Source organism: Pinus tabuliformis, chromosome Q, assembly GCF_031772625.1.
Source record: "Pinus tabuliformis cultivar Carrire ecotype Pingquan chromosome Q, CPIR1, whole genome shotgun sequence".
NCBI classification, from domain to species: Eukaryota; Viridiplantae; Streptophyta; class Pinopsida; order Pinales; family Pinaceae; genus Pinus; species Pinus tabuliformis.
This window is the reverse complement of record NC_142296.1, coordinates 1,286,475,418-1,286,547,506: the sequence shown is the minus strand read 5'-3', so window position 1 is coordinate 1,286,547,506 and position 72,089 is coordinate 1,286,475,418. Positions and strand designations below refer to the sequence as shown.

Genomic DNA, 72,089 nt, shown 5'->3' with positions numbered 1-72,089 from the left:
CAGATGTGTGGAAGACTGCCTTCAAATCCAAGGAGGGCCTCTTCGAATGGTTGGTCATGCCTTTCGGATTGACGAATGCTCCTGCAACCTTTATGAGGCTAATGGATGACATCTTGCGGCCATTCACCAACTCCTTTGTAGTAGTATACTTGGATGACATTCTGATCTTCAGCCAGAGTTGGGAAGAGCACCTCCACCACATCCGACAGGTTCTCCAAACACTGCGGCAACACAAGCTATGTGCCAATTTGGAGAAATGCACTTTTGGCATGACCGAGGTTCAGTATCTGGGATACATCATTGATGAACAGGGGGTGCATGTCGATCCAGCCAAGGTCCAAGTCATTCGGGATTGGCCCTCTCCAACCACTCTAACAGAGCTCCGCAGCTTTCTAGGTCTTGCCAACTTCTACCGCAGGTTTGTGTTGGGATTTTCTCATATTTCTTGGCCCTTGAGTCAAGTCACCAAGGGCGGGGCGAAAGCAAAATTCTTTTGGTCTGAATCTCAACAGAAGGCATTCAGGGAGTTGAAGGATCGCCTCTGCACGGCACCAGTGCTCGCGTTACCAGATTTACAACAACCATTTGAGGTCGAGACAGATGCCTCTGACTATGCTATTGGGGCAGTCCTTACTCAACATGGACATCCAGTGGCATATCACAGTGAAACACTTTCAGACACAGTCCGGAAGTACCCCACTTATGATAAAGAGATGTATTCCATTGTACAGGCCTGCCGACAATGGAAGCATTACATTTTGGGGAAGGAAACGGTCATCCACACAGACCACCGACCTCTGCAGTTCATACAGACCCAAGGGAAATTGCAGAATGATCGCCATCAGAAGTGGTCTACATACCTGCAACAGTTTCACTTGAATATCAAGTATAAAAAGGGCAGCACCAATAATGTTGCAGATTGCCTCAGTCGACCACCGATCATGGCGCTAACCACCGTGCTCAACTCTTGCGGGCACGAGACTTCTGATTGGCCACTTCTCTACAAAAGCGACCCAGAATTCGGCCACACATACCAGACACTCTTGGAGGGTCGGCAGGTTGCAGATTTTCACCTCCAGGATGCCCTATTATGCCACCTCGGTCACCTTTGTGTTCCTTCAAGCGAGCGTGCCAAGATGATTTGGGAAGCACACTACAGTCGGGCTGCTGGGCATTTCGGGGTCGAGAAAACAGTGGCAGTACTGCAAAACTATTTCTATTGGCCGAATCTTCGACAGGATGTTGGGAAGTACATCCGATCATGTACTGCCTGTGCCATTGCCAAACCGACCATTAAGAAGCAAGGCCTCTATACCCCGTTGCCTACCCCTAGTCGACCTTGGGAATCCATCTCCATGGATTACATGTCAGGCCTTCCTTCCACTAAGCATGGAAATGACTGTGTTTTTGTGGTCGTCGACAGGTTCTCAAAGATGGCCATTATGATGGCCTGCAAGAAGAATATCACAGCAGAAGCCACTGCTAAACTCTTCTTTGAACGAGTGTGGGTGCACTTTGGGATCCCACAGTCTATCATCTCAGATCGGGACAGTCGGTTTCTCAGCACATTTTGGTCCAGTCTCTGGTCAATGCTGGACACCAAACTCACGAAGTCCACAGCCTTCCATCCTCAAACTGATGGCCAGACAGAGGTTGTCAACAGGATGATTGTGCACATTCTGCGCATGTATAACTCAAAGCATCCACGCACATGGGACGAGAGCCTCCCCTATGTTCAGCACAGCTACAACCGAGCTCTTCACAGCTCCACTGGCCATAGCCCTTTTCAGGTGGGTTTAGGATTCCAGCCACTATGCCCCATTGATGTGGCCATGCCACTTGCAGCTACTCACATGAATTCAGCTCATGTCCAGTCCGAAACAGATAAGGCCACCAGCTTCATTGAGCGCATCCAACATATTCGCCAGCAGGTCCATGACATTCTTGAGAAATCAAATGCCAAGTACAAGCAGCGACATGATCAACACCGGGTGCCACACAAGTTTCAGGTGGGCGACAAAGTCTGGTTGCATTTGCAAAAGGAACGCCTTACTGGAGCCTATCGGAAATTGAGACCACTTCGATATGGTCCTTACACCATTACTAAGGCTATGGGAGACAATGCATTTGAGCTCAGCATTCCCCCATTCCTTGGCCTGCACCCAGTGTTCAATGTGGACCGCCTTCGGCCATACTTTCCACCATTGCTAGACACATCCGACATTGCAGAACAGCTCAAACCCACAGAATTAAATCCAGATTGCATGGAACAAGCTGCAACTGATCGGATCATGGACACACAGATCAAGAACACTCGCCAACAGCATATCCAACTGTATCGAGTTGTCAAAGCAGGCCAACTCCTTCAGCAGGGCAAGTGGCTCACCAGGGAACAAGTTCAGCAGAGGTTTCCTCATCTCATGGAGGAGCTCAACGCAATGGGGACCATTGCTTCCTAAGGGGGGAGGAATGATCCAGGTGGATATTGGTGGCCACCTGCCAGGTCCACCTGGACCCCCACCATTGTCTTTCTCAGCATTTTCAGTTTCCTTAATTGTAGCACAGTTTACTATTTTTAGCAGTTTTTCGGGTCCTGAACTTCCGGAGCCGTTTTGAGGCCCTAAACGACGTTTTTTTGGAATTCTGGGGCGACCGAGCCCTATGTTGCCTCCCAAAGTGGTAGTACTCGGATAGATCTTTCTAACGAGCTATCGTACGCGTCAAACGGAGATCGTATGCCAAAGTTACGACCCCGGGAAATTGATGTACCAATTTACCCAAACGGGGCCCACAATTTGGCGTTTCATCTTCTAGGGTTAGGTTTCGGTATGTGAAGGGTTTTCCATTGTTTCTCAACAATAAATAGGCCTTCGAGCCTCATTGTAATACAGTTCAGAACAGTTCAGAGGCATGTAGCCATCACATCTCTTCTCAGAGATAAGCTACCATCGCCCTAGCTAGTTTATTGCCATTTCTGTTTGTAAGCATATGTCAGTATTTTCCATTAATGAAATGAAGTATTATTTCCGCTGCATCTTTGTGTATATGGTTATCTCTGTAATTTGTTGCGTTCCTGTTTAAATCTGGATCAGTGGTATCAGAGCGGTCTGCTTTTTCTCTGTTTTTCTTTGCATGTCCCCAACAAGGTCGGGATATAAGGAGTTAGGGCTTGAACTGGTTGAACCTTTGCAAGACCAGCCTCGCAAATCCCGACGGCCTCCCATGGCGGACGAGAAGAAAGACGAGGGGGCAGGAGATCCCATCAAAATCTTGCTCGAAGAAGCGCTCGAGCGACAACGGAACGCGATGATGGACAGCTTTGCGCAGATCCTTCAGCGGCTACCCAGAAGCGGCGCATCGGCTTCCAGCAGCTCCTCTGGAAACGCCACACCCTTTAAGGTACAAGTTAATTTTGAAATCCCCATATTCGAGGGTCAGATAGACGCCGATGCCGTAGATAAATGGTTAAATCTGCTAGAGGGTTATTTTTCTGTTCATGAATTTTCGAGTCGGGAAAAGATTGTTTTTGCTCTTCTCAAAGCAGCCCCCCACGTCAAGGACTGGTGGGAAACCTACTGCGAGCAGAAGGATGAAAGTACTGGCTCACTATTTTCAGCCGCACCCACCTGGGATTCGTTCCGGGATGCCATCAAGGAGCAGTACTACCCTGTCGGAAGCTATGAGGATGAATACATAAAGTGGACCACGCTGCGGCAGGGAAGGGACCAAGATGTGCCGGAGTTCACCAATCTTTTCCATACCCTTCGCACAAAGTTGGGTATCAAGGATTCGGAGCAACATTTGATACTCAAATACCGTGGCTGCCTGCACAAGTACATCCAGGAAGAAATACAGTTCCTAAACATCCCCTCGCTCGGCGCAGCATACCGGTATGCCGTCAAAGTCGAGCAGAAGTTTAAACAAAAGAAGCGAGACTTTGGATCTGCGAATCCAAAGCAGGGGAAAGGTGCCCCTAAACCACAGAACAAAGGACAAAGCCAAGGCGGGACAGCCCAAGACAACCAGCTGAAGCTGCAAGCAAAGAGCAACGCCGCGAAGCCGAGAAAGGACACTGGAAAATGGTGCGAGTTCCATAAGAGCTCCACTCACAACACAAGTGAGTGTCGGGCCAAACAGTCACTGGTGGCTGAGCTAAAGGTTTCAGAATCAGATGCATGTTCCGACTCTGAGTCAGAACCCGATAAGGGGTATGAAAAAGGGAAGCAGATCATTGATGCGGATCCCAGCGCCACTGTTGCTACCGCAAAGATCCAGAAAAATGAACCCGAAGATCCAGAGGAGGAGGAGCGTCTCTTCCACTCCCAGATGTGGGTCAAGGGCTCCCCGATACAGTTCATTGTTGATAGCGGGAGTCAAAAGAACCTCATTTCGGCAGAGGTCGTGAAGCGGTTGGGCTTACCGACCACAGCACATCCACAACCATACACCATTGGGTGGCTTTACCAAGGGCGAGATCTTCGCGTGAGCCAGCAGTGTCGCCTTCCATACAACATCAAGCCCTTCACGGATGAGGTATTGTGTGACATTGCTCCCCTTGAAGTTTGTGATGTATTACTAGGACAACCATACTTGTGGAAGCGACATGCTGTGTATGAATCAAGGCCCCGTGCTGTTATTATTACATTGGGAAATAAGTTGTTCAGGATACCAGAGGTACCACCACCTGCCGCCATCTCTTTGATTACTGCAAAACAATGCAGTAAGATCATTTCCAAAACCAGGAAATTTGTTTTCCTGATGATACGCCCTCAAGGGAAGAAGAAGACAGTGGCCGCGGCCTCCAAACGAGGTCCCTCTGCACGGCAGCTACAAATGGACAAGATTGTGGAGGAGTACAAAGACATCTTCACCTCCCCGGCAGGGGTTCCTCTGCACTGTCAAGTCAAGCACTCCATTGATCTGACCCCAGGTGCGCCGCTACCCAATGGACCAATTTATCGGCGCTCCGTTCTGGAGAACAATGAAATCAAGAGGCAGATTCAGGAGCTCCTACAGAAAGGTCACATCCGTCCGAGTTCTTCGCCCTGTGGGAGCCCGATAGTGTTGGTACAGAAGAAGGATGGGACGTGGAGACTCTGTATTGACTATCGGGCGCTGAACAAGATCACTGTCCGTAATAGGTACCCGATCCCGCGGATTGATGACCTCCTAGACCAACTAAAGGGGGCGAAATATTTCAGCAAGATCGATCTGAAGTCAGGATATCACCAGGTACCAATTGAACCCTCAGATGTGTGGAAGACTGCCTTCAAATCCAAGGAGGGCCTCTTCGAATGGTTGGTCATGCCTTTCGGATTGACGAATGCTCCTGCAACCTTTATGAGGCTAATGGATGACATCTTGCGGCCATTCACCAACTCCTTTGTAGTAGTATACTTGGATGACATTCTGATCTTCAGCCAGAGTTGGGAAGAGCACCTCCACCACATCCGACAGGTTCTCCAAACACTGCGGCAACACAAGCTATGTGCCAATTTGGAGAAATGCACTTTTGGCATGACCGAGGTCCAGTATCTGGGATACATCATTGATGAACAGGGGGTGCATGTCGATCCAGCCAAGGTCCAAGTCATTCGGGATTGGCCCTCTCCAACCACTCTAACAGAGCTCCGCAGCTTTCTAGGTCTTGCCAACTTCTACCGCAGGTTTGTGTTGGGATTTTCTCATATTTCTTGGCCCTTGAGTCAAGTCACCAAGGGCGGGGCGAAAGCAAAATTCTTTTGGTCTGAATCTCAACAGAAGGCATTCAGGGAGTTGAAGGATCGCCTCTGCACGGCACCAGTGCTCGCGTTACCAGATTTACAACAACCATTTGAGGTCGAGACAGATGCCTCTGACTATGCTATTGGGGCAGTCCTTACTCAACATGGACATCCAGTGGCATATCACAGTGAAACACTTTCAGACACAGTCCGGAAGTACCCCACTTATGATAAAGAGATGTATTCCATTGTACAGGCCTGCCGACAATGGAAGCATTACATTTTGGGGAAGGAAACGGTCATCCACACAGACCACCGACCTCTGCAATTCATACAGACCCAAGGGAAATTGCAGAATGATCGCCATCAGAAGTGGTCTACATACCTGCAACAGTTTCACTTGAATATCAAGTATAAAAAGGGCAGCACCAATAATGTTGCAGATTGCCTCAGTCGACCACCGATCATGGCGCTAACCACCGTGCTCAACTCTTGCGGGCACGAGACTTCTGATTGGCCACTTCTCTACAAAAGCGACCCAGAATTCGGCCACACATACCAGACACTCTTGGAGGGTCGGCAGGTTGCAGATTTTCACCTCCAGGATGCCCTATTATGCCACCTCGGTCACCTTTGTGTTCCTTCAAGCGAGCGTGCCAAGATGATTTGGGAAGCACACTACAGTCGGGCTGCTGGGCATTTCGGGGTCGAGAAAACAGTGGCAGTACTGCAAAACTATTTCTATTGGCCGAATCTTCGACAGGATGTTGGGAAGTACATCCGATCATGTACTGCCTGTGCCATTGCCAAACCGACCATTAAGAAGCAAGGCCTCTATACCCCGTTGCCTACCCCTAGTCGACCTTGGGAATCCATCTCCATGGATTACATGTCAGGCCTTCCTTCCACTAAGCATGGAAATGACTGTGTTTTTGTGGTCGTCGACAGGTTCTCAAAGATGGCCATTATGATGGCCTGCAAGAAGAATATCACAGCAGAAGCCACTGCTAAACTCTTCTTTGAACGAGTGTGGGTGCACTTTGGGATCCCACAGTCTATCATCTCAGATCGGGACAGTCGGTTTCTCAGCACATTTTGGTCCAGTCTCTGGTCAATGCTGGACACCAAACTCACGAAGTCCACAGCCTTCCATCCTCAAACTGATGGCCAGACAGAGGTTGTCAACAGGATGATTGTGCACATTCTGCGCATGTATAACTCAAAGCATCCACGCACATGGGACGAGAGCCTCCCCTATGTTCAGCACAGCTACAACCGAGCTCTTCACAGCTCCACTGGCCATAGCCCTTTTCAGGTGGGTTTAGGATTCCAGCCACTATGCCCCATTGATGTGGCCATGCCACTTGCAGCTACTCACATGAATTCAGCTCATGTCCAGTCCGAAACAGATAAGGCCACCAGCTTCATTGAGCGCATCCAACATATTCGCCAGCAGGTCCATGACATTCTTGAGAAATCAAATGCCAAGTACAAGCAGCGACATGATCAACACCGGGTGCCACACAAGTTTCAGGTGGGCGACAAAGTCTGGTTGCATTTGCAAAAGGAACGCCTTACTGGAGCCTATCGGAAATTGAGACCACTTCGATATGGTCCTTACACCATTACTAAGGCTATGGGAGACAATGCATTTGAGCTCAGCATTCCCCCATTCCTTGGCCTGCACCCAGTGTTCAATGTGGACCGCCTTCGGCCATACTTTCCACCATTGCTAGACACATCCGACATTGCAGAACAGCTCAAACCCACAGAATTAAATCCAGATTGCATGGAACAAGCTGCAACTGATCGGATCATGGACACACAGATCAAGAACACTCGCCAACAGCATATCCAACTGTATCGAGTTGTCAAAGCAGGCCAACTCCTTCAGCAGGGCAAGTGGCTCACCAGGGAACAAGTTCAGCAGAGGTTTCCTCATCTCATGGAGGAGCTCAACGCAATGGGGACCATTGCTTCCTAAGGGGGGAGGAATGATCCAGGTGGATATTGGTGGCCACCTGCCAGGTCCACCTGGACCCCCACCATTGTCTTTCTCAGCATTTTCAGTTTCCTTAATTGTAGCACAGTTTACTATTTTTAGCAGTTTTTCGGGTCCTGAACTTCCGGAGCCGTTTTGAGGCCCTAAACGACGTTTTTTTGGAATTCTGGGGCAACTGAGCCCTATGTTGCCTCCCAAAGTGGTAGTACTCGGATAGATCTTTCTAACGAGCTATCGTACGCGTCAAACGGAGATCGTATGCCAAAGTTACGACCCCGGGAAATTGATGTACCAATTTACCCAAACGGGGCCCACAATTTGGCGTTTCATCTTCTAGGGTTAGGTTTCGGTATGTGAAGGGTTTTCCATTGTTTCTCAACAATAAATAGGCCTTCGAGCCTCATTGTAATACAGTTCAGAACAGTTCAGAGGCATGTAGCCATCACATCTCTTCTCAGAGATAAGCTACCATCGCCCTAGCTAGTTTATTGCCATTTCTGTTTGTAAGCATATGTCAGTATTTTCCATTAATGAAATGAAGTATTATTTCCGCTGCATCTTTGTGTATATGGTTATCTCTGTAATTTGTTGCGTTCCTGTTTAAATCTTGATCAATAGCATATTCCATTATTATTATACCATATACTATATTCATCAGATTAGAGGGAGACACAATTAAATTTATTAATTCATAAGCATATGTAATTCACTCAAACCTTCTCATGACAAAGAAACTTAAAAACTCTTCTCATAAACAAACTGGAACTATAACAAAGACTTAAGAAAATCTTCTCATAAAAAACTTGAACTATAACATAGACTTAAGAAAATATTCTCATAAACAAACTGGAACTATAACAGAGATAGAGAGAGTAAGAATCATCATACAAAACATTCCATGCATATGACACCAACTAAAACCTCACTTGGAGGGAGGAGCACCACCACCCAACCATGAATCACCTTTGATTCCCCCCGAGCCAAAGATCTTGCCAAGGATCAATTGTCCTCAATTGATTGATGAACTCGATATTTAATACCCTCTTTCATGATTTAGTTTCCATTAGAGGTGTCCCACTTTTATGGATTTTTCCATTTTCCTAGGTCTTTTTTGGAAAAGCTCGTCTTTATCTCCCACGCAGATTTTCCTCATAAAATATTGCCTTTATCTCCCGCAAAGCTTTTATGTCCAATGGATCTTTATCTCCCATCCATCCGATGGATCACCAATCCATCCAAGCTTATCTAGAATCACATATAGAAGATTTATCATGAAAGATTCATCTCTATCCCATTCCTCAATGGGATTTGGCAAGAATATCCTCTCTCTTGGTGCTCCACCCTCCAAGTGATTTATTTTATTAATTTATTTAATAACACATTTTATTTTCATATTACATATCACGTAGCTTTCCTTAGCTTAGGTTTAGAATAGTTTAACCCACAAAGGAGGGTATCACACCTAGTTTTCCTCAACTTAGGTTTACAATCATTTAGCACACAAGGGGAGATATCACATCTAGCTTTAAGTCACTTAGGTTTACAATAATTTGTCACATAGGGGAGGGGTGTTACAGTATGCATGTGATCTACACTATGTGTATGTGTACGTGGTCAAATAGAAGGCATTGGGTGTTTGTCGGGTATGGAAACTGATCTAGTATGCATACCGAAAGGACAAATGATAGAGGTAGAAGTTAAGGATCGATTATAGGATAAGTATCAATATTTTATTCTTGTATTAATTATGCATGTGATCTATGATTTGAGTTTATGATGGTTACATGTGATCTATGATTTTTATTATGATGGTTGTGTTTTGAGCTAACTAGATGTGATATGTTTATACATGATGATTTGATCAAATAACTAGTTTGACTTATTGTGACATGAAGTAAACATAATTGTAGATGTACCTTGTTGATGAGCTACCAATGAGGTATGATGTGAATTTATTTCCATTTATTTTGAATCTAATGGAAATTATGTGCTTGGTACAGGAAAGCATGGAAATGCCTAGTGTTACACAGTAATTTGTCACTGCCTTCCTGTCAGTCACCCTACTGTGCCAATCACTAAGTTCATGCCTTCTGAACTGGCCCAAAAACCCATTTTTCTAAAGTTTTATTCATCAGCACGTCTGTTTGCAAAATACCCGCGATGACTGGCGCTCCATAGTGTATTCCGTGCGCTGCCAGCTCGGAAGGACATCACTTTTCTGCGCTGGTCGCCAGCGCGCCTTTCCCGTGTTCTTCCGCGCTGACATGACTGTCCCAGTTATGTACATGTGGCGACATCGCGTCAGTTGCCTCATAATCCGCGCTGATCCAGTTTGGACGAATTTGTTCAAACAGCCAGCCTTCCAGATCACTCCAAGCTTGGTTGTTAGCTTTGTGAATGTCGACTCCCTTCTATGGCATGTCTATTCGACCCTTTGCAAGAACCTTCCCTTGAAGATAAGCTCATCCTTCCACCCTTTTAGGAGGCTCCTTCTCCTACATATACTTCCACCATTACCATGAGCAGCTAGTTAGACATAGCTTGGATTGTATAGGGCTTATAGTGCTCATATTGCTGCTACTATAGGTATTTGGTGTGCTAGGTGTGGAAGTGATTGATTGCTTAGGGAAGGTTGTTTTGTGTTGCTTGTGTGTGAGAGAGAGTTGCTTGTCTTGGGAGAATCATCCTCAAAGGTGAATTCTTGAGATACATGCTGACCGGCCCCTCCTGAGAAGGTTACTGATGTCAGAACATTTGGTTGTACTCTTCTCTATTCTGATTATTAATAGATGACAGCTATTATTGTTCCATTCTCATTTGTACTTGCAATGGTTAAATGTGAATTACATCTTTTCTGACCGATGTATGGTTGCTTTTATTAGATTTCATGCTTGTGTTTGTTTCCTCTTCGCGTGTGCAGGTATCTATTCGCGGAGATCGCGAGGGATCGTGACCAGCTGAAGCGAAGGAGCGAAGGCAGCATCTCTTCGTCAAACGACAGCGCTGGAATCCAAGTAGGTGTTCTTTACCTCTTGTTTAATTGTAATTAGGAACATGCATAGCAGCATTGTTTGATTGTTGCTAGACCCTTGCTGGGCTAGTAGGGATCGCCTCTATCCGTAGAGGGGATTTACCTCTCCAACAATTTGGCGACTCCGCTGGGGATCAGCCTTTTTGTCTCTTGAGTCCACTTTTGTGTTTGACTTTGATTGGTCTCTTTTTCCGAGATTCTGGGATTGTCTCTCTACTTATAAACTTTCTGGGTACATCTGGGAAGTGTCTTGATTGTTAGAAGGCTTTTGCCTTTGGTTTGGGAAGTTTTTGCTTTGGCTTTGCTTGTTTTTTATCCTCAGCGCGTTTTAATTCAGAACAGTCGCGCTGACATCGCGCCCCTGTTCCTTTGGTATCCTTTTCATCGCGCCTTTACGTCTAACAGTCGCGCTGACCTCGTTTTTAGAGACAGCGCGCTTTATTCGTGTCCTTCCGCGCTGGCATCGCGTCCCCGCTTCTTTGTGATCTGTGTCATCGCGTCTGTGTGGTTTCTTTCCGCGCTGACCTCGTTTTCCTGAGACAGCGCGCTTTATCCTTGTCCTTCCGCGCTGACGTCGCAAAGTTGCTACAGGCCTCCTCCTGTCAGCGCCGAGTTGCTGAAGGCTACCCGCGCTGGTCCTGTAAAGTTCATTTTTGACCAAATTAGCCTCCTGAAGCTCTTGCCTTGACTATCCCTTCTTCTCTCCACCTGCTTTGTGACTTGCTTTTCACTGTCTGAACTTTGAACTCCTTGATTGCGAAGTCTGGATCCATAGGGTTCCGTTTTTGCTTAGTTTTGGTTTTGCGAATACCTTCCCTTTTGCTTTCGCTGCTTGGTTTGTGTTTACACCGTCACTTTTTCGATTGCTGAATGGTTTTGAGTCTCTAATTGACTGGTTGTAACTCTCATCCTTCGGGTGTTTTCCCTTTTCTGTTGATTTTGCACTCTAGCCCTAGGGTATCTAGTGGCCGTGTGTGTGTCAAGCCTTCCGTAGGGATCTTGTTTGCTTGTTTGACCAGCCAACTTCAGATTCGTTTGTGCACTTGTTCAGTGATTGTTGAAGTGCTTTGGGTTGTGTTTCCGAGTGTTTTTTGCTTTCTCCTTGCTTGCAATCCTTGCTTGACTTGCCGAGCTTAGATCACATAGCTCGTGCAGAACTTAGTTTTCCTTTTGATTTGGGAATCTTTGTTGAGTGTTTTGGGAACTTTGTGTGCTTTCATTAGGCAATTGCATTTTGCTTGGTGTTCTGGTTCCTCCAAATTATTTTAGATGCTTTGTGTCACTGAAAGAAAATCAAACTAGTGGCTTTGCTTTTAAAAATTGAAAAGGAAAGAATGTTTCATTGATTTGCATTTTCAAAAGAAAAAGTTTCCTTTCCTCGCTTTTAGTTGCATTAGGCTGTTTGATTGATTGTGTTCGTTTTGTTTGATTGAAATCTCTTTACCCTTCTATAGCTAGAATTCATCGAACAAAATGATTCTCTTTTACATGTAGTTTTCATCTAGGTAATTGTGAGAGAACATACGATAGGACCTGAAATCGAAACTTAATCTCAAGATCAACTATAAAATGAACCGAATGAATCTAAAAACGCATTGGAACTAAACGAAAACATCTAAAGGTCTAGGTTAGAGACGTGTTCCGGCGTCTTTAAACATAGTCACTGTTGTTTCACATTACGGTTGGGTGATTCCTCCTTCTGTGACTTGATAGTGGTCTAACACGGACTGTGCTCCCACGTACCGTCGCGTATATAGGGAGACCCCACTAGGCTTTTATCCTTGATCCATAGGAAGCCGAGTCTGCCGCCTTACGATTCGCAATGCAGTGAACACAGCATTCACAAAGATTGACCACCCGTACCCTAAAAAGTATTCTGTGGTTTTGCGAAAAGTCTGGCACACCTTTTACCTAAAATCTCCAGAGCAGTCACTTTTGATCCTTTTCGGACTCCCTAAATGAAAAGGTGTAAGTGAGCGTCTTGTCACTTCGTGCTCATTAAATATTCGAAGGAGACTGGAGTCATCTTTTCGTCCTTTTCTCGACTCTTGAAACATGAAAAGGTCAAGTCTAATTCCAATGTCTTAAAAAATTTATTCGGCCACGATAACATTTCCTGTTAGATCTTGTGTGCGCTAGTTTGAGTAGGGTTGTCTATCGTTAGTTTCCCTTAGGTTTTTGTGTGGGGTTTGTCATCCTGGCTGACCCGTCCACCCCCGATCCAAGCGATCAAGGCTCTCCATCTTCGGTTGCTCCTGAGGTACCAGTTGTAAGCGATACTCTTCCTGTCATTCCGAGTATCCAGCCCATCAACGTACGTGCCCCAGGCGACGCAGATTACATAGAAGATTGGAATCCTATCTGGGAGCCCGATTATACCCCTCGTACCCCTCGTACTCCTCTCGGTATGTCGTCTCCGATGTCTACTTCCCCTATGGATGAGACAGCTTCTAGCACCGGTGAGACGCCCGTGGCGACCGACATTGAGACCCCGATCCCGGCTTCCTCTCCACTCCCTCCACGATATCAATCAGTGAGGGATAGGATAGCCGCTAGGACTACTTCTACGACTATATGGGATCCTAGTCTCATCGCCTCCACCGGGCCCTTCGTTTCGCAACCCCTTAGTACACCCCTTACGTCAGGGCTTAACACGCCCGTTACCTCAGTTCCCACTAGACCCACCGTCTGTGTAGCACGTTCGACTCCGGTCGTCAGTGCTGTACCGGCGTCCTCATCTACGAACCCTGAAGCTGGTCCCTTTTCTGGTGGCATTCCAGGAGCAGGACCGTATGATGCTTTTGGGCAACCCATTACGGACCCAGATTACGAAGGTCCCCTCTTTTATTATGATGAGAATGGTGAGTACCTCGAGAGCATTTCAGTCCTTCCTCATCGTCCTTTCGAAGAAAATGAGGAACCTTTGAACATGAGGTACGACCCCACCTCTCATGTTTTTTATGGGAACCGGGATCCTCCCGTACAGCCTCACGGACCACCCAATCAAGGCCAGCCGCCTTATGTGCAAACCCCTCAAGGGCAACCACTTTATGGCCCGCCTTACCCAGGACAATCTGGGGGCCCACAGGGACAACCCTACCAGGGACAACCCTCGGCCATTGGAGGTTCGTCGTATTCGTATCAAGGTCGACCTACTGGGTATTAAGGGCAACCTGGTACTCAGCAAGGTTACCTGACTGGACAACCAGGGCAGCCTTACGTTCAGCAAGGCCAACCCGGTTTCCAGCAAGGGTACCCATCTGGACAAACTGGGTCAGCTTATAATCCTCAAAATCAACCAGCAGTCCAGCAGGGATATCCTCTTGGGCAGGGTGGGCAACCCTATGTTCAGACGGGTCAACCCACTGCTCAATCCATGAATCCTTCTGGGCAAGGGGGGCAACCTGCTATACAGCAAGGCCAACCCTCTGCTCAGCCTATGCACCAAGGAGGGTAGCCTGCTATGCAGCAAGCCCAGCCCTCTGCTCAGTCTGGTCACCCTGGGGGGGAAACGGGCCAACCTTCTACGCAGCAAGGTCAACCCGCTATCCGCCCTAATCGTCCAGCTGGACAAGCTGGCCAACCCCGGCGTCAACCAGCTATCCAGCCAGCTACCCTTGGTGGCACATGGACAACCTGGTGCCCAGCAAGTTTATCCTGCTGGCCAACCAGGCCCATCTCAAATCCAACCAAGTCAACCTTCGGCACAGATGGTTCAACCCCAGCCGGTTCAAGGACATTACCCTGGGCCTCAAACTCAAACAGGTTATCAACCTCCTTACCAAACGCAGCCTGCCTATCGGGCTCCGTATGGGGCCCAGCAACCATATGGCTACCAGCAACCCCAGGGGCAAAATCAGTTTGCTCCGTATCAAAATTATCAGCAACCACAGGTCACTCCTTACCAAAACTATCAATATGGTGCACCTGCGGGTCAAGCTGCTAATACATGGGGTGTTGGGGGGCAGTATCAGGGTCAATCGTCCGCATATGGACAAAATCCGTATGGGCAGAACCCCTCTGGACAAGGTCCCTACGCGCCCGGCCCCTTTGGGCCCGGCCCGTCGGGACAAGGTCCTTATGCGCCTGGCCCTTTCGGGCCAGGTCCGTCGGGACAAAGTTCTTATGCTCCAGGCCCTTTCGGGCCAGGTCCATCTGGACAAGATCCTTGGGGGCAACCACCATCTGGTTGGAACCCTAATACTGCCTCGAACCCTCAGCCTCGGATGTCCTTTAATCCTCAGCTGCCATTTTTAGCAACATTGGAACTTCCGGATGTGTCCAAGTTAACAAATGATCCCATTTTGCATAATCCGTATTGGCCGCCGGTTCCAACTAAAATACCCGGTGATTGTCCAAAGTTTGACGGTAAGGCAGGAGAGGATCCTCAAGCACATGTTATGACTTATCATCTTTGGTGTTCATCGAACTCATGGCTTGATGACTCTATCCGGCTTCGCCTCTTCCAGAGGACTCTCACCGGTGCAGCCGCCAAATGGTATATTGAGCTGAATCGCGGTATGTTTCAAGACTTCAACTCGTTAGCTATGGCATTTTTAACCCATTTTCAGTTGCCCATTCGGTACGAGACTGGAACTAATCTCCTCACGTCTTTGAAATAGGACACAGCTACGCATATCTCTGATCATATACATGAATGGAGAAGGCGTCGTCGTTTGATCAAATTCTGGATTCCTGATCAACTCCTGACCGACTGGTTTACAACCTCCTTTGTGCCCAAAATTGCAAAAGATATTGCCATGGGAGCTTGTGTTACTGAAGAGCAAGCGATCGCGCGAGCTCAGTACCTAGACTTAGTCTATTCTCAGTCAGGTACTCTATATGAGTATTTGCCAGATGCTCCGAGGCCTGGGCAGACCAAGGCTCCGCCGAAACCATCAGTAGATGGATTCATTGGCTCTGTCAATTTGTCATCGAAAAAATCCTCCACAAACCCTGGGAAACAAAAGCAAAATGCTTCCAATGAAAATGCTTCTCAGGGCCCATCGAATTCTGTTAGTACCTCAGAGGTTAACGCCGTTCAATCCACCGCGGCGGACAAATCCTCGAAAGGGAAAGGGAAGGGGAAAGGAAAGCCGAAAAATGAGAATAAACAACCCAAGCAGGAACCTTCTAAAAATTCATCTGAAGATGGAGCCAAGCGAAAACCTAAGTATCTGTGCCTCATCTGTGAGGAAGATCACTATACCAAATACTGCCCTAGGCGGTCCGAGGTTAGTCGGTTATTGAAAGGTGCTCCTGGACCTCCTGCCGTGTTGAAAGAACCTTTCCCTTCCCAACAGACGCATCAGGTGGCTGACCCCTCTCAGTCCTCTTCCTCGTTCAGTTCTCAAGTGTTCATGGCTGGCACCATTCCCATCCATGTTTCGACTCGAGCAAAAGATTATCCTTATTCAGCCGGGAAGGAGCCGGAGATTCCCTCCAGCACTCCTCCGTCCAGTTCTGGTCCCCTTCACATCGAACGACCCAGCCCTGAGACGATCCCCCGACCCCCTCCTAAAGGTGTACTCAGGAAGTCATCCTATAACCCCAATGCTCGTGCCGCCCAGCACTATAGCATTGTCGAGGACTTAGCTCAGGCTCCGTCTGCTATGTCCGCGTTAGAAGTCCTCCAGAGCTACCCCTCACAGAGGAAGTCCCTGCTATCAGCCATTGGTGGCATCGACCCGGCAGATTCGGATTTGATTACTTTTGATCTCGAGGGTTTTTCCCAGAGACTGCCTCACCAAGTAGCATTCCTTATCCAGGTCATCATTAATAGCAAAACGATTCATCGTACCGTTATTGATGAAGGTGCCTCAACCTGTATCATGTCAGTCGCTTGCTGGAAGGCTATTGGTTCCCCCGCTCTGAGTCAGTCTTCTACGACCCTAGAAGCGTTCGATGGAAGAGAATCTCGCCCTTACGGTATTCTCCAACGTTTACCCATTTCCTTAGAAGGCAAGACAGTCGAAGTAGAGGTAGAGGTCGTTGACGCAAATCTCCGTACAACCTCCTCCTCGACCGCAGCTGGACATATGCCATGCAGGCCGTAGCGTCCTCCTTATTCCGTGTCATTCGTTTCCCTCACCAAGGAAAGATTGTCACAGTGGACCAGCTCTCTTTCTTCGCCTCTTCCTCCGAAGGTAATGTGCCATTTGTGGAGCATACCTCCAAGTCCTTAGAAAGTGTGGGAGCCGGACTTTTCAAAGATCCTGCTTTGATAGGAGTCTTTCCCCTCCCACCTCCCAATTTCGCCTCTGTCAATATGATCTCTGTACGTTCAGATCCATGGGTTCTTCCTCCCCCGAATCAGGAAGACTCTTGGGGCGATATGATGCCATTGAGTCCCGCTGAGCTCAATTACATCGAGATTGTCGCTGCATCGGCTCCACCCCCTGAACCTGCTTTTCCAAGCAGTGTTCCCGATTCATATGATCATTTCCCATGGTTAGGAGATGAGCCTACTTCGGACCCTTTGAAAGAGATTTTCCCGTCCGATGAGGCCATTATAGAGATTATGTCTCTAGAAGAGCTCCCTTGGTCAGATCACCACCATCGCTCTTCGTTTCTCCCTCCCCATTCGGAAATGGCCACATGTCTCGAGCGGTTTGCTTCATGTGTCCCATCTCCACCTCTCCAAACACCTATCCAGCTATATCAAGTGTCGTCGGAGGGAAATTTGGGAAATATAACGCAAACCCAGCCAATCAAAATCTCTGTCAAACCAGGGATTGTCGAGAATATTTTCATTGGAGTCACATGCACTCCTGAGGAAGTTCAACTTTATACCGCTTTATTTCGTGAATTCCGGGATGTCTTTGCATGGTCTTACGAGGAAATGCCCGGCATCGACCCTAGTATTGTGGTGCACGAAATTCCTACTTACCCAGGCGCTAGGCCTGTTCGTCAGCGCTTACGTCCGGTGCACCCTCGAAAGGCTGCAGCCATCAAGGCCGAAGTTGAAAAGCTTCTTCGAGCTGGTTTCATTTATGCCATTCCCCTCACGGAATGGGTATCCAATATAGTCCCTGTAAATAAAAAGCAGGGTACTATTCGGGTCTGTGTTGACTACCGCGATATCAACCGCGCCTGTCCAAAAGATAACTTTCCTACGCCTTTTATTGATCAGCTTATTGATGACTGCGCGGGAAGCGAGATTTATTCCTTTATGGACGGCTTCTCTGGTTACAACCAGATCAACATAGCCCCCGCAGACCAGCACAAGACAGCTTTCATTTGTCCTTGGGGTACCTTCGCTTATAAGAAGCTCCCTTTCGGTCTCAAAAATGTCGGTGCCACTTTCCAGCGTGCGATGTCGTATGCTTTTCATGATATCCGACACATCGTACAGCCTTACCTGGATGACCTCCCAGCTCATTCAGCTAAACGTCAAGACCATCCATCTCATTTACGCGAAATCTTCCTCCGCTGTCGACACTACCGTATTCGACTTAATCCCCACAAGTGTGTCTTCTGCATGGAAGTTGGTCGACTACTCGGGTTCATCGTCTCTCGAGAAGGCATCCGCTTGGATCCCCTCAAAGTTGAGGCCATTTTGAATCTTCCTCCCCCTGCCTCTTTGCAGCAATTGCAAAGCTTGCAGGGAAAAGCTAATTTTCTCAGACGATTTATCCCGAATTATGCCGAGGTGGCTAAAGGCTTCACGCGGTTATTAAAGCGAGACACACCCTTTCGTTGGGATGCCATCGCCCAGGAGTCTTTTGAGCGCCTTAAAAACCTTCTTGTCTCAGCTCCGCTCTTAAGACCTCCGAATTATCACCGCGACTATATTCTCTATTTAGCTGCCGCTGACACCACCATCGGTATGCTTCTAGTGCAGGACGATGATGCTGGCACCGAGCATGTTATCTATTATCTTAGCCGCAACCTTCTGGATACGGAAACTCGCTACACATACGTCGAAAAGTTGGCATTGGCAGCTGTCTGTGCCGTCCAACGATTCCGGCATTATATCCTGTTGCGCACAACAACCGTGATCTCTGATTGCAACCCCATGACCTACATTTTGTCACGTCAGCTGCTGGGGGGCAAATACTCGAAGTGGATTGTAATCCTCCAAGAGTTTGACTTGGAATTCACTGCAGCCAAGTCTAAGAAATCTCTGGTCTTTGCTGAACTGCTCTGTTCCTTACCATCTCACTCTGCACCATCCTGCTCAGAGGAGCATATTCCGGATGAAACTTTGTTTCTCATCAGCACCCTCGACCCGTGGTATGGGGATATTATCGTATATTTACAGACGTCTTCGTTCCATCCCAACGTATCGAAAGATGTTCGACGACGAATTCGTCACCAAGCTCAACCATATCGTATCTTGGGCGATAGCCTGTACCGCCTCGGCGTCGATTCCGTTCTTCGCCGATGCTTAACTCTCTACGAGGCTGAGCGAGTCTTGAATGACTGCCACTCCGGCGCTTGTGGCGGCCATATGTCCGGATATGCTACCGCCCAGAAGATCCTCCGGGCTCGTTATTTCTGGCCTTCCATCTTCAAGGATTGCATCCTTGTTGTACGTGCATGTCACGAATGCCAGGTTTACCACCGGAAGATGCGTGCACCTGTTGCACCACTGCACCCTGTTGTAACCGTAGGTCCATTTGCCAAATGGGGCATCGATTATACATCTTGTAACCCTCGTTTGGCCGGGAGGCATGGGTACATTATCGTTGCTGTGGATTATTTCACCAAGTGGGCCGAAGCGATGCCTACATTGAACGAAGACGGTCACACAGCGGCGCAGTTTTTATTCAATCATGTTGTCACTCTTTTCGGAGTCCCTCAGGATATCGTTACAGATCATGGAAATCATTTCCGAAATCATATGATGACGGAGCTAACGACCCAACTAGGCTTGCGCCAAGATAGTTCGTCACCGTACTATCCACAATCTAACGGTCAAGTTGAAGCCGTGAACAAAGTTTTGATCACTATGCTTCAGCGCACCGTCAATACGCACAAGTCTAACTGGCACCTTATGCTTTTCCCAGCCTTGTGGGCCTACCAGACTTCTGTGAAGGATGCCACCGGTTTCACTCCTTTCCAGTTGGTTTATGGACTGGAGGCTACCCTTCCCGTCGAATGCGAGATTCCTTCATTAAAATTAGCTGTCGAGTTACTTCCCAACACCACTTCGGTGGAGGAACGGCTTCTTTACCTAGAACGGTTAGACGAGACTCGTCGTTTGGCTTCTCTGGCTATCGAAGTGCAAAAGAAGAGAGTCAAGGCTCACTTCGACCAGAATATTCATCCTCGTTCCTTTGTTGAGGGAGATTTAGTACTGCTCTACGATCAAGCTAAGGATAAGCTGGGGGCAGGGAAACTCGAATCTATGTGGTTAGGTCCCTACATCGTGAAAAGAGTTTTACAAAAGGGCGCATATGAGTTGATTGATTATGAAGGAAATCCTCTTGACAAGCCCCGCAACGGGCTGTATCTGAAGAAATATTATGCATAACTTTGCGCACTCACTTTGTATATACGTGTGTTTTGTGTGTTGTGCATGATTCCGTTTTTGCTTTGGTGTGAAGGCGTGTTTTGCCTCTTATTGTGCTCTCTTTTTCTTGTGCAGATGTCTAGTGCACCCTATGTTGGTTTCGCTGATGGCGCCTGCCGCAGCACTTGCAATTTGTCATCTGCGGCGTGGGTGATCTACGATCCTCACAGAGAATTGTTAGACCTTCAGGGTGTCTGCCTAGGTCGTACCACTAACAACGTTGCCAAATACAGCGCTGTAATTGAATTACTTGCCGAAGCAGTTGACCTCGGCATCCGAGAATTAGTGGTGAACCTGGACTCCCAGCTGGTCGTCCATCAGCTTAACGGGCGATATTCCGTCAGAGACCAACGCATACTAAGGTTGTACCTACGTGTAAGATTGTTGGAACGGAACTTTGATTACATTACTTATCAACACATTCCAAGACGATTGAATACGTTGACTGATGCATTGGCAAATCATGTGTTAGATAGACATTTGCGTAACAGATAACATCATACAAGAAGACATAGAAAGCATAATAGAGTAAAGCATATGTAAATATTTTCTCAAGCATAGTTTGCATGTGTGTGTGTGTTTTTAAGCTTGTTTAAAAATATAAAATACATGGGTCATGTGTCGTGCAAATTCATACACAAGATCACAGTTGTACTGAACAATTGCATAACATAAACAAAACATCATCACATGTAACAATGATCCATCCAAAAAGCCGGTATGTATATATATATCGTGTGGCGCACTAAGGCGCTCAAAAATAAGTGTATATGTCCAAAAAATCAGTACATCTGAGTCATGTGTCTCAAAATAACAGTGGAAATAAAACCTAGGTAACTATTGAGCCGGGTGATGCTCTTTGTAGTACACAGCTGCTCGTGCTACCCGCCTCAGAAGGCGGTGCACCCTGGGTTCCACCCCCACTGTATGGATCTGGTGCTCTAAGGGGACCTCCTCGACCCCCTGGTAGTCAGGCACTCCCTCCAGCAACCCCTCAAGGTTGCGAGCTACAGTCTCTGACGTGTCAACCCCTGGAGGGACTAAGGCCAGGGCTCCAGCTCCCTGTCCCTCTCTCCGTGCCTCGGCAGCCAGGCCAATCGGTCTAGTGGGCCCCACATCTGCATACCATGACATTTATTAGGACATGTACATGAAAAATTCAAAAACATTACAAAACTCAAAAAGTCAAGTGTTATACCTGCATCATCCCACTGTTCCCCTGGGGGCAGCACCATATCAGGGTCATTGCGGAAATCCATACCCGCGTATGGCCAGTCCTCCACGAAGATAACCTGCTGATCCAGCCAGTCCCGGAAGAATGCTCCCCAGGAATGCGGCCGGCCACCGCCTCCGCGTGGCATGATGCGAGCCCATCGCGTGGCCCTCGTCTCCCGAGGATCCCTGGGAGCATCCACGGCCATCGTCTGCAGCCGCATGGCTGGCACTCGCTCTAGGATAAGCGGGACTAAGATAGACCCGTAGCCGAACTGCTTCGTCTCTCCGCGACGACAGTTGCTGAGCTGCCTCTTCATGTTGTTGGTCACCGCTGTGGCCCAATCGAACACAGTAGGCTCAAGGAAATCGAGAGCTAGCATAAGGTGAGTCTTCGAGGCCTCGTGGTTGGCCATGCTTCCCGCTGCCCAGGTCACCATGAACAGGATGGTGCGAAGGACCATGTTTCTCACCGTGGGGATTGCCACTTTCCCACTCCGCGTCTTCTCGGCTTCTGGACATACTCGAGCCATGAGATCGTCTAGAGGACCGCCGCCAGGTCGTTGTCCCTCTATGATGGGCCTTGCACCCCGGCGTGACAACCCAGTCAGAAAGAAAATGTCCATATGGTCGAATTCAATGTCTTGGCCCCGGATGGTGAATTTCCCATCCACCGGGTTCCATGCCCTGATCAGTAGCTCGAGGAGATCATGCTGGGCCCTTAGGCACGGTGTGAGGAAGAACTTCATGAACCCGCATGCCCGCATGGCATTGCAGCACTCCACACTTGCAAATGCAGCTATGTCCTCAACCTCGTGCACTCTTTCCTGCCATTGGAAAGCCATTGCGTCCTGCACAAGCCATGAAAAGAAATTAGAAGTGCTGGCATGAAATTTTTCACGTTCAAATTGAAACAAAAAAAAAATTTCGCGCCAGCGCGGCTGTTTTAAAAACAGCCGCGCTGGCCATGACAGCCCTGTGTTATTTTTCAAGGTCAGCGCGGAAGAACACGGGTTTTCCGCGCTGACCCGAAGTTGGGTGCGTTTTGTCCTAATTCGGCCAGCGCGGACCCGCGTGGGAAATCCGCGCTGACCGAGAGCGCATCCATGCGCCAAGAATTTGTCCAATTGGGCAAATTCGACCGTTAAAATCCTATAAAATATGATCGAAATGCAGGGCAAGGAGAGGAGAACCTACCTGGAAGAAACGGTTCGAAGAATGGTGTCCGTACGAGCTGGAAATCACTCCGTCAACTTTCTGGCTTCTCCACATCCTTCACGTCCCAAAATGGTAAAAATAATTTTTCACCCCCCCTATTTATAGTAAAAACTCATAAATGACCATATTTTTGGGTTTCTACCATATTTTTCCATGGATTTAGCCCTAGCCTTATTGAATCCATGTTTTAATATGTTTTTTACACATATCGAATGGATTTATGTGGGTAGTGTTCCTGTGCAGGTTCGAATAGACGGTGAAAATCATCATGGTCCTGAAATCAATTGGTCCCAACAATGTCGTCTTTGAGCTCTTTTCCGACATAAAACGAGAAAAGATGGCCGAGCCTCCTTTCAACTCGTTAAAGGGAACGAGAGGTAGTCATTTTAAGCTCTTTTTCCGACCGTATAACTTAAAAAGATTGCCGGGTGTTTGTTGTTTCGCACTCGTTATCGGCTCTAAAACGACGTGTTTTCGACCGCTTTTTTACTTTTTCGTGTCAAGAACACTATTTACGAAAAGTACTCCTCGATCGTAATGGTCGGGCGGTTCTTTCGAGCATTGTTTTATACTTTTTCGGGCTCGAGAGACACAACTGTACGAAAAAGGACCCCCCTGGAGTCTTCTTTTCTGCTGTCTTTTCAGGCTCTCTAAACAAGAAAAGACGCCGAGTTTTTCCTTTGTCAGGCTCGTTAAACACTTGATGACATCGGACATTGTCAAAATGACACTCTTCAAGCATATGCTATCCCCGTCAAGCTTGTCATCCAAAAATAACCGGGGTACCTGCCAGAAATGGTGGGGAAAATGGAACTGTAATCATAGTCGTGTCGGCAGTATGTCGCTCTTGAACATGGCACTCTTCTGCTTCGTGTCTGGGTGGGACCATCTCATCTTGTTTTTCACTGGCCTCCGTGGGTTTGGGTTATCCTATTCGACCTCTCATCTGCCCATTGCCATCATCACTATACCCTTTGCTCATTTGATGTCAAATACTGCCAAACCCGCTACAGTGCCGCCGATATGTTCAAGAGAAGTTGACCTCTGCAATAATATAACCTCATCTGTTATCTCACACAAATCATTTTTCCTCTGTCTCGAGTCGATGATGTGGGAAACATTATGGCCCACCTTCGATTAAGGTCACTTCCTGTCGACTTCAGCTCATTATCCGGGAAGGTGACTTAGAGACTCCCTTCAGGTGCCTTAGAGCCTGCATGCCTCAATGGCAGGTTCTTCGTGTTCGACGCGAGGTTTACATCATTGGCCTTCGATCGAATGATTCCGTGGGTGTTCGACACCAGCTCATTGATTCACATGGCGCGGATTGTACCTATAGTACCTTGAGGGCCATTGTCATTATTGGTGGTACCTCTCGCGTCTGTTAACAGTTTTCATCATTGACTGGTAATCAGACGATGTTCATGCATGTTCGACTTCAACCCATATATTCACATGCTTGAACTTGTACTTTGTTCGGATCGGGACGGAGCGCAAGACCCTGGATCCCTGTCTGTTATGGTCCAGGTTGCGATTTTTTGGATGATCATTACATGACTCATTGATGGATGGCTGCGCCCATACCTGAGTCATCATGGATGGCTGCGACCATACCTTATCATTATTATGGTCTCTTTAGCTGGGTGGCTGCGTCCATTCCAACAGACCTTTTCGCATGTCTTTTTGGATGGCTGCGCCCATGCCTAGACTGCATGTACTTGATTATCAGAGATATTTCGGTCCTTCCTGGTGGTGTTCCAGTTCGGCGTGTGTTGTAAAGCATTTCACCCCTCCCACTCTCTCAGTCTTCATGCTTTAGGGGGCATCTGTTACACAGTAATTTGTCACTACCTTCCTATCAGTCACCCTGCTGTGCCAATCACTAAGTTCATGCCTTCTGAACTGGCCCAAAAACCCATTTTTCTAAAGTTTTATTCATTAGCGCGTCTGTTTGCAAAATACCCGCGATGACTGGCGCTCCATAGTGTATTCCGTGTGCTGCCAGCTCGGAAGGACATCACTTTTCCGCGCTGGTCGCCAGCGCGCCTTTCCCGTGTTCTTCCGCGCTGACATGACTGTCCCAGTTATGTACACGCGGCGACATCGCGTCAGTTGCCTCATAATCCGCGCTGATCCAGTTTGGGCGAATTTGTTCAAACAGACAGCCTTCCAGATCACTCCAGGCTTGGTTGTTAGCTTTGTGAATGTCGACTCCCTTCTATGGCATGTCTGTTCGACCCTTTGCAACAACCTTCCCTTGAAGATAAGCTCATCCTTCCACCCTTTTAGGAGGCTCCTTCTCCTACATATACTTCCACCATTACCATGAGCAGCTAGTTAGACATAGCTTGGATTGTATAGAGCTTATAGTGCTCAGATTGCTGCTACTATAGGTATTTGGTGTGCTAGGTGTGGAAGTGATTGATTGCTTAGGGAAGGTTGTTTTGTGTTGCTTGTGTGTGAGAGAGAGTTGCTTGTCTTGGGAGAATCATCCTCAAAGGTGAATGCTTGAGATACATGCTGACCGGCCCCTCCTGAGAAGGTTACTGACGTCAGAACATTTGGTTGTACTCTTCTCTATTCTGATTAATAATAGATGACTGATATTATTGTTCCATTCTCATTTGTACTTGCAATGGTTAAATGTGAATTACATCTTTTCTGACCGATGTATGGTTGCTTTTATTAGATTTCATGCTTGTGTTTGTTTCCTCTTCGCGTGTGCAGGTATCTATTCGCGGAGATCGCGAGGGATCGTGACCAGCTGAAGCGAAGGAGCGAAGGCAGCATCTCTTCGTCAAACGACAGCGCTGGAATCCAAGTAGGTGTTCTTTACCTCTTGTTTAATTGTAATTAGGAACATGCATAGCAGCATTGTTTGATTGTTGCTAGACCCTTGCTGGGCTAGTAGGGATCGCCTCTATCCGTAGAGGGGATTTACCTCTCCAACACCTAGTTTAGGTGGTTGGGACTGTCTACAAGCAACAACAAAAGGAATTGGAATAAGCAAATTCCTGTCATGACTAGTAGGGGTCAGTGCAAGTATTTTTTCAATTATTTTCATCTTTATGATTGTTTCAATGTTATATATCATTTATGGAACTCTCATGAAGTTCTGGGCAGTGGTCTGAGACCTATCCCTAAAAACGTGGCACAAAATCTTGGGTCACAGGCTTAGAACTAGCTGAAAATGTCCCTAGTCACTGACATGCCCTTGTTTTGGGAGAGATTTGAGGGTCCTAGTTGCATGCATGCCCATTTCATGGGAGCGAATGAGGCTATAGGTCAGTAAAATGTCAAGTTACCTCATGGGTTGGTGACTGGGAAGGGTTGGTTTTCTCCTAAAGGTTTTGTAACATGTGTAGGAGGTCAAACTGGTTGCTTTTTTTCAATTCCAATTCCTTAAATGTACATGGGGAGTTGAATCAGATCATAGTAGCCTCTCATCACATGTTTACCCCAATGGGCCTATGAACTTGGGTAAATGTGGGAGGACGGTGTGATAATGATCAAGACTTCATTGGCAGACAACAACAAATAAACCAGACATCATCAACTGTAAACACCAAGAATCAATTCAAACCCTAGTTTGTATACACTACTTCCACAAGGCATATCCACATATGTGTGTGCTTACCATACAAATATGTGTGTTCTTACCATACAAAAAACCAACATACAAATCTTCACATATTGAAAAACATTTCACCGAATATATATACAACCCTACAAAGACAAATCTATACATGTGTGCTGCTATTCCAAAACACACATGCATATAGATTTGAAAAATTTTGCTGCAAACATAATTTCCCTTCCTGCGACCTTTACTGTTAATACTAGAGACTTCTAAATAATTCATTTAGATCACAACATCATTATAATAACAGATTCATCAGTATTAGCTACTTTGACAAGTAATTCAATCAAGCATATATGTGAATAGACATTTAGATCTTTGATATCTAAGTCTTCTCCTTGCTACATGTTCCACACATGCTTCAAATCACATCACACATGTATAACCCATTACTTGCACACGTAACACATTGATATCCATCTCCTTATATAGCTTTATCCTTAGCCAATACCTTAGGCAAATCCATTAGTAATGTTGTTAGTATTCTTTCACAGGATCAAATAATCATTCTTGCTCCCATTACTATGGGCCAATACCATGGTAAAGACCCCTGGTATCTAGATTACCAATGATGGTGCGAATTCTGTACGTAACTTTTCTTCATAGTACCTATGTATGTACGCGACCTTGCTTCACAGGACTCGCATATACTTTCTGAAACATCACCTTTATCATTCATTTGACTTTGAACTTCCATTTCTCTTTCCATACCATTTGTAGCATCTGTATCAATATACATAATCATATAGTTATCATATTGTTAACATATTTATTAAGTAGGTTTCCATCAAGGACAACAAATTAGCCATAATGCCAACAACCTCCCCCTTTGGACTTGATGGCAATGAATTTGGTGTTTGGTCATCACTTGTAATCACCTACAAACACCAATATTTATCACCAAGCTTCTCTCCCCCTATGACACCAAGGGAAAAGGGATGACCAATGTTGAATGAAGGATTCTCTCCCCCTTTGTAGAGAGGATCATTGTAGGTTTTATTTGTTGAATATGAAAACTTCATAATGACCATATGTTGAACCTTTAAAGATATAAAATAAAAGAACACGATTTTATGACTCAACCAAATATGACCTCTTTCTATCACTAGTGACTAATTATTACATCAATCACCCAACACAACGGGGTTACATATTTGACTCAACATTACATCAATTTACCAAAATAATGGGATTACATACATAAATGACTTGACCTCAATAGCCCATATATGAATGAATTTTATAATGATTTACAACATGGGTCTTTACATGAAATTTACATCAAGAGACATATATGACACTTATAACCAAAATCGAAGACCTCGATAATGAGGTAGAAAAACCATAATAGTGATCAACATCCACCATACACCATATAGGAATCTGCAACATGAACATCTGGTAGCAGTAATCATAAAAGCGGCATGAACATCCTCATTATTAAGAAGCTATGTAAGATAAGGTAATGTAGCATCAATCTCTTCAAAATCATTTGGAATCCCTACATTATTGATAACTAGTGACATAATAGCAGCATATAAATCTTCAGAAGTAATAGTGGCGACATCAAACATTAGCAATGATATGCAACAAGACATACTCAAGAAACCATAATGCCAACAAGGAACTATTAGGGCCATAGTCGTTGCTCCCCCTAAACCAAATGACTGTATAAAACCAATGTTAGAGTCAAAATACCAAACATGAAATGAGTGGATATTGGAAGCTCCCCTTGAATCTTTGCCACTCTTTATTCATCAATGAGATGTATACACCTCTGTCTAACTCAGAAATCATGTATATATGTGGCTTTCCTTCACTTTATCAATGTATAAAAATTAAACTATAGTGATTTTTCATAATTGCAGCTCCTCCTAAACATGCCCTGTCTGTTTCCTGTTCACATCCTTTTCATCATATGCACTGTTAGTAATATAAACATTATCAAAATATAAAAACATTGTAGGGACTCATAATCTACATACACATGCATAGCTCCTCTTCATATCATACACTAGTGATCATGTGGACACAATAATCATCACCTACTCTTCATGAGGTTTTTTACCTTTGATTCACTTATGCAGTCATAGTTAGAAGTATGCTTTAAGAGAAATGGACTGTAGTAGGGCATCTCCTCTTTTACTTTGAATCTAAAGAAGAGGAGGAACTATACCTCTTATTTTTGCCTGAATTCTTCTCTGTTAGCACATATAATTTATCTAGATTTCTGTATCCTCTTGCTATAATATTTCCAGTTTCTTCATCTATAACTTTTCATTTAGTTGATGTAAATACAATTATGCATCCTTTGTTAGCTATTTGACTGAGACTTAGAATATTCTTCTTTATCCCTTGAACTAATAATAAATCATCTTCTTTTTCATACTTCTCAAGTTTAATTCTACCTTTTCCCTAACTTTTTCTGGAGCACTATTTCCAAGAATCACCTTACCATCTTTATTTTTCTTAAGAGACTCAAACTTTTCCTTATCTAAATTCGTGTGATGAGAGAATCCACTATGTATGTACTATTCATCTTCATATTCAAATGAACAAAGAGCAAGAACACACATTATCTGTTCTTCTTCTTTCTGCTTATTATGAGAAGTGATGGTGGATCCATCTTTCTCAGGTCTTTTTGTAACAATCTTTTTATCTAGTTTGTTGCCGTGTTGTCTATGGATATTGATTGACTTGTTCCTGCATTCTTTTGCTACATGCCCAAAACTGTTACAAGTATAACATCTTATATGACCAAAAAAGGGAGAAGAGGAATTATAATATTTCTGTTTCATATTACTCCCATTGAAATCAATATATTTGTGACCAAATATGTTGCAAGCAAAGAAATGTCCATTAAAGACACCTAAGTACCTGGGAGCTAATGATCTTCCTGTGAAGTGGCTATTTGCTTGAGATCAAAATTTGCTTTTGAAATTTGCTGCAATGTGTCCATAATTATGACATGTAAAACATTCAACATCATTTATGAGAGGAGATCATTGATTAATATTTCTATTATTGGGAGCAGATGATTTCCTTTGAAAATTCATTTTCCTTGGATGTTGATCTTGCTGATTTATTGTCTCTTTATCCTTCAAGTTCCTTGCATGACCCTGTGAGCTAGATTCTCATTTTATAGTTTCATGAAAGCCAAGACCATATTTAATGGAGGGATACCTTTGATTTCTAATAATATTGTCCAATATCTTTGAGCTATCTTGAAATCTAAATTTCCTTATCCTTTTCTGCTAACTTACCTTCTAGAATACTTACCTCAACCTCTTTTTCACCTCTAGTCTTTTCCAATTGAGTTCTCAACTCAATGATTTCCTTCTTAAGTCTGTTTTCTTGTTCTTCAAATACTTGAAGAATCTCCTCATATCATTTGTTTGAATTTTTCAAGATCATATTTGAGAGAGATGATTTCTTATTCAAGTCATTCACAATGAATGGTTCTTTCTTTAAACTCTTCGGTTGTTGTATCCTTTTAATTCACTTTATTTCTTAATGGCGCTACTTCATCTTCTAGTCTTTGACATTGATCTTCCTTTTCCTTATATCGATTCCTCATTCCTTCAATTCTTCTTCCTTCTTATAGATGATTCTTTAACCCAATGATCTCTTCTTTGTAGGTACAATCCCTTTCATCAAATAGTTGTAGTAACTTTTGATGATCTCTATTCTCATCTGTGAGCCTTTTAATTTCTACTTCTAGGGACACCATTTTTTAATCTGATTTTTCTCCATAATGATTATCTTAACTTTTACCCAAGAGGGATGTATCAATTAATTCATTATCATCATGACTACATAAGATGGGAAATCTGTAATCAATACCTGGTGATTCTTCATCACTATCTTCATTAGATTCTTCTAACCTTGACCACCATAAAGTGGGGTTTTCTTGTAGCTAAATATTTGCTGACATTAGAAATTGTCACTTCATCTAACATATCTCTTTCAAAATTTTCTTGGACTAACTTCTTCCTTTGAGCTTCGTTCTTCTTTTCCTTCTTTCCCATTGTCCCTGATCCACTCTCAAGTGGTTAAGCTTCTGCTAGAGTAAACTTCTCTGATACCATTTGTTAGGAAAAATACTGGGGGGAGTGAATCAATATTTTAAATCCACTTCAACTTTTCATTTCATATTTTGATTTCTATATGCTACTATCATTCATGTAACTAGTGTATGTACACAACTTCAGTGAAAGAAAAGAATGTATATCCAATTAACTAACTTTTCATATATTTCATCACTTGTTCATATTTAACCAGTGCATCATTATTTCATTATTCATTCATTAAGAAAATACCATGAGAAGTAAAGAACACATATATCATAAACACACATGAACACTAGGATTTTAGGTGGAAATACAATGTGGGAGAAAACCACCATTGTCATCATCTTTGTCTTCTTCTTTTATTATAAAAGAAAACATCTTACAATCTGTTGAAGCCCCAAAATTTGGGTCTATAACAAGGGGGATACCCACCCGGTCTGGACCTTGGTTAGCAACTCCTTTTCCATTTGGTATAGTGGGTCTGACTGGGAATATGGGACCAGTTTCCTAATATATGTGTGTGTGTGTTGAGAATTGATATTTCTTTCCTAATGGTTCCTACGTAAAATCATTTTTATTCTAAATCTAATCTAACAACATGCAATTGTATTCTAATAAACAAAAATATCTAATTCTAAACTAACCTGGGATGTAATCTTTTTGTTATGCGATCTAAAATGATTTCAAATGATAGTTGGTAATAAAGATCATTCAATTGCTATGAGAAAAGAATTCAATAAAGATAAACCATTTCATATAAAAAGTTAGATGAATCAGTGATGGAAAACATATCTCATAGTAAGCTACTCATATACTAAGCATAAATAAATACCTATCACCGTACAAAAGTGCCAAATGATAACTCAAGCATTTAAGCATTCATATATAAATAACCGAACATGAATATCACCATAACACATAAGCAGAAACAGTTAAGAGATAAAAGTACCATTTATAACTAGTTCTACTCATGAGCTCCAGTAATAATGATCTATTTCTTCTTAATCCAACATCTACTAAGAGTACAGAAGTGCAACATCAGTACTAGATATTAAATGCAGATATCAATAAATCATGTTCCATTCATTCATCAAAACCTCCTCGGAGGGTACAAAAGTGCATGTTCTGAGGACAATTTCTTGATAAATTTTTGGACCCTTCTCTAAATGCATGAGAAGGGTTTAAATACTACTAACTAATTCTAAAAATAATTTATTACAAAAATGTAGGATGCGGTTTAAATGATCATCCTCATTTCAGGAAAAAATAAAGCAAAACTAAAACTAAAACTGAATCTAAAACTAAAACTACTAACTAACTATTTATGTATCTGTTCCTTGAAGTCACAAGCGTTCAACATTTTCTTGAGGAGAGTTGGTTGGCCGACTTCCGATTTTAGCTGTCCTACGAAAATGGAATCGGTAAGAGCTGGTGCCATCTTCTCGGCAGAATTGATGACACATTTGAGAGTCATGCACTGGCTGTGTGGTTTTACCAAGTACACCCAGTAAGAATCCCAATTCAACTTGGTTAACCTTTGGATTGATTCTGCCTTTTCTTGAGCCTTCTGTCTCCAACTTGTTTGTAGATGTTGTACATTTGGTAGATATTTACATACCACTTGATGATATATCTAATAAATATCACTGGTTTTGAGTTCCAGTTTTACTTTCCATCTTTAGCACTTTTTCCTACAAATTTCCACGCTTACAGGTGACTGAGCAATTTGAGGCTTCCCATCTCGAGGGGTTTTGCTTGGTGATGCGTGATTAGCGCTAGGCGCTAATTGCGCATCGGAAACTGCCTCCATTTCTTGATCCGGGCTTCCCTGGTGCGATTTTCTCCTCTTGCACGCTTTTTTATTTAGAGGATATAAAGCTTAAATTTTGTGGAAAGAACGACTTATACGTTCTTGGTTCTGAGCTTTGAATTCTCTATACATGATATCAACACTATCTAGTATCCATTTAACCATGTCCGTATACGGGAGAATTTTGGGCCTCGCCGCTATCCTGTGTAAGAATGAACATGCTAGATCTATAATAGACACCTCAGAAGACCCATGTGAGCCTGCAGTAGCCGTAACCTCCATTACCTTGGGATCTTCTTCCCGAAGTAAACTATACATGCCTTCCCAAGTAGTAATACCAGCGTCTTTGTTACAGGTGGTGTCTGTGTACAAGGGAGTCATCTCTTTATCTTTAGAACTGGGAGCTTTACCCTTCTTTCCCATAATATCTTGAACTCTGTTTTGTATACTTCTCAGTTCTTCGCTGCTGCAGTTTACAAATGAGGTGAGAACGATAATAAGAAAAAGGTGACGGGAAAGCTTTAAATGCGAAAAACATATAAAATATATCACCCTACGTGAACTGGCTCCTTGATAAGATCAAAACCATATATCATTAATGATTTCCAACTAACTCATTGATTAACATTAATGCGAATAACTGGGCCTCGGTTTATGGAAAAAACTTTTTCGAACAACAGGCCATGCAGATCTGCGATAGGGTGATTTTGTGATTTAATTCGCAATATTGTAGATCGCAGTATCGCAGATCACAATATCGCAATATCCCAATATCGCAATATCACCATATCACAAATTGTAGTTCCTTTACGTGTGGCAAGCATCCATCAATGTGTTTTCTGCGAAATGCGATTCGTGAAATGTGATTCGTGAAATGCGCCATTGCATATTGGCGTTTTAAGGCACTTCAGTGTAGGTGATGTTTAAGGCATGCGATGCGATGAAGGTTTTTTTCGATGCGTGATTTCGCATCGCAATTTCGCATTTTTAGAATTCCACTTGTGGGAAGGAATCCATTACCCTTTTTTCAATGCGACGTGTTTTAAGGAGTGATTTTATTCTAACTTATCATAAAAATTATGTCTTTTTTAGATTTTTCATGGTATTCTCCTGAGTTTATGATAGTAAATTTGATTGAAATAGGAAATAAAAGCATTAATCGATTTTTTTAAATTTTTGAATAAGGGTCCCCACTTATTTAGTATTAGTGCTAATACTAATAAGAAGTGGGGTTGTTGCTGGCCACAACAATTGGCGATTCACTTGGAAGAACCAGTTATCTCTTCTTTTCTTTTTGAATTTCCTAAACTTCCAAAACAAATTTTTTTCTAGAAAATCAAACTTTATTATAGAAAGATAAAATACACTATGATTTTCAGTCGTCAATGATAGTTTGTTTCTTCTATGTGAACTTTGTTTATTTACTTCCTAGAGCTGGTCATTGTATCTACATCAGTCAGTACTTGGTTTATAAATATAAAAACAAAGCCTTCTCTATAAATTAGTTTTAAATATGCTCCTTTGTTGTAGGTAGAGCCACTGCTACCAACAAGCGTTTATAGCCTCGACAGGGTTACCTATTACTGAGCAATGATCCTGTATCCCACTTGGAGAAATATACAATTTTCAAAGAGAAATCCATATCTACACTTATTTCTTTCATTTTATTTTTAATCCTTAAAGAACAATTCCTTGGTTTGATAGCCAAATTATGACAGTGCCACTCACTTGATTTATAGCTTTGTTGAACAAGTTGGCTCATGATGAGATCCCTTGTTTTCTAATTGCAACAATCTTGAGTCATTGCCCTATTGTGGTATGCAATTTTGGCAAAGTCAGCAAGCTATAATATCTATGATCATGATAAGTTGGCTCGTGATGAGACCTCTTTTTCTTTAAGTTTAAAGTGTATCATTGGATTATTCCCTGAAGCTTGTGATTCCTTAGGTGGGGAGGAAGTCATTGTTTCCTTAAGAATAGCTCTGGACAACAATGGTAGAGTTTTTGGAAAGAGATTTTCTACAGAGAATCTTTGTTTTGTTATTGATACATTTCATTTGACTGATATAAAACAAATTCCCACTAAAGGTTGCTTTTTATCAAAATTTACAAGGTTAGAACTAGTATCATATTCAGGCTTATAGATTTTTGACTATATATTTCAATAATAATGACCAACTTTCTAAATTATTTCTATTTATACAAGTGAAAATAAAAATATAAAAGAAATACTTGTCCTTTTCGTGAATTCCAAATGTAACCATTTACAACTGGTTTTATTATGAAAATAAAGAAAAACTAATCTACAAAAATAGAAGAATGATCTCCTATGGAAAGTATTTTTTGAGGATCTGCCCGTTAACAGGTAAATATTGTCTTTTTCTTGTTAAATCCTATAACATAAAGGTAGATGGGCCTATGATTTTTGCGATTTGGAAAGGGCCAAGCCACATTCGTTGAAACTTCGTATGTTTTCCCTTTTCCTCATGAGCCTTGTCCCATTTTAAAACTAGATCCCCTATCTGAAAGTCTTTTCTGAACATCATGTTTGAGTCAAAAGAAGCTTTTACTAATGCTTGGTGATGAGCGTGAGTTATTTTAGCCTTCTCTCTTTGCTCTTCTAGATTAAGGATTTGTAACTACCTAAGTTGTAAGGAAAAAGTTGGTGTTTCATCAATATATTGAACTAAGGCCAAAGAGGGAATTGCTAGATGAGTTGGAAGAACCACTTCTTTCCCATAGACTAAATTAAAGGGAGAAGTGCCAATAGAGGCTTTCTGCATTATTCGGTCTGCCCATAAAGCATATATTAAAGACTTGTGCCAATTTTTATGATTCTGGTCAATGGTTTGCTTAATGATCCTAATCAAATTTTATTCGTAGATTCAGCTAACCCATTCCCCCGTGGGTAATAATTCGCAGAGTACTTGAGCTTAAAACCTCTTTTGAGTGCAAATTCAGTCATAGCATTTCTAGAAAAATATGATGCATTATCAAACATTAAAGCGGAGGGTAAACCAAACTTGGTGATTATGAATTGATCTATAAAATCAATGATGTGTTCGGCATTAGCTGTCTTGAGAGGAACTTCTTCTAACCATTTAGTAAAATAATCTATAGCTGTAAGGATATACCTATGATGTTTAGAATAGTGAGGAATGATCTTACCTATTATATCTAATCCCCATTAATCAAAAGGTTGTTCAATGTTGACTGGTTGCAAAGGTAATGATGGCTTCTTTTGTCTCCCAGTATCAGTTTGACAAACTTGACACTTCCTTACGTAGCTATGCGTGTCTTTGAATTGTGGGCCAGTAATAGCCTGCGTGGAGGATTTTATGTGCAGTAGCATCTCCAACATAATGTTCACCTGCTCGTCCATCGCGGAGTTCTTGCAAAACCTTTTCAGCTTCATATTTCTTAAGACATCTAAGTAGAATAGAATCATAATTCATCCTAAAAAGTACATCATTCACGAGCTGATATTGCTTAGCCTTCAACCGTAAAGCTCTTTTCTTTGTATAATCGAGGTTTGAAGGGGCATATTTGTTCTTTGGATAAAATATGATATCAGCGTAAAATGAATCAACATCGTTTAGGCTTACCTCGTACATTTGTATATCTGTAGATGGTATTTCGGAAATAAGCGATGCTCCAGCTAGCATTTTGCAAAAGCCTTGACCTTTAACAATATTTGCTAGTTTAATCTCAACGTCATATTCTTGTAATGCAGTAACCCAATTGGTTCTTTTCTCACCCACATCTTTCTGTACTAAAAGATTTCTTACTACTGGAAATGGTACTATGATCTTTGTATGGGTTTTAAGCAGAAAGGGTCTGAAATATTTTATCGCTTTGAAAACAGCAAATGCTTGTTTCTCTACATTTGAATAATTTAACTCAGCCCCTTGTAGATTTGAACTGAAAAAAGCAACTGGGGCTTCTGCCTTGTCTTGATTTGATTGAGTGAGTATCGTAGCATATGATCTATCAGATGCAAATGTATATAAAATAAAAGGACTGGAAAAATTGGGAGTTGCTAAAGATGGAGCATTAACAATCGCTTGTTTGATTAAATTGAATGCTTCATATTCGTCTTGGCCCCATTTGAAGATTGAGTTCTTTTCAATCATTGCCTGTAAAGGAGATACGATTCTTGAAAAATCTGGAACAAATCTCTTTACAAAGTTAATCTGGACAAGGAAAGATTGTCTGGCTTTCTTATTGTGAGGCAAACGTATTTCGGAAATCTCCTTGATTCTCTCAGGATTAATATGGATTCCATATTTTGACACTATGAATCCAAGAAGTTTTCCTTCACTTAATGCAAAAAATGACTTTTTTGGGTTAAGTGAAATTCCATACCTTTGACACCTTTGGAAGATCTATTTTAAATCCCTAATATGATTGCCTCGCTTTTTGGAATATACAGTTATATCATCCAGGTAGATTACTACCGATTTGTTTACTAATCCCTTAAATGTGATGTCCATGGCTCTTTGGAATGTGGCACTAGCATTGATCAGACCAAGAGGCATCTTTTGATAGGCATAAGTACCCCATTTGGTTCTGAATGTGGTCTTTAATTGATCATCGGGATGGACCAAACTTGGTTATAGCTGGAGAAACCATCCAAGAAGGACATTAATTCTGATCCTGCAACTGCCTGCAATATTTTCTCCATGGGAGGCAAAGGGAAATTATCTTTTTGGTAGGCTTTGTTTAGATTTCGAAAGTCAGTGCAAATTCTAATGTCTCCATTCCTTTTTCTAACGGGGAACCATATTGGAAACCCATTGAGAATGTTGTACAGGAAAAATGATTTTGGCTTTCAATAGCTTATTAAGCTCAGATTTGATCTGGTTTTCTAAATTAGGATGGATCTTTCTCAGTTTCCGCTGGACATGTTTTTCATCATTTATCATTGGGATAGTATTTTGGATGATAGAAGTGTCATAAGTCTTAAGTTCATCGTAGTTCCAAGCAAAGACACTTTTGTATTGTTTCGAGAGACGAACATATGCTAGTTTTTCTTCAGGAGCTAGGCCAAGGCCTAGGTTGATATTCTGTGGCTTTGCATCAGTTCCTAGATTTACTAATTCATAGTTCAGAGTTGAACTTTGAAGCTTTGAATTGGTAGATCTTTTGAATCGATCTTTCAAATCATATAGATCTTCTAATTTAACTACTGATTTTGGCATAGCATTATTAGTGCTATCTTGTTGCAATTGTCTATCATGTTGGTCCTCATCAATTATCTGATTAGGATAATATCCCTCAGAGGTGAGGAAGCTTACAATATCAGGATCATCGTTGAAAATTCTCCAATTTGTAATATTATCAGGAATCGAGGGTCTAAAAATTAATTCAGTTGAAAATCTATCAGGGCTAAAGTCTTCTGAGGGAATGAGCTTGGAAGCTATGTTTGCCAAGAGGTTGGCACTAGCATTCTGGATTCTAGGAATTGATGAAATATTAAATTCTATAAAATGTTCAGACAGATCTTATACTAAAGATTGGTAATGCTTTAAATGACCTGATAGACAATGTATAGTATTCTGTACCTGTCTGATAACAATTTCAGAATCTCCGAAGAATTGTAGATATTTGATGTCCAATTCGATTTCTTCGTATAATCCTTGGACTAAAGCCTCGTATTCTGCATTGTTATTAGTGCAATCGAACTCGAGTCTACAAGTTAGCATAGTTTTATTTCTCTCTTGGCTAACTAATACGCATCCTGCACCTGCTCCTTCATTAGACTTAGAACCGTCAAAAAATAACTTACAAAATAAAGATTTATTTATAGGATTATCTATAAAATTAATAAATTTAGAACTATCTGTCTGAGAAAAATTTTCTACTTGAGATAAAACAGAATGTTCTAAGTAAGGTGAAGTGTGAGCATTAAAATTTCCTAGGAAAGAATCAACAGAATAGTTACCAATTATATTATTGTTGTATGCTACCGGTTCATTTTCTACTTCCAATTCTGTTACTTTGTATTTCTGATGTCTTTCTCGCTCATCCTTTATCTGATTTGGCTTACCACTGTAAGGGAGCCACATGTGCGAACAATCGGTTGCAAAGTATCCATGAAGCGTTTCTGACCAATCCCTACTAAGAATTAAGCCATAGAATTCTGGAATGTCTGCAACTAAAATATCGATAACTTGACATACCTTTGGGTTAGATGACAGCCTTATGGTAACCTAATTTAATTCGTCGATCACTTCAACTTGCGATCGATCCAACTGCACTATGCATACAATATATTTTTGAGGTTGAACGTTCAACTTTGCACAAATCGATTTAGGTAAGATATTGGATGAAGCTCTTAAATCCACTAAACAATTATGAAAATTTTTATTGAAAATTTCATAAGTAAGAAGAAATGGCGTAGTATGAGATCTTGACCTTCCTCCAATTAGAGCGATGTCATTTGGTTCAACTTTGTTCATCACAGTATTTGGAGGTCTTCCCATCTCATGGGAAGCTTGCGAGATTACAGTGGCGGGCAGAGGTGCAACTGGTACTGCATGCAATTCTTTCAAAAGGAGCTTTTGTTGATGTTTTAACTTGCTCAATTCATAAAAAGTGATGTTAGCCCTAGTCTTCTTCATGTCTTCTATGATGTTATACTCCATTTCATCCGAAATGATCAATGTTTTAGATGGAGTTGGTGAATCTGTTTGGACTAGGCTTGTTTGAGTCGCTTTGGATGTCATTTTCTTGGCTGCGACTTTATCCTTAAGCATTGAGCTTTGGCTCTTTGGCTTAGGAGTAGATTGAGGAGGATCGAGTTGATTTCTACTTTGAGTACTAACTGGCGATGCCTCTTGATCCTCTTCATCGGGGAGGATGAAATCCCACATACCTTGCACCTCTACAACTTCTTCTTCATCGGTAGGTATGTCGGTAGTAATTTCCTCTTCTTCTTCTTCTTATGATTCAACATTTGTAATAGCATTAGGAGGATTTGAATCAGTTGAAGGATTTTTCCTATAAGGCTTGTAAGGCTTTTTAGAAGAAGTCTCTACTACTTGTTTCTTTATGTCAACCATTTCGTTAGACATGGTTTTCAAAACTTTTTGCAATCCTTCTAAATCAAATGGGTCTTTGGGCTGTTTTTTCTTTGGATCTTCTATGAAAGAAACCTTTCTAGATTTACGTTCTTCAACGGTGTTTTCCTTTTCTAGAGCTATGATACGTTTCTCTACCACTATTTCTTCCTTCATATTGTCAGCTAAAGTTGTTTTGTTAGCTCTATCCACGAAGATTGCGATGTTTGATGGTAAAGAAGAGATGTACCATTCACTTCACACTTCTTCGCTTGGTTTAGAAGCAATAGGAATTTTGTTCAATAGTTTATTAAAACACAAGTTAAAATCTTTGATAGGTTCCTTTGACTCAGCTCTAAGGTTAGACAAGTCATTGATTAATGTTGCAGTGGACCTGTCATCACCAAACTTAGTCAAGAAATGTTCTTGGAAGATCTCCTAACTGGTAATAGACCCGGATGGTAATGAGAAATACCATGATCCAGCTGCTCCTTGCAATGTGTAAGGGAAAAGCCAAATGAAAGTGTCTTCCTTAGTGACCCCATTGAGATTTATGGATAACATAGAATTATTTATGTGTTCTTCTGCTAGCATGCTTGCTTAAGGATTAAACTTAGGCAACCATTTTTCAGGATGAGCTAGTATTTGACTCAAGGGCGCAGGCATTAAGACTAGCCCTGGGTTATTCCATGGCATTTGGGCCATCGTTGAACTGCTAACAGAGGAAAGTGTAGAAGATGATACCTGCGGTTGGGAAGATGAGGATATTATAGTTCTAGATGTTTGAGAAGGAGATGTTGGAGTTCTAGTGGTCTGATGGACGATGATTTGAAGTTGAGGAGTGGATGATTGACTTCGTGGTGGGGGAGTTGAGATGGATGATGATGACGAAAGAGTCTCACTATCAGACCCTTTAGGTGATTTCCTTGCTCTCTTCCTTGTAGGTAGAGGTAACTCAGTTGGCTCAATACCAAACTTTTCGCTCTTTAATCTGGTGAGAGGATGAGTAGGATTATATTGCGAAGTCACACTGCCTTGAGATTTATCAAATTTTTGAGGAGATATTGAAAATCATTGAAGTTTATGAATCAAAGATTCAACTTCAGGAGGTTCAATAGTAGATTTCTCTGAAATGTCAGGGTTTGTGGCAGTGGTTGTTGTTCTTTCAACTTCTTGCTCAAGATTTAAAGATTCTAAGTGTGATGGAGAAGTCGGGGGAGATGGTGAGGGCGATTTACTCTTAGAATGGTATTTAGATTTTAGACTTACTTGCCATTCACAGTATGGGGCCCTCCTTCTAGCGCCAAATATGTTGAAGCCCTGAAAATTGGGTCTACAACAAGGTGGATACCCACCCGGTCCAGACCTTGGTTAGCAACTCCTTTTCCATTTGGTATAGTGGGTCTGACTGGGGATATGGGACCCGTTTTCCAATATATGTGTGTGTGTGTTGAGAATTGATATTTCTTTCCTAATGGTTCCTAAGTAAAATGCTTTTTATTCTAAATCTAATCTAACAACATGCAATTGTATTCTAATATATAGAAATATCTAATTCTAAACTAACCTGAGATGTAATATTTCCGTTATGCGATCTAAAATGATTTCAAATGACAGTTGGTAATAAAGATCATTCAACTGCTATGAGAAAAGAATTCAATAAAGATAAACCATTTCATATAAAAAGTTAGATGAATCAGTGGTGGAAAACATATCTCATAGTAAGCTACTCATATACTAAGCATAAATAAATAGTTATCACCGTACAAAAGTGCCAAATGATAACTCAAGCATTTAAGCATTCATATATAAATAACCGAACATGAATATCACCATAACACATAAGCAGAAACAGTTAAGAGATAAAAGTACCATTTATAACTAGTTGTACTCATGAGCTCCAGTAATAATGATCTATTTCTTCTTAATCCAACATCTACTAAGAGTACAGAAGTGCAACATCAGTATTAGATATTAAATGCAGATATCAATAAATCATGTTCCATTCATTCATCAAAACCTCCTCGGAGGGTACAAAAGTGCATGTTCTGAGGACAATTTCTTGATAAATTTTTGGACCCTTCTCTAAATGCATGAGAAGGGTTTAAATACTGCTAACTAATTCTAAAAATAATTTATTACAAAAATGTAGGATTCGATTTAAATGATCGTCCTCATTTCAGGCAAAAATAAAGAAAAATTAAAACTAAAACTGAATCTAAAACTAAAACTACTAACTAACTATTTATGTATCTATTCCTTGAAGTGGCAAGCGTTCAACATTTGCTTGAGGAGAGTTAGTTGGCCGACTTCTGATTTTAGCTGTCTTGCAAAAACGGAATCGGTAAGAGCTGGTGCCATCTTCTCGGTAGAATTGATGACACATTTGAGAGTCATGCACTAGCTGTGTGGTTTTACCGAGTATGCCCAGTGAGAATCCCAATTCAACTTAGTTAACCTTTGGATTGATTCTACCTTTTCTTGAGCCTTCTATTTCCAGCTTGTTTGTAGATGCTATACATTTGGTAGATATTTACATACTACTTGATGATATATCTGATAAATATCACTAGTTTTGAGTTCCAATTTTACTTTCCATCTTTAGCACTTTTTCGTACAAATTTCCGTGCTTACAAGCGATTGAGCAATTTGAGGTTTACCATCTCGAGGGTTTTGCCTGGCGATGCGCGCGCTAATCGTGCATTGGAAACTACCTTCGTTTCTTGATTTGGGCTCCCCTGGTGTGATTTTCACCTCTTGCGCTTTTTTATTTAGAGGATATAAAGCTTAAATTTTGTGGAAAGAATGACTTATACATTCTTGGTTCTGAGCTTTGAATTCTCTATATGTGATATCAGCACTATCTAGCATCCATTTAACCATGTCTGTATACGGGAGAATTTTGGGCCTCACCACTATCTTGTGCAAGAATGAACACGCTAGATCTGTAATAGATGCCTTAGAAGACCCGTGTGAGCTACAGTAGCCGTAACCTCCATTACCTTGGGATCTTCTTCCTCAAGTAAACTATGCATGCCTTCCCAAGTAGTAATACCGGCATCTTTGTTACAGGTGGTGTCTGTGTTCAAGGAAGTCATCTCTTTATCTTCAGAACTAGGACCTTTACCTTTATTTCCCATAATATCTTGAACTATGTTCTGTATACTTCACAGTTCTTCGCTCTTGTAGTTTACAAATGAGGTGAGAACGATAATAAGAAAGAGGTGACAGGAAAGCTTTAAATGCAGAAAACATATAAAATATATCACCTTATGTGAACTAGCTCCTTGATAAGATCAAAACCATATTTCATTAATGATTGCCAACTAACTCATTGATTAACATTAACGCGCATAACCAGGCCCCGATTTATGGAAAAAACTTTTTCGAACAATAGGCCATGCAGATCTGCGATAGGGCGATTTTGTGATTTGCTTCGCAATATCGCAGATCGCAGTATCACAGATCGCAATATCGCAATATCACCATACCGCAAATAGTAGTTCCTTTACGTGTGGCAAGCATCTGTCAATTTGTTTTCTGTGAAATGCGATTTGCGAAATGTGCCATCGCATATCGGCGTTTTAAGGTACTTCAGCATAGGTGATGTTTAAGGCATGTGATGTGATGAAAGCTTTTTTCGATGTGTGATTTCACATCGCAATTTCGCATTTCTAGAATTCCGCTTGTGGGAAGGTATCCATTACCATTTTTGCGATGCGACGTGTTTTAAGGAGTGATTTTATTCTAACTTATCATAAAACTTAAGTCTTTTTTAGATTTTTCAGGGTATTCTCCCAAGTTTATGATAGTAAGTTTTATTAAAATAGGAAATAAAAGCATTAATCAATTTTTTAAAATTTTTGAATAAGGGTCCCCACTTATTTAGTATTAGTGCTAATACTAAATAAGAAGGGGGGTTGTTGCTGGCCACAACACAATATTATATTGGCGCAAACTCTTACCATCATGTAGATACCCACCTGCAGAAGGCTATAACCTTCTCTCATTCTCTAACACCAACTGGAATGGAGCTACAACCCCCTAATATTGTTTACCAACTCCTACTAGAAGGGAGAACCTACCCCATACACAAATTTACCAGCTACCACTAGAAGGACGCGTTGCTCCCTTATTGAAGGATCCAACCCTCAGCACCTCTTATGGACCACATTTCATAATATTTCATACTGGATCCAATTGACTCAAACCATCAATCTTATAGGCCACCTTTCATCATATTTTCAAACTATACCTACTTCCAACATTAAGCCCAAACCAAGCTGAATACTAAATATGAAAGATAATCACTTAATCAACTGAATCGCTTTAACACCTGCGAACCAATCACTAAATCTTAAATAACCAATGCAACTATATCAAGTCATTCCCTATCAGACATACACCATCATAATCAAATCCTACCAATGCACAACCATTCATCAATAAACCAAACCATATATTGTTATTCATAATAGAAACATAGTGTTGTTCCTGCCAATCCTTATTAGAGTTAAATTCAAATTGTATATGCTATTCTTTAGAATAAAACCAACATGTATATGTGCTTCCTCTACATAAGAACAATGTATAGATCTAAAATCACTGACTACTGCATCATGAATCACTGCAATACTCAAATAACCATTGAATCAAGTACTGAGTTATTCACAGATCATTGAACCAATCACAAATTACCAAACTGGAGCATCATTACTAACCGATATTCCAATCATGAACAACCAACCTAATAACCATTGTAAAATAGATACCAACATGATTAAGACTTCATCGATAGACAATCATAAATAAACCATAAATCATCAACTATAAACTTCAAGCATTAGTTCAAACCCTAGTTCATATACGTTGCTTCCACAATGCATATCCATTTTTGTACATGATTACCATGCACAACACCTATGTACAAATATTCACATACTAAATAACATTTCGAAGAATATATACATCACCCTACAGAGACAGATCCATGTATATACGCAACTTTTCCAAAACTTACTTGCGTATAAATCTGAAACTTTTGCTGCAAACATAATTTCACTTTCTGCAACCTTTACTATTAATGCTACAGACATATGAATAATTCATTTAGATCACAGAATCGTTATAATAATAAATTCATCATTATTGTCTATTTTGAAAAGTAATTCAATCAAGCATATATTTCAACATACTTTCAAATCTTTCAAATCTGATTCTTCTCCTTGCTCCTTCATGCACACTTGTTCCAAATCAGATCACACATGTATAACCCATTACTTGCACACATAACACCTTGATCTCCATCTCCTTATATAGCTTTAAAATTAGCCAATACCTTAGGAAAATCCCTTGGTAAAGTTGTTAGTATTCTTTGAAAGGATCAAATAAATGTTGTCGCTCCCATTACTAAAGGTCAATACCATGGTAAAGACCCCTGATATCTAGATTACCATGGTACGGATTATGTACACAAATTTTCTTCACATTATCTGCATATGTATGCAACCTTTCTTCACAGGACTCACTTATACTTTCTCAAACATCACCGTTATCATTCATCTATCTCTGAAATGCCATTTCTTTTTCCATACCATCTCTAGAATTTGTGTCAATTTGCATAATCATCATGTTATCATATTTTTGACAACTTTATTAAGTAGGTTGCCATCAAGGACAACACATTAGCCATAATTCATACATGTTGATGCCAATTCATCATCTGAGACAATTCAGAATTGTCGTCAATTTGCCATGTAATTAGTTGCAGTCAATTTATCCAAGATATGCCACAAATTTGAAAAGCTTTAAGTAAATATTTACAAACTAAGAAAAGTCCAAAACTTGATACTTACAATTTTCTTTAGATAAACATAACAGTGAAAGTTTACAAGCTATCCTTAAACCCATAGTTTGAAGTCTTGCAGTCTTTGGAGTCTATCTTTACTTATCGTTTGGATTTCAATTTTTGATGTCTATTTCTACTTATTTTTTATCTTTCTATTTTTGGGGAAATGGTGCAATTTTCTGTGTTGTTTCTTGTGCCATTTGGCAATTTTATGTTGTTGGTTTGGATCAGAAATGGTTTTTCTACCCTAGTGTGGTGAATCCAGTAATAGAGTTGATCACATATATGGTTGTGCAAGTGATTATTAAATCTCTAACACTTTTTGTCTATTCTTCTTTTCATTTTTAGGTACTCCATTAGAATGATTCTTGCATAGACTAAGAAGAGGCAAATCGTAATCATATGCAATCTCTATTGTGTATGCTTTCTCATGTATGTTTGAATATCAAAACAACCCATTATAAAACATGAATTTTGTTATATTTATATTCATATGGTGTTGTTGGCTTTGATGTCCAATTGAAAATGTGTTCAGTCTGTGCATGTAGAACATCCTAAAACTATAAATAAATATGAAGCTATTGTAAATGTGCACTGATATTTTGTATCATACAACTTTACATTAATGGTACTCTAGTCACCATATCTAGTAAAAAACAAAGAGGTAGAATTTAAGGGTGCCCCTTTAGGAGTAGTCAAGCTTAATTTCAATGTTTTAGACCCAGTGTGGGTGATTGTGCTACCAACAAATGCCATCATTTTATCCTCTTGCCAATGGTTTCTAAATTGAAGTGTCTACGTTATGAAATATGAGGTGGTGGGTTGTCACAAGTGTTAAGAAATTAAATCCAAGAAGTTGGGCTTCTATTTTTCCTTCAGACATGTTATTCAAGATGCACTCAATGGGATCCACTTATTTTTAGGATTCAAAGGCATTGCCTTCTTGCAATATTTCATAGTAGACCATTTTGAAAATGGCTAGTGGGACTCAAGAGGCACATGCAATAGGACAGTTCCCTAAAAAAGGATGAGGTAAATCTCAACAATGTTGAGAAAGAGATGCACAAGATAGTTGTGGATGAATTCAAGTATGGAACAAAGGAAGAAGCTCCAATGGTCCAATCACAAAGCTGGTTCATACATACTACAATCTACTTAAGCCAGATGGGAAACCAGACAAATAAAGGGACTCTGATTTTATGTCAAAGAGAATAAATAATAAACCTATTCGAATTGACTACCTGCATTAGTGATTGTCTTGCCTAATTGTTACATAGAATGAAATTTTACTGCAAATGAGAAAGGATATTTAATGATTTCCTTTCATAAATGTTATCCATGCTTCCTTTCCTTTATTCTATTTGAAATTGTTTTTACCTTAACATTAGTGCATCATTATTTTTTCCATAAATAGAATTAGGAGCTAAATTACAAAGAGCCCATTATTTCATTATGTTCATGGAAAGTTGCATGTAGGATTTTCATGTTCCTATAACACATGTTAAATTTCATATTTAGAAGGTTCAAACAATTTATTAATTCTATATTGTCGTTGTAATATGCTATCAAAGTTATGCAGATAGAAAACATAGAGCTTTGTATGGGTGTTTACAATGGAAAACAACTATTGGTAAAATTGTCAATGATTTTGTTTCATAACATTCTGGCAGATACTCAACTTTGCAGGGTGTTGGCTTAGGGGGTCCTGACCCAAGTTTATAGTTAGTTGCACCAAACAAATCCCTACACTACTGGCCCTTTCGGCATCAATCCGTGGTGCACGGACTGAAGTCTCACCTAAAGTAGTATGGGGGGATGCTGGAACCAAGTTTCTGCATCCATAGATCAGTGTGATGTCCTTATGCAACCTAGATATACCTTCGCTCAAATCTTTGAGTGCTTATGGATTACAATGGAAACTTCCTTGAATCAGCTTCTAGACCTCTGTGAAGGTCTATGACTAGCTTTTGGGTCCCTAAATAGGTGATTTAGCTACTTACGTGCACCGTAGATTACCCTTAGAAGAGTCTTTACTCAGATCCACCTAAGTGTTCGATAACTTTAATAGACAACATTATAATCTTCGCCTAATCACTTAACATTAATTGTGTTCTAATAATATGATGAATCAAGTAATACATCATTATTTTATAAAGACATCATTTCATCTCAGCATATATCACAATCATACAAAACAGAAGTAAAGAGCCAAAACATAGGAATTTATGTAATAATCTTCTTTATTGATGTTCACTATAGGTTTACAGACTCAATACTTCTCTGCACACTCAGCTGCAGGGGTCCACGCACTCAGCTGTGGATACTACTCTAGGCCTCTCCAAACTCAGCTGCAGAGCCTTTCCCTCCTCTAAGACTTCTATCTTTACGCTAAAATTCTTTGTTCGTACCCATAGAATTCTTACTTTCTTGCCTTAGACTGTCTAAGACACTCCTATTTATCCAAGCCCATGGTCCACAAACCATGGGCAGATCTCAAAAGCTGACTCAACTTTACATAAGGAAGGGTGAAATCCCTTTTTGACTCCTAACTAGCTACGTGCCCTGTGACCACAATTTGCGGAGAATTTTCAACTTTTTACATAAAAATGTGGGATTTTGTCCGAAAATTGACCCTAGGGGACCCTATCCCAATAGGCCCCCAACACAAAGGTCATGGCTCACCCTCAAGTCACTCAGCTGGCATGGTGATCTTGCTGTGAAGATCCCTCAACTCTACCTGCGCAACTGTGACTTCAACCGTGCTCTACATGGATGCCTGATTCAGTTTCTCTACTAGCTACTTTGTTTCTAGTCCTTCACTGACTCGTTTGATCTTCTGTTGTGTAGTCTACAAGTTCACCAATTTTTCCTGTATGTTGGACGAAACTAGGTAGGCTTCATCCAACCAAGGTTCCAACCTGGCCTTAAATACTGCTTCCTTTTTCTATGTTGCTTCCACCTGTGTAAGGAGCTTCTTAGGCTCCTATAGCTTGGTGAGGCATTGCGCTGTAGCAATGTTGTGCATTGTCACCCTTACTTCATCATATTGTTGCTGGAGCTCACGGATCTGGGTATTCAATATCTAAATCGTGGGATCCTCCTGCAAGCTCATCACTACTTCCATGGCTTGCTCAAACAAATATGTACAATTAGCAACAGTGACATCCACGATGGCTAATCCTTCCTTGATGGAAGTTTCATGTTGTTTCCTAACTTCTGGTGGAGTCAAAGGTTGTGACTTAAGCTCTAGTTCTATGATTTTCATATTAAGCTAGAATTGAACTCTAGCCACCTCTACCTTAACATCGTGGACAACCACTACAAGTTTCCTGATCTTGGCCTCAAGCAGCACCTCCTCAGGTATGTGAAACTTCGACACTGTCCTGCAAGCCTTTGCAACCGCAGCAACTAGCTGGGCGCTCTGTGCCTGGATCGTCTCTTTTGCCTTCAGGGCCTCCATCTTTTTGGCAAACATTTTCTCATTGTTCACCCAATATTGACTTACTAGGATGAGAGTGTGTTGCTCCTGTGCTCGTAACTCCATTGTCACACATGTTTGTAGCGTGTGAAGATATTCATTGGGGAATGTTGCAAGTTTGAGGTCGATTTTCTTCAGAGTACTCACGATGACCTTGTCATTAGCTGATTCCACACTCAAGGGCCCTTCTGGTAGAACGACTGCCCGAAGATCCTCTGACCTAACCATCTCGGGAGCCTGACTAGTCCATGGTGTCAGGATCATCTATGCGGCGCTCACATACCCTGTGGCAACCTAGATCCTGTTGGTTTGGATTTGCAGTTTGTGCAGATCACTATGAATAGTGCCTAGTGACTGCAGGTGTTTTTGTTCGAACTACTGCAACCATTTTGCAGTGGTGTCACACACTTCATCCCCAATCTCGTCAATATCGCCTTCTGAGATTGTAATGGGATCGAGTGGTGGCTTCGTCACTTTTGAATTCTTTCGAGGACCCCCTTTCTGCTGTTCCCTGTACCTCTTCACCTGGAATGGAGTGCTTTGTCCTTCATCACTACCATTGCCCTGCTCTGACTGTTCTTCTTCCTTGGTCCGAGGTGAAGAGGATTTACCGCTTCGCTCGGAGTCACGTTGTTCCTATTCAGCCTGCTGCTTTGTAGCGCGCTCCTTTTCTAGCCGGGCCTTCTCCTCAGCCTCCTTCCTTCACTTCTCAACCAACTTCTGGACCACCTACTTTGCTACCTCCTTCTTCTTCTTCTCCGTGGAACTCCCTGCACCTTTGCTGGTACCTATGGCTAGATCGGAGGAAGAGTGCCAATCTGCCAGCCAATGCTTGATGACTTCCTAAATGGCATCATCCATGGTAAGATAGAGTAGACCAAACCACTTCTATTGTGGATCCTTCCATGCCCTAATATACACGTGGTGAATGTCTGCCTTGAACTCCATGTACTTCGACAACTGCTTATACATAATTGGTGACAACTGAGGCCACTAGTTGATGGCCTTACGAATGATTGCCTTCATCAAAACCCAAATTTTTTTTGTCTCCATGACCCACGCAGAGTCCTTTGTGGCCCAAAGGGAGGCAAACTATGCAACCTCCAGCAATACTTTATCCAAGGGAGGAAACTCACTATCCTCCAGCAGCTCCCAAGAAACTAACATAATGGAGAGCAGCAACCACGCGTAGTGGAAGGTCTTGCTCGCATCTTGAGCCTCGCGACAATTTGCAAGGAAATTGCTGCAAAGGTAGTGTGACCAGTTAAACTTTATGCCCTCCATGCACTGTGCAGCTAATGAGATCACGGGCGCTATAACCTTGTCCATGCGGCATTCCTCATGAATTTACTGGCTAATATCTGCGTGCTATTTGTACCGAGGGGTAATTGATGGACGTTATGAAGAACCCATGTGGATTCTTGACTAGGTCAAATTTCTTCTTCATCTTTTTTTCCAAGTCACACTCACTGGTCTTTCCGCCAAACTCCTTGGTCAGATTCAAGCTTGAATGGGGCAGGAGAGTGATTCGATGGATAAGCATGTCCATGATGGGGATAGGTGCGCTCAGCCATAAACACCCATCATGCACTAGATTCAACAGTTGCTTGATGCAGGTGATATTGATATTGGATTGGTGGTAGTGGGGCACCCATAGCAGGTTCAACAACCCCGATTGATTTACTCCGCAAATCCACTCAACTGGCTCCAATAGAGTGACACTTGATTCTTTGTAATACACCCGCTTCATGTAATTCTCCATTGCGAGGTGGGGAAACCTCTCATGGTTAGCCAGACCACAGACTTCCATTTTTAAATGGGGAATCCGTGCCAGGTGTGGGCCTTCAAAGGTGATGCTTTCTGGTAGCAGGGGTGTGTTAATGAGGAATTTCACCGTGTCTAGGTCCTTGGTGACCTTCACCCTTCCTTTATGCGGAGGGATATAATCTGGTAACTTGGAGATAGGATCCATGCCCTCAGCATCTATATCCTCCGTGCCCTCTTTTGCCTCTAAATCTACTAGCTTCTCCTTATCCTTCACTAGTGGCTTATCTTTCTTCTGGGCCTAGGTAGCAGAGTGCTTTCATGATGACTCATGCACTGGCATCGACTACTTATTCTTGTATTTATTTGGCTTGGGGTTTTCATGCTGTTATAGACATTTTTGGGCACTACAACCCCAATCATAAATGTCCATAAACAAAGGGCTCCTAAGTCCCTAAAGGTGTTGTTCCAACCCCTAAAAGAACAAGGTCAACTGATTACAGCATCTCCCAGAATTTCTCCATGAAAAACTACTTAGAATTGGTCAAAACTGGACCATTTCACCTGCTCCATGATCAAAGTGCGTTGCATCCCACCTGAATACACACAGTAAGTGCGATGCATGTTGAAAAACCCTTCTGTGGGGTGTGATGGGCGAGAGTGGACAAATGGCAGGGTCAATCTGCAAGGTGGAGGAGCATGGAATCTTCCAGAAACTTCTCCTGTGACACTTGCCTCTCTGCATTCGCCCAGGGATGAGTAAGAGATCATCAATCACCAAGTGGAATCAAGAACTATCAGAGAGAGGCCACTAATCAAATCTCAGAAGCTGACTCACCTCCCTTGCAAACATCTATATATGGATCCCTCATCCCAGAGATCCAAAGGCTAGAATTTTGTATCTTGTAAGGAAGTGTTGTTGGTTTCTTGGTGCAATATCATAGTGTTGGGTGATCTAAGCTTTTCATGAGGTGAAGAAGGGCTTTCTTGCTGAGAGGATGATGCTGGGTCAAAACAATTGGTTGTAATCCTCTTTGCTCTTTCTTAATTATCAATAAAGCTATTCAAGTTTTCCTCCACATTCTTGTATGATTGATGATTTATGCATTTGTGTGGTCAATATATATCTGGTCCTATATTGTTTATGATAATAGATCTATGTTCTTGGATAGTGTTATGCTGCTTTGATTCTACAAGTGCTCTGTGAAGCTGGGTAGACAAGGAAGCGAGTAGCAAAGATCTATCAGAAGGGAGAGGAATCGAGCAAGGAACCAAGCGCAAGACAGAGGTTGGTCTCCTTATTCCCCTCTTATCTATTTCTCATAAAGGAAAACGAAAGTAGTTTTTAGTTTGTTTGTTTCTAAGGTAGCTACCAGCCTTAGTGGGACTAGCAGCTCTGCATAGACACTAGATTTCCCAATAACAAAATGGCGACTCCACTGGGGAGCGAATAGGTTGTTTGTTTATATACATTTGTTTACTTTATAAACTTACAGACAAAGCCTGAAGTCAAGCTAGCTAGCCTTCGAACTGCATTTTCTATGCAAGTGCAAAGTAGATCAATGCTGCTTCAGTCTATCTCCGGGTTTTGTTTATGAATTAAACAATTGATTTACAAGCTCTCTAATTGCCCTTGTGGTGGCTCTAGTAACCTCTTTAGATCTACCCCTGTGATTGATTTACTGATTACCACTTGCTCGGCCTAAATCCCTGAACTGAACTGCAAACTGTGACCCAGAACCCAGCTAAAGTCTCGTCCCTGGTCCATCGCACTGTGTCTTCTTTGAAACCTGAATGCATCGCACTTCCCGAGTGTAGTAGGTGCGTTGCATTTCAGTTTCCCTGTGCTACAGGTGCGCTGATCAGACCTCCTCTGCTCTTAGATTTTGGCTTCTATGTTCATACTTTTCAGCTCTATTAAGGAGTTTTGCTGTCTGTAGTCAGTACACCTCTATTGAAACCCCCTTCCTTGCCATTATTCCGCCTCTATTGTGCAAAGAACTGTAAATGTTTTTATGTATTTTGAGTCATTTTCAGTTCTATTTTACAAAGAAGTAGCGTAATTGTACTGTCGTTTCTTGATTTGAAAGTGTTGCAAGTGTCGTTTTCAGTCATAGAAGAGAATATAATTGTTCTTGATCATCGATTACACTGTTACTCTTGTATTTGATTTGAATTAGTAGTTTTTCAAGTGTTGAAAGCAAGTTTTCAATTCCAAATAACAAAGTGTCGTCATTGTCCTCATTTTGTTTTGAAAAGAAGCTTGTTAGTAATTGTCGCTTTGAAAAATAATTTAGATTTGTGCTTAGCTTTCTTTTTATCGTTCACACATTAAGAAGGCTGAAAAAAAATACATGCATGTGCATTTTCATTTAGACTGTTTGTTGGTTTGATTTAGGACAAGTGCATATAGTGTGTGCTCTCTGCTCTTTGTTGAAAGAAAATCGTCTCTCTTTCCTTAGTAGCTAGGATTTTCATTGCAAAAAGAAGATTAAACAACTGTTTATCATCTTAGATTGCATTTTAGGAATTGTACATCTACATCACGCGGTTAACCTGAAAGGCAAATTTCTTAAGCAAGATCAACTATAAAATAAATTCAATGAATCTAAAAATGCTTTGGAACCTAACGCACAACATTTAGAAGTCTAGGGTAGAGATGTATTCCGGCGTCGTAAAGCCTGGTAACTGTTGTTCTCACTGTTGGTTGGGTGATTCCTCCACTTTGAGACGACAAGTGCCAGTACGGACTTGTGCTCCCACGTACCGTCGAGTATATTTTGGGAGACCACAATAGGCTATATCCTTTATCCATAGGAAGCCGTGTCTGCCGCCCTATCGATCACAATGCACTGAACACAGCATTCGGGAAGATTGACTGCCGTACCATAAAAAGTATTCTACAGTTTTGCGATTGGTTTGGTAATCCCTCTGTCTAGATTTCTAGAGCAGTCTCTTTCATTCCTTTTCAGACTCCCTAAAGGAAAAGGTCCATCTGAGCACTTGTCACTTCAAGCTCATTAAAAATCAAAGGTGACTAGAGTCATCTTTTGTTTTTTCTCGACTCTTAAAAATTGAAAAAACAAGTTGTGTCAAAGCGTCTAAAATTTATTTTAAATGGGATAATTATCACCTTTCCTACGTTGGTCTTAGGTTGAGGAAAATTGAGTCCACCAACCAAGGAGTTCCCCTTGGAGGAAATCCTAGTCCCTTCTCCTCTTGGGGAGATGTTGGTGCACCCCATATGGCCACATTGTCTCTTCTAGGATTGACAATCGGCTTGCCCGTATGGCTCTTCTCAACCTCTGTCGTTCACAACACCATGATTCCTGAATAATCTAGTCAGCAACTAAACGATACCAGAGTTACCCCCCAACCCTCTACTTTGTCCAATTATTCCTCTTCTCCTTACTCTTCGCTTGATGAAGCTGGTAAAGCCAAAAATCAAGTAACCGAGAAGAAGAAGGAGAAGAAGAAGAAAGAGAAGAAGAAGAAGGAGCCAAAGGTGAAAAGGGGTGACCAGGCATCGTCTAGTGAAAATCCACACACTGCACCATCCAGGCCTAAATTGCCATGTGTCATTTGCAAAGGAGACCACTATCATCGAGATTGTCCTTGCATCCCTCGAATCTTAAGGGACTGGTCTCCTCATTTGCACAATCCAGTGTCATCAACCTCTGATGATCATGTTGAAAGTACACCGTCAACTAGTGAAAGTGAAGCCCCTGGACAAAAAGGAAAATATAAATTTCCTTGTAAATTGTGTGAAGGCGATCACGCCGTCCACCGTTGTCCCTTCTTAGACGAAGCTAAAAGATTTTTGGACGACCGTCCGGTTTCACCGTTACGGCTTCCTCCTGGATATAAGAAACTCTTGCCGAGTCCGTCACTAGTTGAAAATCTAGCTGACACGCCCTTGTGGTCGGCCGAAGCGTCTATCATTGAAGATAAACCATCTGAATCCACACCAGACGAAAGTCAAAAGGTCGAGGCGGCAGTTGACCTGGTCTTGCCTTCAGAGGATCAATCTTCAGATGATACAGTCACCAAAGAGAACAAGAACGACACCGTTAAAATTCTCTTCGTAAGCACAGACTCCGATGAACATCGGAGCAGTCTACCCATTCCTTTACCGCAGGAAGGAAGTTCATCAGAGTCATATCCGGGCTCTATTCGGTCCCACCTCCAAGCAACCTAGTTGTTTCCTTTGACTGGAATCTACTAGGCAGACCCCGTTTGCCAGCTAGTGTACCATTTCGAATCATTGCTCAAATATATAGAATGGTCATGGCTGGTACCATCATAGATGAAGGGGCTTCTGTGAGTATCCTTTCCTCAACTACTTGGAAAGCGCTTAGTTCACCATCGCTTTTGCCTGAAATGAGAAATCTAACAGGTTTTGACAAAGGAACCAGTCAACCGTTAGGGATCCTTCCCAATGTGCTGATAACATTGAGAGGGAAAACCGTTCACATGAACGTAATGGTAGTCCAAGGACCCCTGGATTATAATCTACTCCTTGGACAAGACTATATTTATTGCATGGGAGCCATTGTCTCCTCACTCTTTAGAGTAATGTGTTTTCCGCACGAAGGGAGAGTGGTCAACCTCATAGACCAGATTTCATTCCCCGGCTCACACATAGCAAGTAGTCATATACCAACCCTGAATGGTCTTTTCATGCAAGGAATGTCTCATCAATCCCCCGTCCATCCTCCTGATGAGCGCGAGTGATTCAGAGGACATGACTGAAACCCAGGGGGCATGCACCCTGGTCTGCTTCAGCAGGAAAAACTTGGGTATAGAGTAGGTTTCCGCGGAGGATATATGACTAGTCTGACACACCCGTCCGTTTAGGAAAATGGGATTAGGCTGGAATAAGATTCCCTCATCAAAGTTATGTGAGTGGAGGCATCTGCGCCACTCACCTTTTTCTATTTCGGTAGACATCGTCGGGGAAGTGTTTTGTCTGTAATACAGATAGAACAATCTTTGGGAACCTAGAAATTTTTCACTATACCTGGGGGCATGCAAACCTTTTGGCATGCAAGCGAAGAGCGACCATTTATTTTTTAAATTTATAGGTCCTCTAACCCTTTAAACTTGTAGGATTGGTCATTTCCTAACTTGCATAAAGAAAGGATGCGGAGCAAAGCTTTGTAAGGTGCAAGCTCCTTAAAAATGGCATCTTAGATGAGACATCCTTATTATACGACTGGATCGAGCAGTTTTAACGCGGAATTCAAGCTCGTTAAAAAATAAACATAAGCAATGAGCAAGTGTTCCCCCAGCGTTTAAGCTCATTAAAAAATGAACCATTTCTGGTAAATAACCATCGTGAATGTATTATCATCAGCCTTTGAAGCCTTGGTCGTGCTCTCATCATCACCTCCACTCTGTATTGGCCGATCATTCACCTACACTTGATTGTTTACCCCTTTTGAGGAACAGCTGCGAAGAGTGATCCTGTTAAGCCATCCTTGTGACGCTGCCATGATTGGAAAATTCCAAACCTTACCTGGAATCAGCTGCTACCCGAATCTATCACTCGTTCCTCAAAAAACGAGTCTCCGTTAAGCTCTTTTCAACTGACTCGTAAAATATGAAAAGGTTGCCGAACCATTGGCCTCTCGAGCTCATTAAAGTGACTGAAGTGCTATCCCTCCTTTAGATTTTAATCTTTTTGGACCTGAGGGATTATTACACAAAAAGATCGAGCACTTGTTTTGTTCGGCTCGTTAAAATTACCGAAAATTCATCCCTTTTGTAATATTTTATACTTTTTTGGACTTAAGGGATTAGATGACGAAAAAGGATTTTTGGAGTTTCCTTTACATCCCTTTTCAGACTCTCTAAAATTGAAAAGGACTGAGTTATCTTTGTCGTTAAACTCGTTAAAACCAAATAGCGACAAACTTGTCCATAACATACAAGAATGAGTTTCACTATCGCTAGGCTCATTAAAACATAGCGATGGGTTTTCCCGAAGGGAAAATTATCGAACAAGCATATGTTATCCTCCTCAAGCTTGACAAAAATAAAGAGGTATTGGTCAGCAATGACTGGGGAAAAATTGGGAAGAAAACTTGAAGAAACTTTGTTGGTAGCAAGTCGCTCTTGAACATGACACTTTCACTCCACATCCGAGTCGGGTTGGGTTGTTCCATTCACTGGTCACATCACCATGGTTCCGTCACACCATCCACATTTGGGGTTAATGCTACCAATCCATCATGTCAGTGTCGCCGATATGTTCAAGAGAAGTCGCTAAGAGAATTCACCTGTGTCTCACCCACTGCAATACATTTACGCTCCATTCTTTCATGACTGCCACGCTGAACCTTATATCACCAGATCGTTTTCACCTCCATTAAAATCATTTTCTTCGTTCTGTGTCATTGATGTGGGATTCACTAAGGCCCTCCTATGACGGATCGCTTCTTGTCGACATCAGCTCATTATCCAAGAAGTCGATCTAGGAACAACCCTTTCAGTACTTTGAAGCTTGCATGCCTCAATGGCAATTTTCTCACTTCCGACGACAGGTTTACATCAAAGGCCTTCGACCGAAAGACTTTGCATGGTGTTCAACGCCAAGTCCCTTATTCACACCACATGAATTGTACTATAGTACCTTGAGGGTCGTCATCATTATCGGTGATTCCTCTCGCGCCTGTTAACAGCTTACATCATTAGCTGGTAATTAGGCGATGTCTTTCCATGTTCGACTCCAGAAAATCTCTCACATGGATCGATTTGTACTTTGAGTGAAGATCGAATGAGATTGAAGACCCCGGATCTAGTTTCATCCATCTGGGCTGCGATATATATTCAGGAAAATAAAGACATCAAATGTACGTCACTGCTACACAGATAATCATCCAATCTAAGGGATGATGGCTCTACCAGAATCATCAGTCTACACTCAGACGATTGTCTGTCTCATGTACATGAAAATGAATTTATAAAGCTGAGCATGGGAATGCCCGCCTCAGCTAGATCATGAAAATATTACGAAGATAATGTATTGTATTGTATCTTATTACAGGTCGCCTTCCAGCTTGAAAAAACTTTGGATCTGTTATCACTCAGGTTGTTCCCTTTGACTCCTAAGGGAATACGGCCGAGGTAACCACAGACCAATCTTTGGATCACAGGTCCTAGCCTACCTGCAATCAGAGAGGGCTCTCTCTTTAGGATTTAGCTTTGTTTTGGTAATGTTTTAGGCTAGTTATAATGTGTTGAATTTTTGTTTAAAGTTTTGGTTGAATGATGTCTTCCAGTAGCTGAGATGAGATCTTCAGAAGGTTCAGTCCATTGGGCAATGGAGTCTGTGATTATGTGTTGTTTGAGGTATTGAGTAAGGTTGCTAAAACTGCAGGGCCATATAGATATATCATGAAACAAACTTAAAATTGTGAAGATGAAATATGTCCAGCCAGTGAGAGGCAACTAAGAATCTTTCACTAAGTTGGTGATGTGGGAAAAGGAAATATCACTCAGGAGCAGATTTGAATTCCTGAATAATACTCACTGTGAAAGTTTTAGTATGAAGGTGAGCAACTAAGAATTACACTTTCATAACTAATACTGGAGAAAACATTCATAACAGCATAGATTGAGTTCAGGGTGTTTAATGAACAAATCCTGAACTATTCTTTTTCTGTGCTATTAAACCTGTGAAATATAGAGCATGAGCGGATTATGAAAGAATGAAATACATAACAAGAAGGTTCAGGAAACTTATTGTGCCATGAAATATGTAGGAATCATGTAGCAGCAAGCAATCACACCACAACACATCAAAACAACTCAGAACTTCAGAAATTCCATTAGCTCCCTGTATTAAAAGTCTGAAATTTACAGCATAAGTTCTCCAGAAGAAAAATCAACAACCCCAGCAAGCTTATGCGTGGGGATATATATACAATCGTTTTTACAAAATATCTAAACGCTGAGTCATTTTCTCAATAACTGCGTTTACCAACTTTCAAAATAGCAGATACAAAAGTTATTGCTACTTTAAATATACAATGAATGCCTTTCAGTTTGTCAGAAATTCTTTGACTTTTGGAGGCCGCTGGGTCGGTTGGGCACTTTGCATTAATTCTGAATGATATGCTCTTTATTGCTCTGTCGACGTGCGGCTATCTCAGCCCCATCATCTGCTTTTGCTAGTCAAGCTGGTCTGCTGAGTTGGCCTTTTCTTTAATATTTTCTCCCAGTCAAAACAGATATGTATTAACTTTTTTGAAATCGCTGACTTCTATGATAAAAATACAAAAATCTGGTGAATAATTTGTTTTCTACAGCAGTGTTTGTATCATGCCTGTCCACCATTCCTGAGTAGGCAATTGGTGCCTTAAGATTGTGCCTAGAGTCTCATCTGCCTCAGTATATTTGTAGTAGTTTGGAGGCACTTCAAAAAGATGTCTGATCTCATGTGCAATGAAGAATAAATTCTCTATTTTGTCATAGAGACTCTGCCCAGATGGAGGCCCGTTTCCTCTGGGGTACTTGCTGCTGCAGTGATCTGATTTGTGGCATATGTGTCTACCCTCTTGGCATAATTTTCATGAGATAGTAATCTTCCTGCACTGGTTACTAAGCTGGGAAGGCCTCTGTTATGCAATGCTGTGATCTTCTCAATGAATCTGTTAACCTCTGTTTGCATTTCTTGACACTTCCTGTCTAATGTTTGCACATGATTTCTTAGAGTGAGCACTCTTTTCACTAGTAAAATGGTATCAGTCCTGTTAGTGATACCCATTGCTGCTAACTGAGGGCCAGTACGATTATTCAAAACATTGATCATCTTATTGGCGATTTCAGGCATATTGCCTAGAGATGCCCTTGCTCTCCGATTTTCTTTTTGGGCCCTGCCTATTAGATCCATATGCTCATGGATGGTTTCAATATACTGCCACTGATCTGTTATTGATTGACCAATGTGGGTCCATAGGATCTTCTTGATTTCAGCTACAACTTTGTCAAGAGAGAGCTCTTTCTCTAGTTCTTTTATTTTCTTCTCAAGAGCTCTTACTTCCCTTGTTTTTTCAACCACACTTTGCTTGGATTTGTCATATTTTTCATTAACTGTGGCCAATTTTTCTTTAGTCTCATTCAGTTCTGCCATCTGTGCTTCCAAGGCTTCCAGTTCCTTCATCATGTTTTGCATACTCAGGCTGGGACCCTGATCTGGTGCTGTTGCTGGTGCTGATGCTAATGCCGAAGGACCTGCCACTGATGTTTGTCCTGTGGGAGGACCTGCTGCAGTGGTAGAAAGTGGCACACCTTCAATCGATGTAGATGTTTGTGTTGGCTGCATTAGTGCCTCACTTTGTCTTGATTTCAGTGCTACCTCTAGTGCACTCTCTGTTTCCATTAGCCTCTTGTATAAACTCAGGAGTAGGGCCGTTACATCCTGATCCTTTTTCTGCTCTGCCACTTCTCCAGTTTGAGGGTGAAGGCCAGCTGGTAGCTTGATAAGATTTCTCATAGCTGCTACATCCTCATCTCTTTTCTTTAGTAGTGCCTGCACACCCTTAGGGTCCTTTGGATCATGACCCAACTCTATGATGATCTCTTCCAAGGACTTGATTCTGTTGTCCTTGGCCTGGGATGATGCCTTCTCTAATTCCAATTGAGCTGCAGTGTTGTGTAGGTAATTTTGTAGTTGGTGTGCCAACAGGGTCTTATCAGCCAATGTAGAATATATCATTTCCCCTGTTTGTCTGTGGAGCTCAATTTGATCCAAGGGGTGGATATCTCTGGCAAAAATTTCCAGATTGGTTCTAATGTAATCGGTAGCTGTTTGAGGTTGCTACATGGTAGGCCTTAAATGACTAAGAGTCATTTTCTGCTCTTGAATGTCATAGGCAGACATTAATCTCTGCTGATTTGTTGGTGCCATCTTCAGTAGATGGTTGTAAATCTGGTGCCTGAGGGGCTCATTCCTTTTCTTAATATCAATAAATTGCTGCTTAATGCTGGAGTCTGCCTTTGATTTCTACCTAGAAGAGCTGACCTCTGTCCCATGTGGAATGTCCTGCCCTTGCTGCAAAGAGCTAGTTGATGTTTCAATGCTAGGAGGGGGCATATTTTCAATTGGTCTCTCTGGTACTTCCTCCTCTGAAAAAGGGTTCAACCTCTGTCTCTTTTCTCCTTGCTGGTCCATAGAGGTAGTGAGAGGAGTATCTTCTTGCCTATCCCTCTTCCTTGTCCTGTCCTCATTAACAGGTGTTTGTAATACAGAGGACTCAACTGTCACCTCCTGCCTTGGAGGAATTTGTTCATGCGTTTGCTGTTCTGTGTGGGCAGGTTGTTTGGCTCTGCTTTCCTGCTGCTCTGCCTGCTGCTCCACAATTGGAGGTGTTTCTTCTTGCTGCACTGCTTTGCCTTTAGTCATGTCTGCTGGTGGATCAGCTGTTTTGGCAGGCTGTTGAGGAATAGTGGATGAGGAGGCAGCTTCTCCACGATGCTGAATGCCAGAAGACCAAACCTGTCCAAAATACTCCAAGTCAACTGCTTTTTCTAAAGTTTTAATATCTTTCTCAGCTATTTCTTCTTCACTATAATCTTCCACTAATGTACCCTTTTTCCACTCTATTTGATTAACATACTGTTCAACTTCTGGAATGCTAATGTGGTCATATGGGGCAAGCCTATGCTTGATTCTTCTGAGGCTTATGAAATGGTTAGGGTCATAGGGTGCCCAATAGAAGCTTGTCTTGAGCTGGAGGGCTTTTAGCATTCGGTCTGCCTCTTCCCAAGCTTCTTCCCTCTTGTTGAAGATGAATGGACCCAATTGATGCCTGATTTTCAACTGTGCCTTCTTGTTTTTGCTATGGAAGTGAATCATATCTGCATTGCCAAACTGTCTGAAGTACTCTAGAGCAAAGAGTCTCATGGGGACATATCTTGGTAGCCTGTATGGTGCTAACTCACAGCCATATATTCTGATCACTGTATGGTGTTGGTAAAAGTACCAATCCCCTATGCTATAGTTTTTGGACAACTGAAGGATTTTCTGCATATCATCAGTGAGTCTAGGAGGAGGTGAACTTTGCAACAGTGATAAGGCTGGGTGAATGAATAAGTCAATAAATTCACAGTATGTGTATGGTGAGTAATGGATGTGATGGCAGACTGATGTCCAGAACATTACAGACCTTCTATTTCCCATTGGATCTAGTTTCTTGAGGAAAAGAGGAAAAGCATTAGGCTGATTGTACAATATCAGATGATATATATACGAGGTAAATTTGAATACCCTCTCTCTTTCCAGGTTCATGAACTGTTCATGCATTTTGTTGGATATGAATGAAGCATAGTCATACTGGACAGCAGGGGACTGTCCTGGGGTAAAAATGGATAGTACCACCAGTGTTGTCTCGTCCACGAACTCACTGGTCTTGAACCCTAGTATGGAAGATATCATATCTACTAATAGTCTCCCTATGTCATTAAACCAGACATGTAGATAAGGGGGAGGCTGCTTGGGCTGAAACTCTGGAACCATAAACAGTTGGCCAATTCTTGTGATTTGTGAATTGGAGAGCTTAGCACCCTGCTCTAATAAAAGCTGCATGGATAGAGGGGCCAGTGGCTTTGTAGGTTGAAACTGCAACATTTGATTTATGGCTTCAGGAGTAATATGGAACAAGACAGAGCCTGCAGGACTCAGAACAGCTCTTTGAGTGGGGTCATAGTTTGAGCGGCACTGATGGATCAAGTCAGGAAACTCATTGACCTGAGGGAGATAGTAGATTGGCAAATGGGAATTCCAGATTCCCAGGAGGTCTGTACCATCTTTGTGCTTCTTCCTTAACTCACACACTGCTTCTACATGGTATTTGTTACACAACTCTATAGTGTCTTTCATCTGATAATCTCTATCTGCCAGGGCTAGCCATTCCAGGTCCTTATGGGGGGCATTTAATGGGGCAATGTTCAATGCCACTGGAGTCTCCATGGTCACCTGAATTTGGAATTATATTTAAGAACTTTTCCTTGGGCTCAGTAATGCAGAACAGTGGATTTTGCAGGAGCAGGGCAATTTGCAGAGGGGAAGAGGCAAACTGGGGAGAAATTGAGTCAAAATGCTCCTAGGATAGATTTACTGAGCAGATGCTGGGATTTGAGAGTCACTTTCTCGGTGAATTTGTCTAGCAGAGTTTCAGGTTTGCGAATGCGCAAACAAACTGGGAATTTGTGGAAATTCTGCACAATGGGGACTTCTGTGAGTGGAATTGGGCTTACAGTGTGGAGAAAGACCAATGTTTCATAAGGATTTCTGGTTTTACTGTTCTTTCTCCTTTTCTTAGTTTTTTCAGTGAATTATGTAAAAAACCAGGCGCGGAGGGGGGAAACTGATAAAATACCTGGTATACTTGGCACAATGATGGAAATGCAGGTGAATTCGGGCGCCGGCAGCAAGGAATAGTCTTCAAAGTTGGCAGGTGAACGACGTGCTCGCTCATGCAGGAGTACAGTGAGTAAAAAGTGCAAATAACGCGAAAAAATGGGTTTTTTGGGTAAAATAGTGAAAATTTGGCTTTTGGCGTGTTTTTGTCGGATGACGTCAGCATGACGTCATGGGTGGGGTCGGGTACGGAATGATGACGTGGCGGCCGGTGGGCGACCCCACGTGGACAGGTGACATGGCAGACAGCTCGGAGCGATGGCGGATGGGGTGGCAACATAGCGCTGAGGCGGCAGTGACGTATGGGTGACGCATGAGGTGACGTATGGTGGTATTGGCAGAGCGGTAAACGGTTGCGTCAGACCGCTTATGGTATGGGAGCGGTTTTGGCAGGAGGCCGCCCGATACGACCTGGGAACGACACGCGTCCGAGCCCTGACGTCATGGTCTGACAGATTTCGGGCGCTATCGTCCGGGCATCGGAGGCGGTCCGAAATTGCTGTGAGCCGTCGGATGGGAGGGCCCAGATCCGACGGTCGATGGACTGTGGAGGTGCGGGATGGATACGGCCGGGCGCGGATAATAAATAATTAATTGTTATGGAAAAGCGCGCTTGGGCGGAACTTTGGATATCAATGAAATTCGGGTTTTGCAATGGTTTATAAGCCAAAATGGGTTAATTAGTATTTGTTCGCAAAGTGGGGTTAGGGCTGTTAAACCAAGCAGATCTTGGTTTAATCCCGAGCCTTTGTTTTGGCGCTAATTTGCCTGTTGTGCTTCAATTTCCTTTGCGCTCTGACCTTTTGGAACTATAAGGCTATATTGCCTAGGGGAAGGGGTATATACTTATTTTTTGGGGTTTTTTCTATACAATAGTGATATAATAAAATAGGGAAAAAGGGGAACATAGGGAGTTAAGTAATAGTAGAGTTAGTAGTTAATATGGGAAGGGGATATAGATGATAGGTAGTAGACACTAAGTTGTTAGGGAACAAACTTAGTTTTGAGAGTAGATCAAAATGAAAAGATTTTTACACAAGAAATGTGGCTCTTCTATATAACAAGAATCAACAAATGAGTTTGTTTTCTGTTGTGAACAAAGGTGATAGTGGGATGTTAGAAAGAAGTTTGATATGGAATGATAGGGAAATTAGCCATGCTTCACTGTCCTACCACAAAAATGCTGACTAGGAAGATCTGCACTGGCCACCATGTGTTTCCTTTGCTTAGGCCAGTGATATGAGAGAAATCATGCTTCTGCAACCTCACTACCTACCCATCTTATTTCCTAGCATTTTTTGTTTCTTCAGGGAGGGTGCACTTAGACTTGCAAACCCTCATGTGCTCTTTTCTTTTTGCTGCCCTCCTATCTAAATCTAGCCTTATATCTTCCAAGGGCCCAGATTAAGCTAGTGGGCTCCTTTCTTTCTCTATCAACTAATCATCTGTCAAGCTCAAACTGTTTGAACAGGTACTCATTACCTATTCTAAAACAAGCAATTCAAAACATGGCATGGCCCAGCTTGAACTGTTGAGCCATACCTCAAGATAGCAGTGGCATTTTGATTGGCCACTTTCCTGGTCTTTCTTTGGGGTTCATTTCAATTCTTTTTCCTTTTGACCAAATCATTTTCTTGCCTTTTGATTATTCTTTTAAGGCATACCCTCTTTACATTTTTTAACTTTTGGCTTTGTCCACAAAAATGGAACCTTTGTATCATCAAAGATGATCATTTTTAGTACTTCCACTGTCAATCATGAAATATGAAACCCTATTGGTATAGGAGGCTAACAGGGTCCTCAAGATAAATCATTTCACCCGACATCAAAAGATTAACGACCTCATGCTTTAGGGGGCAACTGTTATAGAAATTTTTGGACACTATAACCCCAATCATAAATGTCCATAAACCAAGGGCTCCTAAGTCCCTAAAAGAACAAGGTCAACTGATTACAGCATCTCCCAGATGTTCTCCATGAAAAACTACTCAGAACTGGTCAAAACTGGACCATTTCACCTGCTCCATGCTCAAAGTGCGTTGCATCCCACCTAAATACACACAGTAGGTGCGATGCATGTTGAAAAACCCTTCTGTGGGGTGCGATGGGCGAGAGTGGACAAATGGCAGGGTCAATCCGCAAGGTGAAGGAGCATGGAATCTTCCAGAAACTTCTCCTGTGACACTTTCCTCTCTGCATTCGCCCAGGGATGAGTAAGAGATCATCAATCTCCATGTGGAATCAAGAACTATCAGAGAGAGGACACTAATCAAATCTTAGAAGCTGACTCACCTCCCTTGCAAAAATCTATATATGGATCCCTCATCCCAGAGATCCAGAGGCTGGAATTTTGTATCCTGTAAGGAAGTGTTGTTGGCTTCTTGGTGCAATATCATAGTGTTGGGTGATCTAAGCTTTTCATGAGGTGAAGAAGGGCTTTCTTGCTGACAGAATGATGCTGGGTCAGAGAAATTGGTTGTAATCCTCTTTGCTCTTTCTTGATTATCAATAAAGCTATTCAAGTTTTCCTCCACATTCTTGTATGATTGATGATTTATGCATTTGTGTGGTCAATATATATCTGGTCCTATATTGTTTATGATAATAGATCTATGTTCTTGGATAGTGTTATGCTGCTTTGATTCTATAGGTGCTCTATGAAGCTGGGTAGACAAGGAAGCGAGTAACAAAGATCTATCAGAAGGGAGAGGAATCGAGCAAGGAACCAAGCGCAAGACAGAGGTTGGTCTCCTTATTCCCCTCTTATCTATTTCTCATAAAGGAAAATGAAAGTAGTTTTTAGTTTGTTTGTTTCTAAGGTAGCTACCAGCCTTAGTGGGACTAGCAGCTCTGCATAGACACTAGATTTCCCGATAACACACGCACTGGTGTAGGCTTCAGCATAGGCAACCTTGGCACCATAGGCACAGGAGCCAGAGCCTCCATGTGCATAAATTTTGGAGCCGCTGCTTTGGAGGCAACCATTCCTCCGATGCTTGCAGTCTCACTTGTTCATGACATAGTGCTGAGAATAAACTGCTGTGTATCGTTAGGTAAAGTATCAAACACAGAGCTTGCGACCAAATCTGAGAAAAACTAAGGATTCATAAACGACGGACAACACAACTCAAAAATTCTAAGGATGAAAAGTGTTCTCTGATGGATGGCCATACGTAATTTATAGGCAAATTTGAATTGAAATCCAACCGTTCCCCCCAAAATCCCTCCATTAATGCTAAATTGGCGGCATATCTTCAAAGATTTTAGCCTTAAATGCTGCCCCCTACTCCTTTTAACCATCTCTTAGTTGTCAAATCATTAACAATGACTGTAACGATCATTTTCTAGCTGTGCTGTGTGGAATCTTCCTTTATAGCATAGCTCCCTCCGCACCGCTTCTAGTACTGTGACATCACACCTTTTCGTGAAGCCCTCCTGTTGTGTAGTTCCAAAAACCAAGCAGTGTAGTTTAGAGTCCCACGCTCCCTTGCAGCTTCTTGTAGCACTAAGACTGTGCTACTGTCATTTAGTCATTGAGCCAGATCCCCTGTGTATGGCTTCAACCAGCTTCCATTTATCCTTTCCGGAAATGGTTCTCCATTCAACTTCAGAAGCTGAACTATGCCACCATCTGTATTCTTTGATGACATATCGCCCCAACCAGTGCATCTAAAATTTCCCTGGAAACTTAGCGAACTTACTATCATATAATAAAACCAAGTCATTTATGTTGAAGGTTGCATTTTTATGTGCCGATCATGCCAAGCTTTTTCACATTCCTTCTGGACCTGCTGATGGAATCCAGCCAAAAACCTATCTTCTTCGAGCTCCATTATCTACGTGAGCCATTCTTCCAAGGCTCTATGGTCTGCCATTCCAGTGAATGCTGCTATGCAAAGACTAGGTACAATATATTCCATACGCATCACAACCTCTTCACCATAGACCAATTGGAAAGGCGTCTGACCTTTTAGCTTTTTGCAAGTAGTCGTGTATGCCCATAATACCACCAGTACGTGCACATCCCAATCATTCCACTACGCGTTGCAAATCTTCGTCAGCGCATTCTCCAATATCTTATTGAAAGCCTCAATTCTTCCATTGGCTTGAGGATGATATGGTGTACTTTTCTAATGGTAAAACGGGAACTCTTCTATCAGCACGTTGATCATTTCGTTGAAAAAATGTGTACCATGATCACTCATCAATAAGTTCGAGCAACCAAACCTGGTCAACACATATTCAAATGAAAAGTTTTCTACTTTTTCCCCTGTAGATTCCTTCATAGGCCATGCCTCTACCCATCTGGTCAGATATTCAGTCACGGTGATGATATAATGCACACCTGTTTTCTTTCCTAGGGACTGAATCGTTCCTACAAAATCAATTGCCCATTTCTCAAATGGCTGTAATGACAGCTGCGGATTTGGAGGAATCTCATCTTTTCACGACAGTCTACCCATTCTTTGACATGCATCGTATGCCCTACAATATGCTTTAGAAATTTATGCAGCGTCGGCCACCATAACCCAGCGTGTAAAACCTTTTGCGTTGTTGTTTTTCCTGCATAATGCCCTCCCGCAACTTCTCCATGAGCTTCAGTGAGGATACTATTTTGTTCAAAATCAAGCACATATCATTGAAGTATCTCATCCAATCCCATCTTATACAAATGTCTGACAATTATGGAGAAATGTGTTGTGCGCACGACCAATTCTTTCTTCTGCTGGCTAGTGTATCCTTCTGGAGCTGTCCCTGTAGTCAGAAAGTGGATAATATCTGCAAAGTGGTTATCCGCTACACACACCATGAAGAGCTACAGGTTAGACAACCCTTCCTCCAAATTAGTAGGTTCCTCTCCTGTCTCAATGCGCAACAAATGGTTAGGTCCTACATTCAAGCTTCCATGCTAGACAATTACCTCAAAGTCATATTCTTGAAAAAACAATAGCCATTTGCATATCTTCCCCCCTAACACTGGATTATTGACTAGGTACTTCAAGGTGGAGTGGTCCATGTACATTTTGAAATGCTCACCCAACAGATAGTGCTTGAAATTTTGGAGCACATACACCATAGCCAATCCTTCACACTCTATTGTGGAGTAATTCTTCTCAGACTTTGACAATTTTTTGCTTGCAAAGGCTATAGGGTGATCCAGTTCTCCTTCAGCAAACTGTGTCAACACTTCTCCCAATGCAATACACGAGGGATCAACGTGCACATGGAATTCTTTATTCCAGTCCAGGAAGACAAATATCGGCGCGATAACCATCCTTTCCTTCAAAACAACCAGACTGCACTTACATTATTCATCCCGACAGAATGTAGCATCCTTCGCAACTTCTCCATGGTCACGGTAATTTGAGCATAAGCCTTGATAAACTTTCGATAGTACGTAGTATGGACCAGCGTTGTACACAACTGTTTAACACTCCTTGGGGCTTGCAAATTGATTATTATCACGATCTTGGCAGGGTCCACCATGAGTCCTTGCCTGCATACCACATGACCCAACAAAATCCCAAAGGGGACATAAAACAAGCACTTCTTCAAGTTCAACGCAATCTGATACCTTCGGCGCGTATCCAACCTTAAGTGTAGACTAGCTAGATGGTGCTTTATTAGCCTAAACACTTTCCAGTCATCAAAATATACCTCCAAGAATTATTGAATAAACTCTTTGAATGCAGTGATGACTATGCGAAAGAATATCGACAACACATTCTTCAGTCCGAAGGGCGTCACCGTATATTGAAAACACCCCCATTCTGTCATGAAAGATTTTTTACTCATGTCTTCTAGCACGATCTTGATCTGATGGTATCCATAGAACACATCAGTAAATGAGTAGGCCTGTTGTCCTCCAACATTGTCCAAGACCTTGTCAGTAAACGGTGTCAGGAAAGGATCATGGACACAAGCATCATTAAGCTTTCTTAGATCTACACAAATCCTCATCTCATCCTTCTGTTTCTTTTCCTGAACTACCATTGGGCTATCCCAATCAGATTCCTCCACTGGTTCAATAATACCTACTTCAATCATCTTGTCCAACTCCAAGTAGACCTTTTCTTTATATTTTGGATTAAGACGATATGGCCTTTGCTTAACGGACTTCGCGTCCAGTTTCAAATTTATTTTCATCACTCCCAAAACACTTATGATGCCTTTAAAGTCCGAAAAATTTTGTAGGAAAAAGATCCTAGTACTCGCGAAGTAACTCAACAACTTTATCCACTATGGCATCATCCCAATAATCCCCGATCTTTGCGAATTTAGGCTCCGTTTTAGTATCAATGTTTACCTACTTAGCCTTTAGCAGCACTATGATATCTGGGTTCTCTATCTGCGAACCTTCAACCTCGTAGCAGCCTTCTGCTTCTGGGATATTGATATTCCTTGGATTTTCATCCTCCGCTTCAACTGTCATATTATAGAATTCCACCACATGGTGCAACTAGGTGCTTTAATCTGGTTGAACCAATTCCAAAGGATCTTATAGGATTCAAAAGATCGCTGCCTTAACCTTCTGTACTGCCTCATCAATTCTTTCAAATCTTTCTTCAAAGCTGAAGGTCATCAAGAATTCTTCTCTTTATATGTCCCACTCCGCAGTGTTGTGGCAAAGCTCTGTTTCCAAATACCAATTCATAGGGATTATATCTAGAGTGTGATATAACAACTGCACCCATTCTCGTTGCGGCTTCATTCCATATACCTTAGTCCATTTGGCCAAATGATTGCATAGATCATTCCTCCCATCATACTTCTCAGTTAACCGTACTTTAGGATGACCAAATCGCATCCTCATCATCCTCTTGTAATTGTGCCACTCATCAAAGTTGTCTTTGTGCGTACCCCACCACCGAGCAGGTGTAGCGCGTAGTGCCAAATCCAATGGCCCCAATGACACACAGCACAGTGATTTGGTCGTCATGTTGCAGTGCAGTGTGGATACTTTGTGCAACCTATTTTGCCAATGTTCCAATTCTTCATCTCAATCCAGGTACAGAAACTTTTGCAGTACCATGCAATTCATCCATCAATTGTTGGATTAACCCAATCTTGGTCTCACGCTATTATTTTATAGATTTGATCCAAGTCATCATCACTTTCCTCATAGTCACGGACTGATTCAGTATAGCGCGGTCCTTTTGTAGGATCCAATGCTACTACAATGCGGAGCGATTTCCTTTCAAACGACATTGTCCGCTTCTTCAAATTGATGACCCCATTCATGTCGATAGCCCAATCAATTCCCAAGAGCGCAGGGTATGGGTTGCTATCATCAACAATCTCTATCACTTCAAAATTAGCCAATGCGCTCACACCTTCTATATCTACAGTAACTCCGTTAAATTTTCCCATAGGGATAATCTTCTGCTGGTTCACCATCCTCAGTTGAATCAGAGACCACTGCAGTGCAGGTCTCCCCATTCTTTTTGAGGTCTGTTTAGGCAATACATTTGCATCAGACCCCAAATCCAAAATAACTTGGTCCATCTCATAGTCTCCTATTTGCGTGGTAAGCCTCATCTCACACCCCGTTCTTGCCTTATGCTTACCAATATTTCTGACTATGTGGGGTCCATCAAAAGCATTATCCTTACCAGTAAGCTTGTTTATCAACTCCTGTAGTCCTTTCATAGCCTTTTTATCGCACAGTAGTTTCATACAAGTTTCCAAAAAGGTGGTAAGAACAAAGGGGTCAAACTCTACAAGAATTTTTTCCAAACTTCTTGAGGTACCGACCTCAATGAAGCTTTTCTTCGCTTCCATGAACATTTCCTTTGCATGATCCAGATCAAACCCAAACTCCTTTTCTAGAGCCTTACAGACCCATCCACCTTCTCCAGGTTGTTTTCCCTTATCGTCACCAGTCATGATCCCACTTTGTAGCATGATATTTAAATTTGAGTCCTCTTCGTGGGGCTCGACCCTCATCATCTGTAAGTTCTTGGTAGGATTCTGAGGTTGTGCCTTCTTCTGCTACATCTTGGCCATCGGCATAGGAAATTCTTGGATGGTGTGGTCAAACTGAGTGCAATATTGATAGGACAGGCATGTCTTATTTGTACACTCCCACGCGTAGTGTCCTGGCATTCCGTAACTGTAGCAAATGGACTGCCCATGACCCCTACCAGGTCCTCCTCCTCCTCGGCCTTGTCCGCGGCCCTTATATTCTTCGCATGCTCCCCAAACGTCCTATTCTAGAGGCCGAGTTTTTGCTTGCATTTGATACATAGGCTTCCTCTCCATCATTAATTCATAGCTTCGACAGTGGTGCTCATCGTGGCCCACAGATTTGCAGAAATCACAAAAAAAAAATTGTGGCATCTGTACAAATGTTTGCAGTAAATGACAATTACCTATTACATGTTTCCTCGCCACCTAATAGATAGTGCACCATAGCACGAGCACTGCACTTGATCCTATCAGATATTTCTACCTTAGGGGCATTGGCCCCCCTCTTGTGATGTAATTCACGAAGATAGGGTAGTGATATTTATCATGCCCTTGGTTTTTACACTTGAGACACTAGACTTCTTCATGCACTTCCAGCCGAGCCACTTTTTCCTTTTTCAATCTCTGTAACTCGAAGTAGAGGTTCTGCAACTCTGCATGAATCCATTGAATTCCCAAAGAAGCATCCTGGATAGGTGTCTCATGTAATGTCATCACGATTTCCAGGGCTTCTGCCTGGGTTCCTATCTTTTGTTATGACAAATCAATCCTTAGGTAGGATAGGAGTGCGATTATTAACCAATCGTAGTGCTAACTATCTGTAAGATTCATATTAGCTTTGCAGATCCCACACCTCAGTCTTTGATCTAACTCCCATGGCATTTCACTGGGCCTCATTGTGATTTCCTTAAATCCAATTACCGATTTTGAGGTAGATTTAGGCTTACCGAATTCCTTGTTCAAAGCAGTCTAAGTATCTACCAATGATGCCAACAGGATTATCAGTGTAGTACTTAACATACCATGTCAGTGCGTAGTCCTGCATAGTGGTGACTAACTGCACCTTCTTTATATTATCATTGTTGATTTGTTGTGTTGTCCACATAACCTTCACAACAAACCAAAACTAATCTGGATCCTCACTTCCTAAACCCTTGAAAACTGGTAACTTCATTGTATTCAACATGTTGATCGGCGGTGGTGGTGGTGGTAGTGTGGGTGAAGGTGGAGGTGGTGTGGACCACAAGGGCTTCACTGCGAGAGAAATACCATACCACGTGAGTTCATATTCGGGGATATTTATTGAGGAAAAAATGACACAAT

The 72,089-nt window shown here is 42.1% G+C and overlaps 1 pseudogene; it reads left to right on the top strand.

Moving 5' to 3' along the window:
• The first annotated feature begins 14,746 nt into the window (after window positions 1-14,746).
• LOC149224538 (protein trichome birefringence-like 24) lies at window positions 14,747-46,445 on the top strand (annotated as a pseudogene).
• The last annotated feature ends 25,644 nt before the right edge of the window (window positions 46,446-72,089 follow it).